This window comes from Dipodomys spectabilis, unplaced genomic scaffold (assembly GCF_019054845.1).
Source record: "Dipodomys spectabilis isolate Male_0828 unplaced genomic scaffold, ASM1905484v1 ptg000669l, whole genome shotgun sequence".
NCBI classification, from domain to species: Eukaryota; Metazoa; Chordata; class Mammalia; order Rodentia; family Heteromyidae; genus Dipodomys; species Dipodomys spectabilis.
The window spans coordinates 2,735,639-2,807,085 of NW_024871346.1; the positions used below are offsets into that span (position 1 = coordinate 2,735,639).

The following is a 71,447-nucleotide window of genomic DNA, read 5'->3' on the forward strand; positions in this document are numbered from 1 at the left end:
CTCATTACATAACCTCCAGGCCCAGGCTCACGCTCAGGGATCAGTTTAAAGCACTGACGACCACAGAGGTCCTCAATAATAGTTTGTATCTGCGGTGACTTCACTCTCCAGGTATGTGCCGCTTTGTAGCAGCAAAGCAGAGTGAGTGGAAAACACTGTCTGCCCTTTAGCGATTTTTCAAACAAGTTTATCTGGAATGTTCATCAAATGAAAGGAGCTGAAAAGTTGAAATCCTCTTTCCTTCTTATGTGTGCTTCATGATTCACTCCTCACTGGCAAGACTCAGGAGAATTCGTAGTAGTTTGGATTGGCCATTAGCTGACCCTGAGCACGGGCTCTTTTTCTTCTGTTTCAACCTTGAACTAAGAACTCCATGCCATTTTCACATTTTCTACATCCCCATTTCACTAAGCAAGTCGCCTCTTCCTTATTTCATACTGTAATGTAGTGCAGCATTTAAGAGTGTAGGTGATAACTTCCTAAATTTAATTCCCACCTCTGCTCTATGCAAGCTGTGAGACTGTGGACAAGACTCCAATCTTCTTTTTGTATTGAAATTTCAAAATAAAAGCAATGTAAATATAAAAGTCAAAGGCTGATAGAATCAAAATTTTAAGTTAATTAAAATATTGAAAAGTTTTAAAAGCATTTCTGATATTTCATTACACAAAAAATCTGAAATATCTGCAAACATAATGGATATATTCCTGATTGACGGTCACAATAAACCTAATAGATACATACAAAAATGACTTGCATAATATTGACAAAATTCCAATGAGAATATTTCAATCAAATTCAGAAGGACATTAATTTTACGTAATATGAGTGTCTCCCAATCAAAAATAGCAAAGTATTTTTATTTACTGCTTACAATGTGCAACAAAACTTCTTAGGTCACTTGAGATAAGAGTTCTACACTGTAGCTCAAGATGCAACTACTTTTAAAATTTTTCTGGAAACAAAGTTCAAAACAAAGTAAGAATCATAATGGAGCAACTAGAATCAATTCAATGCCTTCCTCTGTTGGGATATAATTTAGAACTGAAGGCTAACATAAAGCATTTACTGTAGTAACTGCAAGGTATTAATCAAGCCCTTGAGAAGTCCTGTAATAAGCAAGGCCTTTTGTCAGTGTTTAAGAATTAAAGTACAGATAATTTCCATTTCCAACATATTGTCTTGTGTACATGGTGGAAACACTGTCTACAACTTGGAGTTGGGGTGGGGGGAGGGAAAGTATGAGAAAATTGAGAGAAGGGGTAACAAGGTTGACAAGAAATGTACTCATTACCTTACTTATGTAACTGAAACCCCTCTTGACTATATATATATATATGTAAATTAAAGTACATTTTTCCTTTGAAATATATAGGTTTATTTGTAGAAAAAGTTTTACATGGATTAGAGCAGATTAGCAAGAGAATAAATAAAGAGCACTGATATAAAAGCACCTTTAAGAAACAAGACTCAGCAGTGGTACTCACTAGACACTATGCAGAAAGTGAACTATACAACTTGTGGGCAGGGGCAGGAGGGAAAACCTGGGAGAGAATGAAGAAAGGATTGACATTGTCCAGAAAGAAATGTACTTGTTACCCAACTTATATCAACTCTATAATAAAAATATTTAATAAACAGAAGCAAGTCTGACTCAAGATTGAAGAAAATCAGAATGGGACTGGAAGCTTATTAAACATCAGCATTATGGTGGGAGGGAGGGGAACACAGGACGGACAGGGGATGGCTCCTTTCTCTTTCATCCTATTCTTCATGTAAGACACAAGGACAGGATAAGTATAAGCAAAGGGATTACCTTCCCTTCTCTCCTCTTCTCATTCCCCTTCTCTCTTAATAAAAAAAGAAAGATAGATAGAAGACCTATCTATCTATCTATCTATCTATCTATCTATCTATCTATCTATCTATATCTTTCTCATTGTTCTCTTTCTTTGCTCCCAACATTTCTGAGCATATTCTTTAAAGGGATTGAAACAAAGTTCAAACATGAGAAATTCTATCCAACACGGTTATCTAGAAAAGAAAAGTGAGAACATTAGGTGGAAAGTGGAACTTGGAAACAGGGATTTTCAGAATCTGAGGTCCATTGTTGGGGTAGAGGTGCAATTCAGAAAGCAACGTGATAAAGGAGTATCTACTTTCAAAGGTTCCGAGCTGCCTAAAAGGCCAAGTAATATCATTCCTGGTAGGACAGTGCAGTTATACTGTTTGTTTTGGCCTCAACATACTAAGGGTTATGGTCATGACTTAGCCATTTAATTTAATAAAAGCCTGCATAACTGATGAATCACGCTATCACTAACCCAGGACTGCCATAATAGTGAGCACTTTATCCATCACAAGGACTAAATTATGCACGGCGGATATTTGACACAATTAGTACATAGTTAAATGCTCAGTAAGGGGTAGGCAAATTACCATTAGGAAGAAAACAAGGCTATCATAATATGACCGTGTCTGAGGCAGGAGCAAGCTGTGCTGGATGTAATGAGCTTCCCTGGGGCAGTAGTGAGGCCACACTGTCTCATGAGTTTCTTGATGCTACCAAGGACACGTTTCCAGGTAACCCTGGCCTGAGAAGGATCTAAACACAGAGTCACCCTCAAGGAGTCTTGTTTTTATTCCAATGTGGTCTACATCAGCCAGTCTTTTCCTTTCCTTAGAACAAGCACTAAAACTTAGAGTTTCCTCTGATCTTTTTGGTCAAGCTTTTGTAACTGCTATAAGAATAATAAGCAAGCAATAATTTCTCTAGGGCAAAGTCAAGTGTACCCAGTCTAGACGAGTCCAACCATTGCCTCTATGTCTGTAAATAGGGGACACTATTTCCGGACCTAGAGAACTGGAACCATCACTTCCATGATGACAAGGGTAGAGAGCAATGAAACGTTACTTTAACTATCAGGCATTTGAATTTTATTTTCAGCAACAATACAATAATGAAGAGAAGACTGGAATCAAAATTACGGAGTTGTGTCTCTGCCTCCAGCACTGGTTGTTATTCCTGGCTCAGGAATAAGTCTCTCCTAAGTAGCAAGATTTGTTAGATTATCAGGATTCTAGGATATGTATAGGGTATATAGGAAATGCATTTTTTGTGATACACATACGTACACAAATATACATATGTGTGTGCATAGCATAAACAGGCTGGTCTGGAATTTGCAATCCTCCTGCCCTCACACTGTAAGTATGCAACGATTATATGAATTACCAGTTTACATATATATTTACACACACATTATGTATATGTTCATATGACATTTTATACCTGCCCTCACACCTGTATGTTAATCTCAGTCTTTTTTTTTTAGGGAAAAAGAAACACATTATAGGGCTGAAATAGGTTATGGGTGAAGATAGAGTTCTACGTTGAAATTTGCTTATAGCCTTAAAACACCTATAATTTTAACCACCCAAGGCAACTGAGAAGTGGTAACTCGTTGAAAATGCAAGTTCCAAGGCCCTGACCTGTATGAGCTCACCCAGAAACTGTGGGGGAGGAGTTGTGTAGCAACCAGCCCTCCAGATAGTTCCGATTGTTCATCACACCGACGTGTGAGAACCGCTACATTTGAACATTTCCTGGGATGGCTATAACCCACGGTCACAGGTAGAAACGGAGAGCCAGTAAGAAGAAAGCAGGGGAAGAAAGCAGCCGCTGTACAGAGCTCTTGCAAAGAGGCTGAGACCCAGCAGCGGGGGACAGGGGAGTTGCGCAGCAGCAGGCATGTGGCACAGCTCTGTGGAGACCCAGCAGCGGGGTGAGCCGGTAGAACGTGGGTCACAGCCCACATATCACTCATACAGCCGCATGCGGGCACCTATTGTGTGTATGCACGCCAGTTCTTGGCTTGAACCCAGTGCCTTGCACTCTCATGAGGCTTTTTGCTCTACCACCTGAACCATACCTCCACTTCTGGTGTTTGTTTTGCTGGTTAACTGGAGATGCGAGTTCTATAAACTTTCCTGCCTAGGCTGACTTTAAACCATGATCCTAAATCCAAGCCCCAAGTAGCTAGGATTATAGGGGTGAGCTGCTGGCGCCCAGTTTAGGTCCTGAATTAAATCACTGCTACCACTAAGCCAAGAACTGCTGGCCTTGGAAGTTCTTTCTCTTCAGCGGGTCCTAATGGGGGAGACCCTTTTACCCCTCAAGTTACTTACAGCTGGAATCTGACAGAGGAATGACTTTTCCCTGCCAGTCTCTTCCAGGCCCTTTTCCACAGCACTTGCAACTGCGCTTCCTGAGTCCAGATATAATCTTTACCTCACTGGGGTGTGTGTGTCTGTGTGTGTGTGTGTGTGTGTGTGCAGGGAAAGTTAGGAACTTCCTGGGGTTTCCCTGGGCTAAAGGAGAGCTTGACGGGAAGAAGGTGCAGGGGTAAGGATAAGCCTATGAAAACGGCAGGGCAGGAAGTGAGCATTGACGCTCTTCAGCAGGTTTATAGAGGCTGTGTTGTCATCCAGGACGTTTCCCTGGGAAGGAAACCCCCGGCTCTGCAGCTTCCTGGCCAGTGTGAGCGCCACCAGCCTGCTGTAGCCTTTCCTGCGGTGGTCAGGCAGAGTGTACCCATGGCACATGGTGGCAAACTGGTCTGTGATGCCCCAGGACACGGGCTTTCCCTTGTCATCGCGCACACAGGCACTGGGGAAGCAGGAGATGAGCCGGGCAATGTATCGGAGACACTGTTCATTGCCACCCCGAGACCAAGTCCGGTTGAGGAGATCTGCGTCAGAAACACTCAGGTAGGTGAGTCGCGGGGGAGACACCATTCTACAAGAAAAGCAACGTGAGGAAAAGGATGAGCTCACATCTTTCCTGACACCCCCTGGGAACCCCTTCCTGAGAGGATGCCTGGAGTATTCGAGAAGTTAGCAGCCAGAGCTTCCTGCGGGACAAGGGACTCCTAGGGTTTCCTTCGGATAAGACAAGAGACTCATAAGCAAACTCAAGTCTTGCCCTATAAGTTTACGCTTACTCATTCCTGCCCACAGAACAGATATTAAGGAAAGTGTTTCTCTTTGAAACCAAACTAAGTTTGGCCTGCCATTGACTCCATTCCTTCAGTCTCTAGGACATGAACTGCAACCTAACCTGAGCTGGGGTGATTTATATACTAATTTAGGAATCTAACAGATGCTTGAACTCCAGCCAGTCAGGAGCAGCCAAGTGACTGGAATCTTTCCCAAAGAAGGTAGATGACTAGCTGTGGCCAATCAGGTGACATCTCTAGTTTGTGCCTGTATCTGGCCTATAAAAACTTCTTGCTAGGGGTTGGGAAGGTGGCTCAGTGGTAGAGCGCTTGCCTTGCATGCATGAGGCCCTGGGTTCGATTCCTCAGCACCAAATAAGCAGAAAAAGCCCAAAGTGATGCTCAAGTGGTATAGCGCTAGCCTTGAGCTGAAGAGCTGAGGGACAGCGCCCAGGCTCAGAGTTCAGGCCCCACAAACAACAAAAAAACAAAAACAAAACAAACTTCATGCCACTCTGAGAAATGGAGTTCTCTGAATATTTTCGGGTTTTGAATGCTGCCAGATTCATGCGTCTTCCTGGCAGTAGTGGGTCTGAACTCAGACCTTGGAACCATGTCTCCAGATTCTTGAGCTTTCTTTGCTTCAAACTCTACTAAAGCTCACTTATTTAATGTTTCATTAATACTATCTTTTAATTTAAATTTTTAAAAAAAAAATCTTCAGAATTAATTCTTTTGTCTCGTGTCTGTTGAAACCTCCTCTCAGGATTTAAACAAGCTCAGATTTTTCTTTTGGAGCCCTAATATTTTTCTCAGTAGAATAAGAATTTTAGCATTTAGAATACTTCTGCCTTTAGAGATCCATAACCAGAAACAAAACAAGTTGTTTGCTATGCCAGGTGTGTGAACATATTGTGGAATCATTAGCAGTTCCAGCCCTTTCCGCAGACTGCTTTTCTGTAGATTTAATAATCTGGATTTTTTTCTGGTCAGTTTTTATAGGCCATTAGTCTTTACTATATTCGTTCTAATTTAGTAATTTACTATTGAAATCTCTGACATCAAGGTAAAGCAACTGATATAATTTTTATGTATCTGACAGTTTTTTCAGTCTCTCTGTCTCTCTCTTGGTGCCAATACTGCAGTACTGGGGCTTGAACTCAGGGCCTCACAGACTAGTGTTGCTTCTAAGAACTGCATGCAAGTGTAAGGCTGGTCATGCTTTGAAATCGGCTTCCCTCCTTGAGTTATCAATATCATAAAACCATTCACAATCAACAGTTAGAGACTGATTTTTTAGATCTATTACTTTTTCTTTCTGGTCCTGGGCTCTGATTTTTCTGATCAAGACTAGAATCTACAGCTTGAGCCACAGCTCTAGCTCTGGTATTTTGGTGGTTAATTGGAGATATGAATCTCACAGACTTTGCTGCCTAGGTTGGCTTTGAACCATGATCCTTAGATCTCAGTCTCCTGAGTAGCTAGGATGACAGGTGTGAGCCACAAGCACCTGGCTCTGTTACTTTTATAAAGTATGGCATTGTGTTTTTGTTTTCCTTAGTAGTTGTAAAGTGTTAGGTCACATTCTCAGTGCTTTGTCCACTTTGGCATTGGGCCAGGAAGCTGTCCACTAACGAGGGAAAAGTCTGGCTTAGGATGTTCAATCCAATTTGAAAATGAACTTCAAAGCAAGTGCAAAAAAAAGCCTCAGGCAGAAATATTATACACAAAAACGCTTGGAGAAAATGTGTTAGGAATAGTTTATGTTAGATACAACATGGCCATGTTAGCCGTAACTCTAACCTGACATTTGTGTGCAGAGTATTTGGAATATAGTCCACAAATTTGGGAAATGTGTTTGGAATTAGAAACCAAACATCACCAGTAGAAGGAAAGATAGGCAAAATCCTCCATGACATTGGAACAGTCAATGAGTTTTTAACAAGACCAAAAACACAGGAGAAACCCAAAACCCAAAACACACAAATGAGATTACACAAAACTAAAACACTTTTGCACAGCAAGATAAACAAGTAAAAGAATAATGAAATAACCTATTGAATGGGAAAGAAATACTTGCAAGGGGTTGAATATCCCAAATAGAAGAAGCTAGAAAAAATAATCCATTAACAACCCCCCCAACCAACCCAGTTTAAAAATGGGCTATAGACCTACATAAACCTACAAATGACCTATAAGTATATGAAAAATGCTCACATCACCAAGCATGAAAAATTCAAATCCAGTTATCACCTGACTGTAAGAAGAACCACTATTAGCAAAAAGTCAAAAGATAGCCCATGCAGTTGGGGACAATGGGAACAACAAGCCCTTGCACAATCAGGAGGACGCAAATAAACACAGCTGCTATGGAAACTAAAGGGGAGGTCCCTCGAAAACCCACAAACAACACTCTGCTATGATCCGGAAGTCCTTCTTCTGGACATACAGGCAAAGGAAGTGAAATCTATAGGCAGAAGAGGCCTCTCCACCTCCATCTTCTCTGCAGCTCTGCTGACCACAGGGGAGAGAATGGAATCAATCTAAGTGTCTGTCAACTGATAGATGGCTACAGAAACTGTCAGAGATCCATAATGGATAACTGCTCGGCCTCAAGAATGGATTAAAGCATAGTGTTCACAACAACATAGATGGAGCTGGAAGTTACTGTATTAAATGAAAGAAGCTAAGAACAGAAAGATATGAGCCACAGAACCTCATTTGTTTGTAGCAGCTGACAACACTGATGTGATAAAAGAGAGTTGACATAGTGGTTACCAGAGCACAAAGAGAACAGGGACTTTCTTTACATCATTGTAAGAATGCTTATCTTTTAAGGACACATCTCAGGAGATTTCAACATTTAAGGATATTGATTACTCTGATCAAAATAAGCTGAGATGCGCAAAGATTATGTAGGTCTATGGATTAAACCATATTATCAGTGCAGTTCTAGGAGGTCCTCTGTACCATTCTCTCAACTTGCATGTATGTTTGAAGGTTTCCTAAATGAGACAGCAATGAAAGGCCAGGTGCTTTCTTATGAACTATGGCATCGATTATTCTTTAGGTTTATTCTGTGTGCAGCAATTTCTTCAACATTAACCACAGAACTAACATGGTTCATTCTCACCCAAAACATATGAAGAAGACATTCTACCCTAAATCACTTTTTACTACTATCAATTAGTTGCTCATGTTGAAAGGGGGGTTCCTTTTATTGTGTTGATCTATTAATGCAATCTCTCTCTCTCTCTTGTTCTCCCTCCTTCTCCTTCCCAAACCAGCTCCACCTTGCTTGGTTCTTTGCACAGAATATAAAGTACTTTGACTATATTTGTCCTTCCTCTCCCTCCACCCTCGGCACCCTCTCCTACTTGTAGCTACGGCCAAACAAGACATGTTCCAACTTTCTAGTGTCAATTTTTGTTAAAATGCATGCTAATTGTTTCGAGGAGTTTCATCACGATATCATACATACCTATACAACATTTTCATCATTCTGATCATTGAAAAGAAATAAAGGCTCAGAGGTTTCAGGTATGACAAAGCATTCAAAGAAATGTAGATACAAACCAACATATGTTTTTAAAGATTGCTTCCTGCAGGTGGAGTTTTGGGGAATATGTTTTTGACTTTATAATTTAAAGATCTGCATCAAAAGTAGTTCTACTTTATAGGACACAGCAAGGGATAAGGGAATGTTTTTAACTTGTAGTGCCTTACACTTAAAAGCTCAAAATATATGCATATAAGTATACACACATACAAGTACATGCATGCACATACACACATGCATGCATGCTTATATATGCATAGCTATATACATACACACATAAACACACATGTTTAGGTTCAGTGGCTCAATTTCCCAATGCCTAATATTATGTAATTGTACCAAGCTCTCTGGATATTGTTATAGGGTCATTCCATAACAGTAAATCCTGCCCAGAACGCAGAAACTGGTTTACATACAGGAAACTGGTGTCTGGCAGAGAGGAAACAGGAGAAAAATGAACAGCCTTGAAGGAGGTCAGCTTTACATCCAACTGCTTCGAACTGGCAACAGACTTGGAAATATCACAGAGCTCACTCTGCAGCCCTGTACATAGACCAACATAAAAAAGTAGGCATTTTATTTGAAAACGGAAATTTTCTGCACATTTGTTCCATGCTGATGATCGTCAATACCAGCAGGTGTTACCCTAACACTATTACATGTATTTATAAATCACCACAGGTTTTCTTCATCTCATTCTCAAGTGTTTTTTGTGGGATTTTCCAATTCCCAAGATGGGTCTATTGTCATAACTTGTCAAACTGAAGGACGTTTCTACTGGAGCTATCACATTTGGAATTTCAGACCAATCTCCAAGTGCTTAAAGTAAGGGAGCCCACCCGTAGCTTTAAAAGTCTATGATGGAGCCATTGAGATAGAAGCGCAGGGATTTAGACTGGTTCTGCATGGAAGACCAGGTTTAGTTTCTCTTCCAGCCTGTTACAAAAATCACCTGTGTGGTATTCGAGAAATAAACTCAAGGTGACATCTATCCAAAATTAACCTACCTACGTCCCACTTACTGAACGTAGTTATTGTTTGTCATCCTTACTCAACACTTGTATATAAAGCACTGTTATGCGTACTGTTGCACAGCGATGTGCAAAGTGGCGTGGCATGGTTGTTTCTGTTTTGCTTGTTGCTCCTGTGGCCCTAGGGTTTGAACTGTGAACATGCTAGGCAAGTGCTCTCACCCTCTAACCAGTGTCCCAGCTCTTTCATTTGAAGTTTTGGCTTTGATACAGGGTTTCAGTCACTGCCTAGGGTGGTCTTCAACTCACTACCCTCCTGCCTCTGCCTCCTAAGCTGCTGGGATGACAGGCACTACTCACCAGGCCTGACGCTGGTCTCTGTTTTCCAAGAGTTGATGACATGACCACTTTCTACCTCTCCAAAGCTCCGTTTATTCATTTCTTTCCAGTCTGACGAATTTAATCATCTGGAAACTGCCACTGCATCTCCATTCCATCTATAATGGCTTGTTGTCTTCCCTCTCATGAGATACAAATATAAATGGGGGGATGACCTCACCTTGTATTTGAAAAACTTGGTCCCAGTTAATAACACCATGTTCTTCCAATAGCTGTTGGTAAGCCTTGGCATCCGTATAGAACACAGCATAGGCATTGGTGTAGTGGTCAAGGTTATCTGTCTCAGCCTAGGACAGCAGAGAGAGTCAAAAAACTTAAACATATCCTGTGGACGAAACACATTCCAGAAAGATCAGAAGGCATCAGTTGGGCATGTCTAGCTAATTCTCCATCAACAAAATCAGCCATTTAAAAACAATGATGAGAGAAGAATGTTGTGACCTTTGCTTGATCGACTCTTAAAAAGACATTAGGAAGATTTTAAGATATTTCATATTTTTTTCTAGGATTTTTATTTATAAATAAAAAGGAATCAAAAGTGGTAGTATGTACCTAAAGTCTCAGCTCAGGGAGCTGCTGGGAAGCGGAAAGAGAAATCCAGGAAGCCAGGAGTTCAAGCCAGCATGGACAATATATCAAGATCTCATCTCAAAAAGAAAAACCAGGGGGAAGGGGATGGCTGGGGTATAGCTCAGTGGTCATTGTACAAGTCTCTGAATTGCGTAAAATATAAAATACTATAAGCAAAATAACATAATAAAATGGAAAGGTAAAAGTTCAGTGGCTCTGTCCTGTCCAGTTCTAAGAGTCCACTCGTGTAAAGGGCCGCCCTCTTTGATAGCTGGAGCATCTCTGTGGTGTCAGAGGCAGACTGGAGGTAAGCGTGGTCTCTTCTCCCACATTTACCCACATTAGTGAAGTCATCAGTGAGATGGAAACATTGCTCAGGGCCCACCCTTCAGTGTACACATCAGCCACATGTGCTCCATCCATCCAGAAAAGGAAACTCTTTGAACTAGGGGTCTTCTACGTGCCTGATGCCCTGAAGCCATTCAAGTCACACTTCAATGGTGAAATTATCTCCTCTATACCCTGTGGAGGAGATAATGGGTGTGACGACTTCAGCTATGTGATTCTCTTCACCTAATCTGTCTCTTCCTGTGTGATGCCTATTATTGCTTTTATTTGGCTGCCTTTCAAAATTGTACCTCTCTCTGTCGCCGGGTGATGACAGCTTTGAAGTCTGGCCATGAGTCCAATATGACTTCCTTTTGAAAGGGATTTCCACGATTGATGTTCATCACTGCTCCGTAAACCTGAGCCAGAGACACAAGTCAGTCACTCCACGGTGCATCTGTGGGACGGTGCATCTGTGGGACGGTGCATCTGTGGGACGGTGCAGCTGGGCAGCAGGAAGCGTTTCCGCTTTCTTGCTCTACTATGTATTCAGGGCCACAAGAGGGAAAATACATATATTCACATACACATATTCACATGCATGTATATACAATGTACACATGGGCTTCTTCTGGATAAAAACCCTCCCTTTAATCACACAGCAGTGAGAGGAACTAAATTGATAAGCTTAGTAGGTGTGATACACATAGGTCAGCAATAAATATTTGCTGGATGAATCTACAGCCAATGTATAGGTTTGGGGTTCATGTATATTTTAAAAGCTCCTCAGACAATTCAGCTGCTTTTGAACTTTAGTTCCCACAAACACTTTGTAAAATATAATGACTCCTCCAGTGCTTGATGATAGCTAAACATCATCCAGGAATAAGAAAAACCCAAACTAAAAATTAAAACTTGAGTTTTAGATTTGGGGTGTAAGGCGGTATACACTGTCCCTGAGGTCTATGTTTATGTCTCATTCATTGTCATACCCACAATCCTGAAAAGACCAATGGGAATCCTGGTGGCTGAACAATACTGGAGTAATATACAAATTCTCTAGTATAAGAGCTCTCAATGTTTTTCTCTCCTGAGGAAAATATCTGTCTTAAAATGTATGTGTTCTTTGCCAGGTACTGGTGGCTCACACCTATAATCCTAGCTACTCAGGAGGCTGAGATTTGAGGATCATGGTCCAAAGCTAGCCTAGGCAGGAAAGTCCATGAGACTCTTGTCCTCACTTAACCACTAGAAAAGCTGGAAGTGGTGGAGTGCTAGCCTTAAGCAAAAGAAGTTCAGGGACAATGACCAGGCCCTGAGTTCAAACCCCAGGACCAGTACAAAATAAATAAATAAACAAACAAACAAGTATTCAAATAAATAAATGTGCTTGAAGAGATGGGTAAGCTGTGGTAGCAATACAGTTAGCTGACTTGCAGGCAAATACTGATAGCATTTTTCATAATAAATGAGAACTGAAAACAACCTTGGTGTCCATTCACAGTGGAACAAATGAATGAATGAATTGTGATATATTGATTTTACACATACCAAAACAGCAATGAAACCAATAGATCAGGGGTATGGGGAACTCTATGAATCTCACTAAAAAGTTGTACAGAAGAAGTGGATTCCAGAACAGATGTTGATTGTGTCATTCAATCTGGATTACATTCAGAAGAGGCAACTATAACTTTGGAAATCAGGACAGTGGCATCTGTTAGCAGGCAGGGAAAGGTATCCATTGAAGGGAGAAGCGGCCTCTGAAGTAAGGTTCTTTTCCTCACCAGAATGGAGGTCACACAGGTATTTGCTTTGTAAAAATCCACTGAGCTGCAAAATTGTATTATGTGCATTTGATAGGATGTGTTAGACCTCAATGAAGAAATTAAGATTTTACTGACATTGAGACTAGTTTTACTTACCTTCTTTATCAGTAACTCAACTCACTGAAATAACTCACCTTTCCTCCACTAGAACATTATATACTTTCCTCTGTTCCACCCAATCTGGGAACTCATTCAAACACTCATAGCAAGTGTCTTTCCAAATTGAGTGTGGTTTGTGTTCATGTGTAACCAGAATTAAACTAGGAGCAAATCCAAGAACAAAAGGAACCTAGAAGGGCCATGCTGATTCTGTTAATCATTAAATTCTACAAAATTACGTGGATTGAATTTGTATCCCATGAGGATATCGTACATTCTTATTCAAAACATAGCCTAAATGTGATTTTAGGAGGTTCAGAAGTTTGAAAGGGAAAAGCCTTTTAATACCCAGATCCTGAAAACAAAATAGTTTGTCTGGGTAACATTTGGAACCAACTGACGGGTTTGGCATTGGTACAAACAAACTCTTCCAACAGGAACTAGTAGTCATTGTGGGAGTGTCTAGAAGGAAACGACATTGCTGTGCAAAACAGCAGTTCAAGTGTGGAGGAAATTTGGAAGGCAATTTAGACACTTAAACTCTAAGCTAGAGGGCTGGGGGGTGACTGTGTGCTACCTGCCTACCTAGACCATAAACCCTGAGGTCAAGCCCAACTATGGCCAAATAACAATAATAAATAAACCCGACTAAGCTAAGGTTGTAAAATATGCTTCTCTAAACTGCAAGGGAGGGGAACAAAACAGGATTTTTAAATTAAGTTTTATATTCTCTAACAACTTTTGTGACCATGTGCAGATCACTGAAGGCTTTTCAGTTATCTCTAGACATTAGCCAGACTTATAGACATATTATCAAAAGAAAGGAAAGCTGACATTGTGTGTGTGTGTGTGTGTGTGTGTGTGTGTGTGTGTGTGTGTGTGTGTGTGTGTGTGTGTCTTGAATTCAAGGCCTGGTCTTAGAGTTTTTTTGCTCAAGGCAATTACTCTACTTGAGCTACATCTCCACTTTAGGCTCTTGGATGATTAACTGGAGATAGAAGTAGCATGAATTTTCCAACCAGGAGTGGGTTTGAACCTCAGTCCTCAGATTTCAGCCTCCTGAGTAGTAAGGTTTACAAAGCCTGATATCTAATTCCATTCCTTCACCCAGTCTCAGCATTCAGAGGGAAACAATTTGGGCAGATGGTTCATTTCATATTTTTTTTTTCCTGTGGCCATATAATCCCATATCATTACTCTGATGCTCCCTACCACTTATAGTTTAAGCATGCGCCTTAAGGCAAGATGACAAAATTTAATCAGCAAAGTATCTATGATGGAGGACTCTGGAATTCTATTTGTTCAGATTTTAATTTCAATAAATATGGATTATTTAGATGTTGAAAGTGCAGTGCTCTGACCTCAATCTGATTCATTACTTTTTCATGAATGACTTGAATTCTACTCACATTAGAGCACCAAATGTCGGGCTCATGTATTTGCTCAAAAAGCAGCTCTCAAAAGCAACGACACTGCATATAGCAATTACAGTCTTCCATTTTCATTTTAATTTTTGTGCTAATACCAGAGTTTGAACCCAAGCCTCTCACTCTTACCCTACTGTTCCTGCTTACAGCTGGGTTCCTACCTCTGGTCAGGCTTCTTGTTGGTTAGTTGGAGACAGGGCTGCACAGACATTTCCACTGGGGCTAGCTTTGATCCTGCAGGTCTCATCTGACTGAGAAGCTACGATACAGGCATGAGCCACTGGCTCTTGGCTTAGTGTGACATTTATTGTAATCTTTGATTAATGACATCTTTTGCAGTAGTATCAAGTTATCTTAGCCCAGATTTCAGGTCAGAGTTGATGAACAACAGAGACACTGAAAATGCTTATTACAACCAATAAATTTTAGCTCCATTTTCATGTAGGCTATGTTTGAAACTTCAATATTATCCAATCTATACTCTTCTATCATTTAGAATATTGTATAACTTGAATTTACCTGAGAAATAATATAGCCCACCATTAACTACATTTTTCTTAGGAGTCCTCTAGAGTAATTGTAAAAAAAAAAAATTCTGGATCTTACCCCACAAGGTGTTGAATCATTCTTTGCCAGAAGTAGGCTGGGAAACTATACCTAATAAGTATGTCTTATCATGTAACAGAAAAAGAAAGGAAAAAAAAGAGAGAAAGAGGAGAAGGAAAAACAGCCACAAGTCTGACATCGTGAACTGAAATGAAACTCTAAGTTGTATATGACCTTGAGTGACTCCGGAAAATGACTCCTCAACATCTTTTCCAGTATCAGTAGCTTGGAGGAACAGTTCAGCACCAACATCTTCAGAGCAGTGCAATTCCCCACCTGCTTAGGAACTGGAAAACACACACTCAGTATTTGCCTTGTAGCATCTGAGCCTACCTACCAATAAGCTTACATTGCTACGTGTATTCAACGCTATGGGGACTTCCACTGCTCTCTCTGGAAGGAAGGAGGAGGAGGGAACACGATGGATAAAGCCGGGAGTACTTGGGATGGACAGGACAGTGTTAAAGACATAATTCTAGAAGGACGAACCCAGCTCCACTGGGCTAAATCCTTCCCTTATGCACACTCAATCTACTCTCAACTCTTCCTTTAAGGCACCTCTGGAAGTTCCAGTTTGACCTTCAGCTGTGTTTCCTTTGACTTATAACATCTCCAGCCCCTGTGGGACGCATGAAGTTCGGAGGTGGTCAAAGGTCCCACCGCATATAGAATACCTGCCATGGGCCAGGCTCCCAGCAAAGTAGGGACTTTCTAAACAGCTGTTGAAGAGATACTATAAATCCCAGGGTAACAATCCTAGGGTTAAGTAGATAAACTCTTTTCTCACAAATCGTGTAAAGAATGGATGAGGGGGGGGGGGAATCAGAGTAATTCAGGTTTATAAGGAAAACCTTGGAAAATAAATGCCCAGATGAAAGATGAAGAACCAGACACAGACAGAAAGCTGAAACTCTTTTAACCAGGTAAATGGATCAGCTTGAATCAGCTTTCCATGCTGGCGTTTCAGACATGGCCACCATGCCTAACTCCATTCATTTTTGTTTCTCTCGCTTTCCCTCCCCTTCCTCCCTTCCTCCATCTTTCCTTCTTTCCTCCCTCCTACCTCATCCCTTCCTTCCTGCCTGCCTCCCTCCCTCCTTCCCTTCTTTCCTAACTTCCTAAATTCTTTCTTTTATTCCTTCCCTTGGCTTTGCACCCCCAGCTCTGCTAGCTTTAATTATTATTATCTTTTTGGATAGGATCTTACGGTTTTTACCGGCTTGGCCTCAGACTGCAATCCTCTTTTGTTTTGTGTCTGACATCATCTTACAGATTAATGCAGTAAAGAAATGAAATGAAACTCTTTAAGCTGTATGTGTGCCACCAGCTCACTGATGAATGGTGGTCTCCACGGCTCTCCTCACACTTCAATCCTTCTCATCTCTACCTGACCGGTAGCTAGCTAGTAGGCCCACACCACTCTGGCTGTCCTTTAATTTCTTAGTGGCCAAAATTCCCTCAATCAGGCGTTCATCTCACTTTCTAGATTGAGCTCCTGCAACTCACAAATTACTACGGAGGGTCAAAATCAGAAAGGCAATCCCCCATGGGTTCACACCGAAAGACACTGTAATTAACAGAGAACATTTGAAAATACCCATTCAGTAAACAGTCATGGATTTCATAGAGATCTTTTGCTCAATGCAAAGATTTGTGTGTTTTTAAGATGTCACAACAAAGAATACAGAACTCCCCATAAATGGAGAAGACATGTTTCCGGCATAATAGCATTGGATATTTTATTATGAAGGTAAAATCGGCACTACTGTGATGTGCGATTACAAGATCCTCTCCACTCAACTACAAGTTCATGTTCAAGCATTGGAAAGGAATTTATTCGCTATCAACAACAGACTTAGGAACTGAGTTTTTTAGCAAGGAAAACAGTTCTTTCTACACATCTTAAAAACTGAAGCTTCTCTAATTATTGTTTTTATAGTATAAGACACCATAAACAAGATTACAATGCTTTTAAGAAAGGAAAGAGTGTCTTCTTAAACATTTACAATTCAGTGCTACCAGGGTTTTCTTTTTGTATATAGCATGATTTTTGTTCCTTGAGATCGTTCCTCTTCTCTGTTGCTCAAGCTGCATTAGTATCACAACTCAGTTTCATACTTCGCAGTGCTTATTTCCCCCCATCAAAACTATGATTTCTTTCAATAAATTATACTTTATTTCAGTTCTCCTCTATCTGTTCCATTCCTTCTTTCAATGACAAACTGGTGGTTAGAAAAGTATTCTTTCAATGAAAAAGTGCTCACTTACTGTTGTGAGACTTCAGTCTGAGCGGAGTTCTTCGAGCTGTGTATCTGTGAGGCAAGCTCTTCTGAACAAATGGTAAATTTATACGTCAAGGCTATTTTCCTAATTATTCCTTGGTGGAAAGAGAAGGGAGGGAAAAGCAGCGCCCACACCGCAGCAGTGGGAGGAGTTTATGCTTTTGCTAATCACGGTGAAAAGCATCTCAAAAGTAGCAGAGGTATTTAGTTCTCTTCCTTCTGTTCTATAAACTGCTACGACATAAGAGCTAAATGAATACTGACTTTGTGATGGGTATTTCTAAGATGGAAGACATATGGATTCAGCATGAAATAGGAATGGAACTCATCACCTGATTTATAAAAAAATAATATAGGCATTTTTAACTATGATAAAGATATGTCTAACTCCTTGGGCATTTTTAACTATGCTGAGGAAAATGATTTTGCTGCTTTAAACTTCAAATGCTGAGAAGGATCTTTAAAAAGGGTATTTGTGAAATTGGAAGTGTGCTCGAGGGTTCTAATTCTTTCAACTCATTTATATTTAAAGTCATTCACAGTTGATTTCCCTCTAATGGCTGGGATTTTAGCCACCATGCTAGTATTTACTTAAACATTGTAGCATATGAAGCAATAGCGGTGTTGTGGCATGGGAAAAATAAGTAATACACGTATCTCCACTGTGGGTGAAGACAGCTTCTGTTGATTGTGGTCACATGAGAGGATGCTGTGTGAGGTGTTTATGTTTCGTAAACTAGCAGATTGGGGTGTTCTATACCCAAAGGCACAGGGCTAAGAAATACAATGGTCAGAAGGTAATTGAAAGTGACTAGAGAAATTGTTTTTGATGTTTAGAGGTCAACTGCCTTGAGTTAATAAGCCTGATATAGTGAGTAAAGATGTTAATGAGAGAATGAATATCTATTTGTGGTCCTAAGAATCCTACATTTGTGTAATTCTTTCTAAATATTAGAATAGAATGGACTTTAAAAATTGGGAAGCAATTTGCATAAGAGAAACTATTCTGGGATTGCAATATTTTCAGGAGAAAATTTTTAAAAATGTATTATACAGAGATTTTACAGTTGCATAAGTGAGGTAAAGAGTACATTTTGAACAATGTCACTCTTTGCCTCCCCATCTTCTGTTTTTTTTTGGAAAACGTTTAAAAGTTAGAGATCAAGTTATCTATAGACTCGGAAACATACAAAGCTATCTCCAAATGGGAGTTACACCTTGTTTCCAAGTGAATCCAGCACAAACTTCTATTCAAAGTTCATTGTCCCCTGTAAGTATCAGAACTAATTAGAACAGTTTCTTTCTTCGTGTGTGTGTGTGTGTGTGTGTGTGTGTGTGTGTGTGTGTGTGTGTGTGTGTGTGTATCTGCGTGAGGAGGTGCATGTGTGAAAAGGAAAAGCAGCACCAAGGGAAATCATATCCATATGTTTTGTGATGAATTTAAGACTTCATTTACATCCAGGCCCTGGGCAGCTCATACCTGTAGTGCCAAGCTGCATGGTGGTTGGAGGGGACTCCCAGAAAGCAAGCAGGAGATTCTATCTGAAAAGATAAACAAAAAAGGTTGAAGCATAACTTCAGTGGTAGAATGGCCTAGAATTCAATGCCTAGTTCCACTAAAAGGGAGGGGGAGAAAGAGAGGAATAGAGGAAGAAAGGAAGAAAGGAAGGAAAAAAGACAGAGAGAGAGAGAGAGAGGGAGAGAGAGGGAAGGAAAGAAAGAAAGAAAGAAAGAGAAGGAAAGAAAGAAGAAAAGAAAAGAGAAAGGGAAGGAGGAAGGAAGGAAAAGAAGTTATGGTGTTATGTTCTAAATAAAATTAAATATCAATTGCACACAGCTCTAGTAACTCAAATAGGAGTCCTGGTAAACGATGTCCTTATCTATTTAATTCCTCCCACACACAGGTCAAGTCAACTACAACAAAGCTCTTGACTTGTGATAAGGTAACAAGGACAGAAACTTTAAACTCTAAAAAAATCCCAATGTCTAATATGGAGTATGAAAATATAGCATATGATGAAAATCAGGATTTCAGATGAAATGAAGGTAATAATATATCATTAAATAAATGGTCTTGAGAGAACTGGCTAACCAGGAACAAGCGGATCATAAGTAAATAAACAGGAACCAAAAGAAATTATGAGTGAATTAACTGAGATTAATGTAGTAAACATTTATAAGTATATAACCCTAAGTTTAATCATAAAGGAAATATGATTACACAAAACATTGAATTTTTTTCCCCATCCTGGGGCTTAAACTCAGGGCCTGGTCTCGGTCTCTGAGCCTCTCTGGGCTCAAGGCTAGTGCTCTACCCCTGAGCTACATCACCACTTCAAGCTTTTTGTGAGTAGTTTATTGGAGATAAGAGCCTCATAGACTTTCCTGCCTAGGCTTGGCTTCAAATCATCATCCTCAGATCTCAGCCTCCTGAGTAGCTAGGATTACAGGCATGAGCCACTGGTACCTGGTTAACTTTGAACTTTTTGAAATATGATTTTTTTTAAAAGAAGACATATACATTGAAAACTGGAAAATATTACAATAAAACAAACAAAATGTCCATAAAACAAAGTTCTTATTAATAAAGAACTCTAGGGCATCACTAACATATGTTAAATACAAATAGGAAAACACATAATTCTCAAAGACTTTATATAAAATGTCAACAGGATTTAAAACAATAGAATGGCTCTTTTAATTGATTAGCAAAGTTTTTTTGTTTTTTGTTTTTGCTAAAAGGGAAAATTGCAGAATATAACTGAAAACAGGGAAATCAGCAAACCTGCTGAAGTGAGATAATTTGATAGGGTTAATTTGAGACAAAACGCACAGGTATGATATCTCACTTATTTAAGTTCTTTTCACATGAACCCTTGTATTTCTCCAACTCTCCACTGAGCATATCTTTCACAAAAAGGCTTTGTTTATAAGACACCTGTAGGAGAATCTATAATTAAAAGATCTACGAATCTATAATTAAAAGATCTACTTCCTTGTATTTGGCTGGATAGAATTTCTTGCCATTCTCTGTTTACCAAAAATATGCAGTTGCACCTGGCAAGATTAGCATTTGTTTACATGGGCTTAGTTTCTAAGCATACTTTGCCACACAGAATTATTCCGCTTTGAGGTGTTTTTTTTTTTTTTTTTAAAGGGAAGCTACAAACTGGTTCTCAACAACAAAACACATTGCAGAAAACACTCAAACACATGAAGGCTGAACAACATACTTCTGAATGACACATGGGTCACAAGAAATAAAGGAGGAAATCAGAAATTCCTTACAAATCAGTGAAAATGAAAACACCTCATACAGGAACATCTGGGATACTGCAAAAGCAGTGCTGAGAAGCAAGTTCATAGCTCTAAGCATGCTTATAAAGAAAACACAAACAACGCAAGAAGCAACTAAAGCGCTAGAAAAACCAGAAACAAACCAATCCAAAAATTACTAGACAGACAGCAACAGTTGGGGCAGAAATCAATGAAATTCATAAAATAACTATATATAAAATCAACTCAACAAAAAGCTGGTTCTTTGAAAAAAATCAATAAAATTGACAGACCACTAGCTAAATTGATGATGAACAGAAGAGACTCAAATCAATGAGATTAGAGATTCCAAAGAAAACATTACAACAAACATCCCAGGAATCCAAAAGATTATGAAGGAATTCTTTCAAAACCTAAACTCAGGTAAGATGGAAACATCTAGTAGAAATGGATAGGTTCCTTGATACATACACACTGCCTAAGCTGAACCATGAAGATAACTGAATGAGTCAGGAGCCTTTCAACAGGGAACAGCTCAGGTCCCAATAGATTCATGGCTGAATTTTACAACAGTTAAAGTTAAACTAACACAGCATGCCTCAAACTTTTATGTGAAATAGGAAGACAAAGATCAATTCCAAACTCATCACACTCATCCCAAAACCAGATAGGGATCCAATGAAGAAAGAGAACTATACACCAAGCTCTCTGATGAACAAAGCAAAGCCCTTTGATAAGATACTAAGCAACAGAATTCAGCAAGCAATTAAAATTATGATCATGTGGGTTTTATCCCAGAGATGAAAGTCTGTTTTAACATACATAAATCAATAAATGTAATACATCACATTAACAGAGCTAAAGACAAGAAGCACATAGTCATTTCAATAGATGAAGAAAACACCGTTGACAAAATCCAACACCCATTCACATTAAAAGCTCTGGAGAAGCTAGGAATAGAGGGAACATGCCTCAAAATAATTAAGGCTATGTATATCAGACCAACAGTCAACATCATATTGAATAGTAAAAAATTAGAACCATTTTAGAAAAAAAGACAAGGATGTCCACTCTCCCCACTCCTCAATATAGTTCTGGAATTCCTATCCAGAGCAATAAGGCAAGAAAAAGATATATAATGGATTCACATAAAGAAAACAGAAGTCAAGCTATCTTTATTTACAGATGACATGATCTTATCTAAAGGACATCAAAGACTCCATCATCAAGCTCCTAGCTCTGATCAATAACTTTTACAAAGTATCAAGATAAAAAATTAACCCACAAAAATCAGTAGCATTACTGCATTCCAACAATGTACAAGCAAAGACAAAAATCAAGAAAATAACCCCATTTTCAAAAGCCTCAGGAAAACCTAACCAAGGAAGTAAAAGACCTTTAAACAAAAACTATTAAAAAGACACGGATAGCATGGGGCTGGGAAGGTGGCTCAGTGGTAGAGCGCTTGCCTTGCATGCTCGAGGCCCTGGGTTCGATTCCTCAGCACCACATAAGCAAAAAGAAAAAAGCCGGAAGTGGCACTGTGGCTCAAGTGGTAGAGTGCTAGCCTTGAGCTGAAGAGCTGAGGGACAGCGCCCAGGCCCAGAGTTCAGGCCCCATGACCGGACCCAAAAAAAAAAAAAAAAGACACGGATAGCAATCAAAGATGACATCAGGAAATGGAAAGAACTTCCATGTTCATGAATAGGCAGAATTAACATTGTGAAAATGGCTATACTGCCAAAAATAATCTAGCAATACCCATCAAAATCCCAATGATGTTCTTTACTGAGAGAGAGAGAAAATAATCCAGAATTTCACAAGGGACAATAAAAGACCTTGAATAGCAAAAGCAATTTTAGGCAAAAAAAAACCCAAAAACCCCAAAACCAATGCAGGTGGAATCCCAATCCCAGACCTCAAGCTCTATTACACAGCTATAATAACGAAAACAGCTCGGTATTGGCACAAAAATAGACCTGATGATCAATGGAACACAATAGAAGACCCAGAACTAAATCCATGCACTTAGTTATCTGATATTTGATAAGGGAGCTAAAGATATACAATGAAAAGGACATATACACAGCAAAGGACATAGTTACTCAACTAGAAAGACGACCAATAGACTGGGAGACCTTTACCAGCAATACATACAACAAGGCCTAATATCAAAATCACACAAGGAGCTCAAGAAATGAATCCATCCCAAACTAATAAACCAATCATAAAGGAGCTAAGTAAGGAAACACTTCTTTTTTTTCTATTTTATTTTTTTTTATTGTGAAAATACTGTACAGAGGGGTTACAATTACATGGGCAAGATAATGAGTACATTTCTTATCAAGCATTGTAGCCTCCTCCTTTGTTTCCCCTTCCCATCCTCCCCCACTCCTCCAACCCAACCCTCCTTCCCCCCCTCCCACTAAAGTTGTAAAGTTCGTTTTCAACATAAAGACTTGTATATCTCATTGTTGCAATGGATCCACCTGTATCCCTATTTAAACGATTTGTTTTTTCCCTTCTCCTCCACAAATTACACCAACCTCAAATACAGTGAAAGCAGGGGTTATACCGTGGGGGAGGGACATACAAAGCAACAAAGAAATAATCTTATAAATGTGTTAGAGGGGCTGGGAAGGTGGCTCAGTGGTAGAGCACTTGCCTTACATGCATGAGGCCCTGGGTTCAATTCCTCAGCACCACATAAGCAAAAAGAAAAAAAGCCGGAAGTGGTGCTTTGGCTCAAGTGGTAGAGCGCTCGCCTTGAGCTGAAGAGCTGAGGGACAGCGCCCAGGCCCAGAGTTCAGGCCCAACGACCAGACCACCCCCCTCCCCCCAAAAAAAATGTGTTAGAAACAATCACCTGAAAGAAAAAAAAACATTTGAATATATATCTTAGGGTTCATTTCCCTAACATCAACTTATCTGACCTTTTCTGCTTGACTCAGACACATACTAGTTATTGCAAATAAGGGAAACCATGGGGCCTAAGTTTCTTAGAAGAGGTAGGAAAGGCAAAGAGACAAATAAGGAAATGCTTATCATACCTGGCCATAAAGGTAATGCAAATCAAAACAGCTCTGAGATTCCATCTCACCCCGGTTAGATTGGCCAACATTGTGAATTTGAACAGATGTTGGCAGGGATGTAGGGAAAAAGGAACCCTATTGCACTGTTGTTGGTAATGTAAACTAGTACAACCACTCTGGACAGCAGTCTGGAGGTTCCTCAAAAACCTAAACATAGATCTTCCCTAGGACCCAGCCATACCCCTCCTGGGCATCTCCCCTGAATCATGCAAGCCCGCATGCCCTAGACACTTGCACATCCATGTTCTTTGTTGCACTATTCACAATAACCACAATATGGAAACAGCCCAGATAGCCTACAATAGATGAATGGATCCAGAACACGTGGTACCTATACACAATGGAATTTTTACACAGACACGAGGAAGAGTAAGTTTATGTCCTTCATAGGGAAGTGATACACCTCTAACAAATCATGTTAAGTGAGGTAAACCAAGCTCAGAGAGACAAATGATATTTCCTCTCATATGAGGAAGCTAGATCTAAAATACACTGAGACAGGATAAGTGGACAGGACTCTAGGCATCCATATACAGTGAGACAAAGGAGGATATTCTTTACGAGAGGAACCAAAGGCACAATGCCTACGTTCATCTGGTCATAAAAAAAAATTTATCAAAATGAACTCCAGAAAATGGAAACAGGTTTTTTTTCTTTGTCGCTATTTTTTCCCCTTATGTCCTGTTTATTTGTATGTTTTTGGGAGTGTAGGGGAGATACAGAAATGGAGGGACAAAGGGTGAACAAATGCAGCCGTGGTACTCACTGGACACTACCTTGAAAATGAAATGTACAATTTGTGGGTGGAGATGGGAGGGAAAAACTGGGAGAGGGAAGGGGTGAATTATAAAAAAGAAATGTACTCATTACCCAACTTATGAAACTGTAACCTCTCTATCTCACCTTTCTAATAATAAAAAATTTAAAGGAAGCAGACATCTCTCAGCTGAACTTTTAATATGTCCAAAATGCCTGAACCATTTTTGTGCTCTAATTCACTTTCCTTATTAAGAATGGCTGCAGTTGCTTTGGGTTTCTGCAAGAACTCAGCTAACTGAATGCCAGGCCAAGCACCGAGGTCTAATTGCTGCATCTCCATCCAGGCACACAGTCCAGATACCCTCCTTCTGCTGGGCAGTGCCTCTCTGTCCCCCTCTGCCACCCCAAGCATTTCTGATGTCAGAGGTTTGGGGAAAATTGGTGCAAATTTGGTAGGTGAGAGATGGCATGTAACTCACTGCTTCACTTCCTTATCCAGAAGAGTACAGTCTGGATTTTCATCCTTTTGCTACTTAGTGACCCCACCCCCAAACCTCCGGGCATGCGTCTGATGACACTTCTTCTCTGAGTATCTCCAGGGTCAAGGTTAATGCTGTGCTCTGGTAGAGTTGAAGCAGGCAGATAATATAGGGTCTATAGTTTCCCAGGTTGCTCTCCCAAAAGAGGACCCCAAGACCCCTTGAAAATCATCCCAAGACCACCCTATGGCTCTGATAAAATTACCATTCAATGTTATCGTCAGAATGAATGCCACATCCTGACGCCCAAGATTCTTTCCAGCAAAGCATAACTCCTCTCAGAGGGAGGGACACGCTCAGCGCTCCACCTGGCTGTCCTTGGAGGATCTTTTGTGAAAAGCCCAATTAAGGTTTTTGCTTATGCATTATGTATAAAACATGCATTATGCACATAAGTCTGCAGTTCAAAGACCTTCCACTCAAAACTGCCCAGCCTTCACAACGAATTTCTTATGTGAGAGACCCTGCGACTCTCCTCTCAACCCACACCAGCGCTACCTTGTGCAGATGCCATTCCTCAGGGATTTGGAGCTCTTTTGCTCAGGCCCACTCTTACGTCATGGAGTGTATTCCCACTTCACTCTGTGCATTTCACTTCAATAAAGCTGTGCTTCTGTTTGTTCAGATCTTAGTTCAAGATACCAAGAACCTAGGATCACTCTCATTTGAGACCACCCCCCTGGTAACAGTGACAACCACACATCCTAGATACTGATGGATGCTCAGGTCCCAACACTTCAGGCTTTCCTCTCCTATCCCAGGTCTTTTCTGTAGTCCCTGAATTTGCTAGCCAAATGTTAGTGGCCTCTCTTTGCATCTACCCAAGAATTGGGCAGTGCCAGACAATGGACTCAAACTCACAGGGCCTTCTGGATCCTGTTCTCTGTGGTTCCTCGGGGACTGCAAATAAAGTCCAAGTGGAAAAGTGTACAGGAGGCTCAGAGAGCCCACAGACTTGGTTCTCACCAAATGTCATTTTTAAAGCCTTTATTCTTTCTAGTTTCTGATACACAGAGTGACCAATAGGAGTAAATTTGGATTTCCATCTTCACACCAGGAATTCCCACCAGGGTTCCAGGAGTCAAAATCCAACTCCTACTGAGGGTATATGCCACATTGGCTCATATAATTTTGTTGCAGGCTACCAGCAAATCAGAGGAAGATTCTGGTGTTGTATTACTCTCCCCAGGAAATATAAAACATATCTCTAACTAGGACAGTGACAATGGCATAAGGCAGAAATACTTCTACAAGTCCAGTCTGATCCAAAACATAGGTTTAATAGGCACTACTTACAGAGTTTAACGTTACCCTTATTGAGGACTCTTCTGCTTTCAGCACACATTACCAAATTGTGGGAAAGATGGCTAATTTGTTTTGGCCAGTTCACACATACAACAGCTAGAACCAGTGGCTCTGTGAGGGATGGATTTGCTCTGGGAAGTTTAACCTCATCTCACTACGTCTGGGCTCATGGCCTAGGACATGGGATCTGTCACTGCTCTCCACTATCAGGGCCAACAGTCCAGGTCAAAGTTCCTATGTGGGTCACAATCAAGCTTTGCAGAGGTCTGCTTTTCCCCCAGGATGGTAACTTGCTGGCAAATTGTGTGTTCTCCTTTTTCTGTGAAGAAGAGAGGCCCGAGTCCTGTTTGTCCTGCTCACCCAAGGCTGGGGAGATGGACTTGATCATGGAGTCATAGTTGGGAGAAGGAAATATCTAGGGGTCAGGGAGAGTTGGTGCCTGTTGTGGAGCCCAAGTACTGGGTTTAGAGTCAAGGGCTCCCAGCCCAGCTTATTCCTAACCAGAAGGGAACCAATTTGGAAAAAAACTATGTGATTATTCTATTGCAGGAGATAGACCTTTTCCTGCAGGAAAATGCCACATTTGCACAGGCAATTTGTTTACTTTCTTCCAGTCATTTCATTTGCTGTTAAAAACTGTGGAACAGCTGGGTACCGGTGGCTCATGCCTATGATCCTAGCTACACAGGAAGCTGAGATCTGAGGATCATGGTTTGAAGCCAGGCCAGGCAGGAAAGTCTGTGAGATAATTATCTCTAATAAACTACTAGAAAAGCTGGAAGTGGTGCTGTGGCTCAAGTGGCAGAGCATTAGCCTTGAGCACAGAGAGGCTAAGGGACAGGGCCCAGGCCCTGAGTCTAAGCTATGGGACTAAAAAGTGGAACAATGATGTGTCCTTATGAGTTTGCTTGCCTTGTATATTACCTGATGTCTTACCATCAAAAATGTAGTAACCACTCCAACTAATTTGAAACAGACCAACTATTAATTTCAGGAGATCAACCCTTTTACCAACCCACTAACACTAATGTTCCAAAAGATCCAATTTCATTGCTATGGTCACCTATGTGTTGTCATGGTAGAAATTAATTTTCAAAGAGGGACTTACGACCTTTTGAGAATATTATCAAGAAGAATGATAAAAACGGGATTCCTTTGTACGCTACATAAGGGTAATAATAATAAAATGAGAATGCTAAGTCTTAGAGGACTTCATACTGGGAATCCCAAAGAGGTCCAGGAAGGTTTTGTACCCTGACCCTGGGTAACCCTTCTGGGCTGGAGGCATGCAGTCCAGAACACTGGAGTAGTCCCTCCCCTCTCTGACTTGTTCTCAAGCAAGAAGGAAAACAGATATGCAACTATGAGCTAGAAGATGAGTGACAGCAGACACTAGTGCTTTTATTCATCGGGTGCAGTATATATAAACACTTCTAACACACAAAGCCACAGCATAGCAGCTCCTCTGCGATAATCATTCAACCATCTCAGCAGCCATTCTAAAGTATAAAATCATGGTTATTCTTACTTCATAGTTTTGGGCAAATAGCTGCACAATTTACATGCAACTTATATAAACACAGTTTCAAGGACCCTTAGATACTAATAATAGACCACCCCGGCTAACTTTAAAGTGCATATTACAGGTAAAGAACTCCCGCACAAGCAACTACCTTGTAATATCAGAGATTCTAATTTTATAAATTCATACTAACATGAAAACAAAGGCACTTTAAGAAGGATTTAGTTTCTCATAAGCTTCTTCAATGAATGCTGACATGCTCTGCACTTGGGATGAATTGTGAAGAACAGTCAAGTCCTTTAGAAGAGCTTTCTGGTTTGGAATCATTGCCAAAATTTCTTCCTGAAGGTAAAAAAGCATTAATTACCTTTTCAACATTTTATTATGAAAAATGCCAAATACCTGTTCTTTAGAGAATCAGAATAATATCAAATATCTATCACTCAAATTCACATTTTCAACTCATTGTAACTCAGCTTTCAAACCCATCTTTTCTTCTTCACATTCTTGGTTGGTCCTTTGATCACTGGTGGAGTGTAAGAGTCTTCAGAGGAAGGATACATTTTATGAATGTAACTGCTATTTTCTTTTATTAGGGTATATCCAGGATTATCTTTCATAAAAAATAATTTATTTCTATCAGTAATGGACCATGTGATATATCGATGCAATGGAATGTTATAGGGCTACTGACCACAGTTATTATATAGTTTGAACTATGTAATCAGCATAGAGAAAACAATTTGTTTTAACACAGGATGATTTTTTTACATATGTAATATAAAATCAATGATATAGTCAAATGGTACATAAGTACTTACTTGAAGTGTGGGTGCTTTGAGACTTTCCTGACAAAGTTTTGGAAGAGAAAGTAGCCCTTTGGTACCTAACTGATGTACCTGGATTGAAACAGAAAGCTAGAGATTATTTCAAAAAGCTGACTTTTCTCATTTTATTAGTCAAAAGTAGTCTTGGTAAATTTATGTGTTGAAAAGTACATCTAAGTTCCAGTAATGTACTTTTTTAAACAATTACCTTTTGTATTATCTCCTCTTCTTTTTTTGTATCACGTGCCAACTTTTGAACTTTGCTTTTAATGCTTTCAATATTCTCTTTCATAACTTCTATTGCTCCCACTGTTTTATTTATTTCTTCCTGAAGGAAAACAACAACAACAACAACAACAGTATTTTGTATTCCATAAACTGCACCTTTACAAATTATATCAGCTCAGACATGAAGACTGTTCTGTAAGAAAATATTAATTTTGGGGGAAAAATTTCCCAGAAAGCTGCCTTACCAATGTAACAATGTATTACAAAGAGGTTTAATTTATTGGGATAAGGAGAGATGTTCTGTTTCTGTTCCCTCAAAAACTTAGTAAAGTTCCAGGCATAGCTCAGTGGTACTCTATCAGCTTTGCAAGCAAGAGGTCCTGAGGTCAAGCCCCCAGCATCAGCAGAAAAACAAAGAACTCCCCACCAACCTAGCAACATGTGGATTGAGGGAGACAGCTATCAAGTGCTTAGCTATAAATCCACATTCGCTCTAATGATATTATTTTTTTTGTCATAGGAAGGATGAAACAAAAATGCTTTAAGAGTCTAAAGTGTTCAGTCATTGAGCTATGATTTAATTAAAAATATTAAGACAGTTCAGTTCAAAATTTTCTAGGCTTGTTTCCTAGTAATCCTAGCTAGCTAACTGGCAGGCAGAAAGGACTGAGGCCAAAGTCAGGCATGAACTTCTTAAGATCCCATTTTATTTATAGCTGGGCATGGTTCTGTGCCTCCTGCCCCATCCACACAGAAACGCAGCAACTGTGTTTGGGGAAAGGTGCATCTGTTATGACCAGAGACACAAGGAAGCAAAAGTAGGAGGATCACAGCCTAGGCCAGCATCCTACCTCAAAAATTCAAAAATAACCAATACAAAATGAGGCTGGAGATGTGGCTCAAGGGGCAGAACACAAGCCCAAGGTCTTGAGTGCAAATTCAATTACTAATACCACACACATACACACACACACACACACACACACACACACACACACACACACACACACACACACACACAGAGGAAAAATCTAGCATTTACTACTGGAAGAATATCATGATGATTTAAAACATCTAGTCTCTTCCCTTGTCCTCTATGAATTCCTCATTCAAATTTCATACCTGCAATGACATCAGACTTGCTTCATTAGCTACTTCCTGTGCCTGCTCCATCTTTAGTAGATTTGAAACATCAGTTAAATAGTTCAGCTTTCTGTGAGGCGCTTTCAGGGTTTCACATTCCTGTATCAAACTCATGAGTAGAATAAAAACATGATCTTATTCTTGCACACTGCTGGTACTGCTTGTGTTAGGGCAGTTTACATTTTTACTCTTGCCCTCAAGACCTAGGGATCTAGCATTTTTCGCTGACTGTGGCGCCCACGGACGCAGCCCTTCCCTACAAGAGCCCCAACACATCACCACTTCCTTTTTCAGCTTATCAATCAGGTATGTGGAAGGGTGTATTCATTAGTCCAATGTTCTAAATCATGGTTAGATCTCTAGGACTCTCACCAACTCTCCTTAAAGTAAAAGCATACCTTCAATACATGCTGAGGCAGGAGAGATGTGATCACTTGGGAAATTTAAGTAGTAAGTACTAACAGGTCAGGCTAAGAAACTAACCAGGAAATTAACTGAAAAACCAGAGCAACCAGCCTGATACCATCGTCTTCTCCTTTGCTGGATGTAAGGTTCTAAGAACAGGGAGACCTAAGGGCTATTAGCTTTCTCTGAGACGTTAAAGAATTTCAAAGTTCCTCAGATACATAGTCAGAACATTGGACATCAAGTCTGTTAAAGAGAACTCCTGAAACTTACCTGCTGTGCTTGTGTTCTGGGTCAGGCTACAAGACCTCTCTAGGCTTCAGAATAGTAATCAGCACCCATTTGCCACTCTGTTGTCTCTACAAATTAGAGGTCCTAGATGACTGACCATTTCTTTAGCTCAAGGTTGTCATGTTGTTGTTGTTGTTGCCAGCACTGGAGCTTCAACTCAAGACCTCATGTGCTTCCTCAGCTTTTCCATCCATGGCCGGCACGCTACCTACCACTTGAGCCATCCTCCACTTATGCATTTTTGCTAGTTGACTGGGTAGGAAAGACTGACTCTTATCGCCAATAAACCACTCAGAAAACCAGAAGTGGTGCTGTGGCTAAAGGGGTAGAGAGCTCGCCTTGAGCTGAAGAGCTGAGGGACAGTGCCCAGGCCCAGAGTTCAAGCCCCATGACTGACCAAAAAAAAAAGAGTCTGCTCAGGGTTTTCAAGCAAAATTCTCCGATTTCAGCCTCCTGAGTAACTAGAATTAAAGGCTTGGCCAACATTTTTGAGTTGGACCCTTGCATTTCAAGCAGGACCTCCCTTTTTTTATTTGTCTTTACCCTATTTGTACCAAAGTAAATCCCTAATAAAATCTGAACAATAACAAAGGAAAGAAAATGAATTGAGGAAAAACAGATCAAGCTAACTAACTAACTCCAAAAAGCTGCCACAGGATGAAGAGACTGTGTACTTGGTGGGATGTAAGTCAATCTTTGTGCTGGTAACTCAAGATGATCTTTGTGGCAGAAGCTCCTACATACTGCAATGCCCTCATTTATACAAGAAAGGGCTACTGATCCTACGTTAAGCAAGAGCTAGTTTGATCATATTTGTATTAGCTTACTTGTTATCTTTTTGGTTCCCTTCTTGTTCTTTAGCATTAGGCTGTTATATCTTTAAGCAGTTTATAAGACATATTCTAGTACTCCAATCTGTACCCTGCTCTCACACTCCATATCCATCCCATGAGAATTATACTTATTAAAACTAACTAGTATTTTTGTTCAAAGTAATAACCACAAGCAAAATACTAAGTTGATAACTAGTTTTCAAATACTGACATAACAAACCGTAAGAAGTAGCAACAAGAGTATCATGATTTTTTTGGAGGAGGGAGGTTATACAGATTTTCTGAAATTTATGCTGTTTCAGTAACACATTTGGCATTAGTCCAGGGAAATTAAACATTTATTTCTGAACTATCTGCTTTCTTAAAACAAAAAAAGTACATTTCACAAATATCAATGTAAGAACAAGACAATAAATTACAGTTTCGTCATTTTAAACTGCATATCTGTATTACCTTTCATGTAAGAAGTTGAGATGATATTGGATCTGTTCAATTTGTTGTTTACTTTTTTTAGCCTGGCCTAAAGTTGCTCTAGAGGGGAAAAAAATTGAGCAAATATTAGTTGGAAACACCCAATTTGTAAATATAATTTAGATGTTTTTTCCTTCTGAATTCTTTCAAATAAACCTCTCTTACTTGCTAGGCAGAAAAGATTACTTTTCCTTTTAAATTAACCTTTTTTAAAAAAAAATTAAAAATATTTTTGTGTGTGTGTGTCCCCTTCCTGGAGCTTGAAGTCAGCCTAGGTGCTGCCTCTGAGCTTCTAGTACTTGAGCTACAGTTCCATTTCTGGCTTTATTTGCTGTTGTTTTGGTGTTCCACCAACACCCAAAGCAAATTAAGCATATTTTAAGCAACGTAACCAAGCTTGTTTTTAAAAACTCATACTGCACTGTAGCAATTTAAATGACTGGCTCTTCTGCAGTTTAGCTCTATAGTGGCAGAATTCTGTCTTATTTTCTTTGCACTTGTAGCTTGGTAGCTTTCACATAAAGTGTTACTATGCACTCAGATTCTTCCTAAAATAAATATCAAGTGAAAAGTTTTTATAGACAGCAGACCAGACCATACATAGTTCAGTTTTATTTTACTGATGGAATCTCAAGTTTCTAAAATTAAGAGACTTCTTTTGCTGAAGGTCAATGCATCGTTAAGACATTAATTTATTTCCTTCTGAAATAGGAAAACCGTCTATTACTATAAATATGAAGAAGTTAGTAAAATATCCATAGGAAGTATGTGAGTAGCCAGAGTAAAAAGGAAAGAATACTCACAACATCACTGATTCTATCTTAATTTGTAAATGTTCTTTGGTACTCTTTGGAAGAGGTTGCCAGGATTTTCTCTTTTTGGATGCTATTTTGATCTGTTTTAGCTGAGTACATTTCACTTGCCCTGTTGTAATTGATGAAGAGAGAGATCAGTCCAAAAGTTTGCATTCTTTTACTTTAAAGAAGTGATTTTTTTTTACTCTAAAAAGTTAATGGCACTATAAAAACAGAATTTTATATAGTTGTTAAACTGTTTAACTCACAGATCATATAGCTACAACAGGCCAGATGTCAAAGATAAACTTGAGGCTCACTTTTAAGTTAACTGAAATATTATTAAACAATACTGTAATACAAACCACAAACAAATTAACTTAAATGGAGATTAAGCTACAGTTATTAAAAGTTTGCTTTTCAGAATTGACTTGAATTCTGTTAGGAGTTTTAGTGGGGAGACTAGGTAACTATTTACCAAATATTGGGTGGTAACTGGAACGCAAGAGAGGGCTTAAACCAAAACTAGACATACAATGTCAGTTATGTTGTTTCCACTGTCCTACTTACAAGGGACTAAGAACATACACTTTTGACAAATTTTTGGAGGAAAGAGACATTAAACAAATAACAGGTGTGCAGAGCATTACACAAGAAAAGAAAGTACTGGGTTCCATGGAGTATAAACTGGAACCTGGTATCAGATGAGAAGCAGGGAATCTGTCCATGAAGTGATGTTCATAAAAAAAAAAAAAAAAAGGTTATTCCATACTAATTACTAATATTAAATTACTATTTAACCAATGGTAATTATTTAACTAGTAATTAGTGACAAACAGAAAGCATATGTGTAAATAAATTCCCTTTTAGTAATAAATTAGTAATAAGATAGACTGTGGAATACTTTCAATTTTCTCAAGTTCTTAGCAACTTTGCTGACATGAGCCTCTACAGTATTTGCTAAAAGTAAAATTTTAGCTTTCAAAAGTAACTGTTTTCTCAAAAATACGTATGTGACCGTTTATTACTCTTTGTCATTCACCAAATTAATAAGCAAGATACTGAACTATGTTCATGATTATAAGTAGTTTTAGAAAGACACACATTAAAGAATAGGAAACAATTACCTTCAGGCAATAGATGCTTTGGATTAGTTTTATTTCTTTTTGCTTTGCTTCTTCTACCCTGGAGAGAAAAACACACATAAATTAGGAGTGATAAAAGTACCATTCTATAGTACACTAGTCCTATGTATTTAAAACAGTGTACACTTATTACAGGCCAAACACCATATTAAAGTGACTCTTGAATAATGGTGATATTTTTGCTCAGTGTGGAAGAATGTTTTGAATCAATCACTGCTCACTTTGTGAAATAGTGTTATGTACTCTGATTAATTCTGTCTTCATAGGATGTTGTACCCTTATTCCTACCCTTTTCATTTAAACCCTAGCAATTCCCTGAATCTCTTTCTCCCCCTAAAATTCCGTGGTGAAAGCTTTGGAAATAGAGGTAAACAATTTTAATCTGAGAAATTTACAAATTATGTTACAAAAGTTCCCAAATTGCAGTATCAATTATTATATTTTGTAACAAAACTGACTCTCAGTCTCTACTTATTTCTCTTTAATGAAGATAAATTGTAATCAGGGTGTGCCATGACAGACCTGAGATTTTCATTACCTTTTTCTTTGAGGCTACTTCCTCATCAACTTTCGTTTCTGAATTTCTTTTTAACCGAGCAGAATTTCTTTTTAACTGAGTAGACTTCTTCTTAGAAGCATTTGTTTCACCAGACATCTTGGATATGAGTAGTACAAATTTTAACAATGTATAAAAAAAATCTGTAAAGAGGAAAGGACAAGTATTATAAAAGTTTGCACAACTCCTTTTTAAAAGGCTACCTATTATTGTTCTAAATTTTCTTTAAAAGCTTGGGGAAAGTACTGCATATTTTTAAGACACTGAAACAAAATTTTAAAACAGCTTACACACTTAATAATACTGAATTCAATTTTATTAAATAGCTTCTATATGTATGATTTAAAGATGCCTTTGGAAAAAAAAGGATCTCTACACAATTAAGGAGGGGAAGGTAGGCTGGGAGGTGCTTTGTTAAACAGCAATTCCTTGTATAATTCTAAAAAACCTAGAACACAAAAAAGATATTTTTGCATCTCTTACTTTATACTCCCCCCCACACTAAGATTACCTTCATGTTTAAATCTAAGACAGAAATAGGAAAGTATCACAAGTTAGTATATAGAATCCTATTGCAAGTAATGGGTTTGCCATTATTCAGTTTATTCAGCTCCTAAAAGGTCTGATTGCCTCACTAGCTCCCCACCCCAAACCAGGCATGTGAGAGACTTCCCTTGTGGACCTTCGTGGGAGGGCGGACCTGGCCGAGTCACGCCCGTCACCAGATCACACGCAGGCGAGGGGGCCAGCAGGAGCGGAGAGGGCTGCAGGGGTAAACCATCTGCCTACTTCTTCCCCTAACTGGGCTTCCTCCTCTCGGGCCACACCTCCAACAGGAACCCGGAGGAAGGGAATTAGCGGAGGAAGCCCAGGGGGTGACAGCAGGTGACAGCTGCGAGAAGGAGGCGCTGTGGGTGTGCGGGAAGGGGAGGGGCGAGGCGAGGGGGCGGGGCCAGAGTCCCACACCTGTGTCCCCACCTCTGCGTGGACATGGGTGTGCGCACGGCCCCGAGGCCGCCCTCCGCGTGGACACAGGTGCGCACGCCCTCCGCGTGGACACAGATGCGCACGCCCTCCGCGTGGACACAGGTGCGCAGCCCGCCCTCCCGCCGCCGTGCGCGTGGACACAGGTGCGCAGCCCGCGCCCCCCCCCCCCGCCGCCGTGCGCGTGGACACAGGTGCGCACGCCCTCCGCGTGGACACAGGTGCGCACGCCCTCCGCGTGGACACAGGTGCGCAGCCAGCCCTCCCGCCGCCGTGCGCGTGGACACAGGTGTGCGCACGCACCACCCCCCCGCCGTGCTCGTGGACAGGGGTGTGCGCACGCAACACCCCCCCCCGCCGTGCGCGTGGACACAGGTGTGCGCACGCACGCCCGCCGCCGTGCGCGTGGACACAGGTGTGCGCACGGCCCCGAGGCCGCTGTGCGCGTGGACACTGGTGTGAGCACGGCCCCGAGGCTGCTATCCGTGTGGGCACAGGTGTGCGCACGGCCCCGAGGCTGCTATCCGTGTGGACACGGGTGTGCGCACGGCCCCCCCCACCGTGCGCGTGGACAGGTGTGCGCACGCCCCCCCCGCCCTCCGCGTGGACACAGGTGTGCGCACGGCCCCCCGCCCTCCGCGTGGACACGGGTGTGCGCACGCCCCCCCGCCCTCCGCGTGGACACAGGTGTGCGCACGGCCCCCCGCCCTCCGCGTGGACACGGGTGTGCGCACGCCCCCCGCCCTCCGCGTGGACACGGGTGTGCGCACGGCCCCCCCGCACGCCCCCCCCCCGCCCTCCGCGTGGACACGGGTGTGCGCACTCCCCCCCGCCCTCCGCGTGGACAAGGGTGTGCGCACGGTCCCCCGCCCTCCGCGTGGACACGGGTGTGCGCACGGCCCCCCGCCCTCCGCGTGGACACGGGTGTGCGCACGCCCCCCGCCCTCCGCGTGGACACGGGTGTGCGCACGGCCCCCCGCCCTCCGCGTGGACACGGGTGTGCGCACGGCCCCGAGGCCGCCGTCCCTTCGTCCCCAGCCGCTGCCCGCGCGGCTCAGGCGCGAGGCGGGGACACCTGTGCCGCGGGGGCGTCCCCTTGGCGGGACAGACACCAGACATTTCCAGACTCAGTTCGCCACGGACGCCCTCGCCCCAGCTCGGCCCCAGCTCGGCCCCTCACCTCCCCGCGCCGAGCCTTCGCCGCCCAACCGTCTTCCGAGCCAGGCGCTAACGGCCCACACGAACACAAACCCGGAAGCAGCTGCGACGGAAGCGGAAACGCTCGTCGGAGGAGGCGAGCCCGCGAGACGGCGAGCCCGCGATGCGATTGGCTGCGCGGAGGGCGGGGCCGGCCTACGCCCCCTGATTGGTCTGTGGCGTGAGGGCTTTGCTCAGTTGCGGGAGTTCCGCGGTCGGTGGGCCGCGGGGTCTCCAGTCCGCTCCGCCCGCCGCCGAGGCCCGCGGGCCGGCCGGTGAGTGCGACTGCGCCCCGGGGCGCGTCGAGCGCGCAGACCCCGCCTGTCGCCGAGTCTGGCTCGTCCCTTCCTCCGCGCCCGGTCCTTTCCTTCCGTCCCGCGGCCTCCGCAGTCCCCTGCCCTCCCCGGCGCCACAGACTTCGTACTTTCCTCGGGATTCCTGCCGTTCGGGGGGCCCTGCAGCCGGGGTGTCCCTGACACCTCGGGGTCCCCAGGCTCGCCCAGGGTCCCGTGGGCAGGGACGTGACGGCCTCCCCCCCCCGTGCCCGCCCGCGGCCTCTCCCCCCGCCCCGTGCCCGACCGCGCCCTCCCCCCCCCCGTGCCCGCCCGCGGCCTCTCCCCCCGTGCCCGCCCGCGCCCTCCCCCCCCCGTGCCCGCCCGCGCCCTCCCCCCCCCCGTGCCCGCCCGCGCCCTCCCCCCCCCGTGCCCGCCCGCGGCCTCTCCCCCCCCCCGTGCCCGCCCGCGGCCTCTCCCCCCCCCCGTGCCCGCCCGCGGCCTCCCCCCCCCCGTGCCCGCCCGCGGCCTCCCCCCCCCGTACCCACCCGCGGCCTCCCCCCCCTACCCCCCCCCCCCCGTGCCGGGCCCGCGGTTCCTTCTAGGCTCCCCCCAAGCCCCGGGTTGTCAGGGATGCAGGGATGTTGAGCTAGCCCGTGGGAGGAAGCAAGCGTGGGGTGGGGAGCGAGAGGACTGGAGGGACGGGACGGGTCTAAACCGCCGTAGATGGGAAACTGCCAACGTGTCCTCAGCTTTGTTCTGGAAGACACTGAGTTCCCAAAGCTGGAAGCCCTGGATTCTGTGTGGGCGGGAAATCAAAATCACTTGGTGGTTTTCGCCCAACAATGATTTAAAAAATCAAAAACAAAACAAAAAACAAGGAGTAGCTGTACAGAGAGGTTACAATTTCATCCCCCGCCGCCGCCTTCAACCCCACCATCAAGTTGCAGAGTTCGGGGTTTACATGATGTACATGGAATAACTGCATTTGCTCTCTTTCGCCCTCCATTCGTGCCTTCCCCTCCCCCCTCCCCCAACAAGTTTCCACTTCCTGGTATTTATTGACCAACAGAGATTATTATTCGTTTGCATGCCCCTTGCTGGTCAAATACTAGAGGTGATGACTTTTCAGAGAGTTAATCTTGAACAGTACGTGAACAATCAAACTTGAAAGCTGTTTGGTTCAGAATATGTTTGTGTAAGTTCCTTTCAGGGGCTTCTTCCTGGGGCTTGAACTCAGGGCCTAGGCGCTGTCCTAGGGTCAAGGCTAGCAGTCTAACCCTTGAACTACAGCTCCACTTCTGGCTTTTCTTAGTAGTTAATTGGAGAAAAGAGTCTCCTGGACTTGTCCATGTTGGATTGTAACAGCCATCATAGATCTCAGCCTCCTGAGTAGCTAGGATTACAGGCCTGAGTCACCTGGGCCTATGCCTGGAATCCTAGCTATTCCAGAAGCTGAGTTCTGAGGATCACCACTTGAAGCCAGCCAGGGTAGAAAAGTCAGTGAGACTCTTTACTTCAGCTAACTAGCAAAATCCCTGTGTTGGTGCTGTGGCTCTTCTCTCTCTAAAGGTTTATGAACTGTGTTTCTTTTTCTAGGTCAGTTTCGGACCCTTTGGTGTATTTCCATGTTCCACCATGTTAAAGGCCAAGAATCACCTAATACTTTCACCTAAGTACCTGAAGTTCCTCAATCCATCACCAGGCCCCACGTTCACATGGCAGCGGCTTCTACACCAGAAACAACCCCTTCACCCAGAATGGGCTGCCCTGGCAAAAAAGCAGCTAAAAGGCAAAAATCCCAATGACCTAATATGGCAAACCCCAGAGGGGATTGCCATCAAGCCCTTGTATTCCAGGGCAGACACGAAGGACTTACCTGAGGAATTTCCCGGAGTGAAGCCATTCACACGTGGACCGTATCCCACTATGTACACCAACAGGCCGTGGACCATCCGGCAGTATGCAGGCTTCAGCACTGTGGAGGAGAGCAATAAGTTCTATAAGGACAACATCAAGGGTAGGGCTTGAGGGACAGGTGTAATTCCTCACGACAAAGACCTGCACCTCATGATCTTGACTTTCTAAGGGGAGGCTGGTTAATCTTGGTACAGATGACACTAACTTTATTACTTTATAGTTAATTATACTGTTAAAAAAAAAGATTTTCAGCTTCTACACTCAAAAAGATGAGTGAGAAAAACAGTGTAAAATTCTTGATAGAAAAATCACACTTTACATCATACAAGAGGAATTAGGTGAAGAAAAAATACACGGACTTTGCCTTTGTTTTGAAAAGATTCTAATTAGTATTATTGAGGTAGAAACTGGAGAAGTTGGTTTAAATGGTGCCCAAAGAAAGTAATACGTGGTAAAGTGGTTCTGATATGTACAGTGCAATCTAGCATTCAGTTCTCTGGAAATTATATTTGCTAAAGAGTAAATATCTTATTATATATAGTACAGTCATATCGTTTGATCACTAAATTTGAAGATTTGTAAGTTTGAACTGCCTGTGTAGGACTGAACTTCTACTTAGTGTAGATTATTGCTTATTTCAAAAAGTTTGGATAAGAACTGGGATTGCTCAGTGGTAGAGTGCTTGCCTCCCATGCTCTAGGTCCTGAGTTTGCCCTGAGCACCATGAAAACAATTGAGGGGTGGTATTCACAATTCTGTGTCCCAGAATATTTGAATAGTCAGAATGACCTATTAAGATGATGTTAAAGAACAAAAGTAAATAAACACACAAATGCACAATATTATTGTAAGTTTGTGAGCAGGCAGATCATTCCATGAAGTTTTGAAATATTGTCAAAAAACTTTTAGATTACAAAGCCATAATGATTTGGTGCTTGAACCTATACAATAAATCCACAGACAGACATGAGAAAGTGAGGTGTTGTGTTCTTTCTATTCGTTTTCATTGCTACAGTTCTCAATTTGTACACTTGCACCTTGGGAAGAACTGAATCTAAAGAAATTAATTACCTGTATTTAAATTTGTTTTCATATAACTGAGCATGAAATATTATAAAAATATACTATGATGCAATGAGCCGATGCTTTTAGTAGTGAAATCAGTTTAATTTGATGCTGTTTACTTGATGTCATTTTTCTTTATATATTTAGCTGGTCAGCAGGGGTTATCAGTTGCCTTTGATCTGGCAACACATCGTGGTTACGATTCAGACAATCCTCGGGTTCGTGGTGATGTTGGAATGGCTGGAGTTGCTATTGACACTGTAGAAGATACAAAAATCCTTTTTGATGGAATTCCTCTAGAAAGAATGTCAGTTTCCATGACTATGAATGGAGCAGTGATCCCAGTTCTTGCAACTTTTATAGTAACTGGAGAAGAACAAGGTGTACCTAAAGAGAAACTTACTGGCACAATCCAAAACGATATATTAAAAGAGTTTATGGTCAGAAATACTTATATTTTTCCTCCAGAACCATCCATGAAAATTATTGCTGACATCTTCCAGTATACAGCAAAGGTATACATTGTAATTTACCTTGAGTTTTGTAATTGAATTTGGGTAATCATTCTAGTATAAAGTCTGGGTAGTATATTGTTAATATTTAGGTTTTGTCTTTAGTATGGTAATTTTATGATCTTCATTATCTGGACAGTATACATTTGTTGTATTTTCTTTGTTGTTTAATTCTTGATAATTGCTAAATATCAAGGAAATTCACAATTTTTACTTCTTTATTTTCCTCCATAATTCAGATGTAGGCACTTTAGACATTGAGATGAAGACATCTGTTTTATTTCTTCTAAAAACTGAATTAGGAGATACCCCTTACGTCCATATTCTCACTAAGGTTGCTTTCACTCTGAATTGGGCATATCTTTCCTTATCAAAGCAGTATGAGAAGGAGAATCTTACTGTGTTCCTAAACAGAAGCAGGAGTCCCCCAACAGACACACACTCTCCTCTTCCTCCTTCATTTTCCTTTGAGCAGTTCATACCCGTTTGTCTCCATTATTCACAGTTTTCTTCTTGCTTAGCAATGCCCCCTTTTGCAGCATCTTAACATTAGACCATAATTTAGTAGCAAGGAGAAATTCTCTGTCAAGTGTTTTTAAAATATTATTTATTCCTTGTATTAGATTTATGCATCTCTAGATTAAGGCAAAGTTATAATGAATTCTTGTAAGTTGAGAGTACTGTTTTCAAAAGAAAGATGTCTTCAGTTAGTCCTCAAAGGTGGTTGATACAATTTTTCCCCCCACTGGAAAACTACATAGTTTTAATAGTTCATGGATCCACCAATCATGGAGTGAGTTAATTGGAAAGTCTAATTTGGGTTGAACTTGCTTTTAGAAATGGGTTTAATAGAACCCTTTAATATTTTTATTCACTGTTTTTTCTTTTATTTTTAGCACATGCCCAAATTTAATTCAATTTCAATTAGTGGCTACCATATGCAGGAAGCAGGGGCAGATGCCATCCTAGAGCTGGCCTATACGCTGGCAGATGGCTTAGAGTACTGTAGAACTGGACTGCAAGCTGGCCTCACAATCGATCAGTTTGCACCAAGGTGAGTACATATTCAGAAGAAGCACAGGAGCAGCTAGACACACTGGTAATGTGAACTTGTCCGTATAAATGTCATGTTAGATTTTGATGGTTTTATTGTGTCTCCAGCTACTTAGAGAACACAACGTGCACATTTTATACATTGAAATATGAATGTAAGGCTCAGAGACATTCATAGATTTTTTTTCTTTTGAAAACATAGATATCTTCTCTCTGATATAGTGTACATGGAATACAGTGCTATAGAAGCCATTTTGTTTCCAAACAGATTGTTAAGAAAGGGGTATGAAGATTATGAAGTACTTAAGGGTAAAAAATTTCAAGCCAGAGCTCAATCAACTCAGCAGTTCCTTGCTTGCCCTGGGCCAAGCAGGCTTGTACATGCTGTTAGTAAGTATATAGTGAGACCTACCTCTGCCTTCAGAGAGCCCAAGGACAAGGCTGCCTCTGGAAGCCAGGTTATGCACAGTTACAAATGACTGGCTTCAAAGTCCTAGGAGTCCTAGGACTCCTGTGTATTACTAAGACCTTTAATGTCATCTTCAAGGTCAAAATGTCTTCTGTCTATATTGAACCCTTTTCTTGCCTTTTCATTTTCTTTTATTTTTTTTCCTTTTGGCTATACTGGCATTTGACTATGGGGCATTGTGCTTGCCAGACAAGCACTCAACCATTTGAGCCACAAAACTAGGGCTCTCTGCTGAGCTTATTTTTCAGATAGAGTATGGAAGTTTTTTTCCTGGGCTTGGCCTCTATCCAGCTTGGATTATAGGTGTGAAGCTCCATACTGAAGCTTGCTTTTTTGAGATGAGGGCTCATTGACTCTGGCCCCAGGCTAGTTTCAAACCTGTCTTCTTATTTCTTTCTCTTGGTTGTGGGATTACTGGCAGAGTAGTATACCACACTTTCATAGGCAACCCTCACCTTCCATGGTGGGTGTTATTAAAATATTTTTATTTTTGAAAATGAAACATTCTTTACACAAGAAGAGAGTCTGTCTAGAGAAAATCAATTGCAAAATGAACATGCTTACTAGAACAGTCAATCACAGCTATTTCTCTTGCAAACATGGAAATATACTTTCTCATTGTAGGTTTACAGTAACTTAAATATATATGCCTTGCTTTTAATTCAAATTTAGTTGATTATTTTAAAATCTGGACATTGATTTTTTTTCCTTAATCTGTGATACACATAGTTAATTGTCTTGTCTGTATTTTTACAACTGAACAAATTCTGGACTTCATGTTGCTATTTTAGGTTGTCTTTCTTCTGGGGAATTGGGATGAACTTTTACATGGAAATAGCAAAGATGAGAGCTGGGAGAAGACTGTGGGCTCACTTAATAGAGCAAATGTTCAAGCCCAAGAACTCTAAATCTCTTCTTCTAAGAGCTCATTGCCAGACCTCAGGATGGTCACTTACTGAGCAGGTATATTTATGTAATTTAAAAGAGAATATTAATGAGAAAAATAAGTGTCTTCTTCTAAGCAACATGGCATGGTCAGGGAGCAGTTTAGCAACCAACCTATTATTTAAAAATCATAAATATACAGAAGCATAGTGCATACTTGTCTGTCACACTTGTTGCGTGTATGAAGTTGGTGCCATCTAGTGGTTCACAGTATAAAATCATTTACATCATAAATGATTTCCATGGTAAATAGATTTTTTTACTTTTTAAAACATAAAAAAAGTTGATGATAAGCAAGAACCAAAATTTCAATTAATTTTCTCTTATATAATTTTAAAAGTATAATTCTTGCATAAAACTAACTTAAATTATATCTACTCGTATAATGTATTATACGAATGTATTATACGTATAATGTATTATACGAGTAGGTTAATGATTTATAAGTATGAAGCTACATGCTCTTCTACATTTCAAAGTGAATAAAAATGAGTAGGCTGTACACATAATGCACTTTAGTCCTTCATGAATGAAGTAGGATTTTGAGGTTGGAAGGAACTTTAATCTTTTCACATCTTAATGCACTTAGTTTTACAGCTAAGGAAGCTGAAAAAAAAATCAGAAGACATTTTCCAATCAATTAGGAATATGGTGAGGTATAACCTCTAATTTCCATCTGTCCCATTAATTGTTCACTGAGTGCCCGTTTGGTACCCTTTGGTTCTTCGGTTTTGTTTTGTTTTCCTTTACAGAAGATCTCCTTCCATAGGCCAAGTGCACATGTAATTTTCTGTGTAGCCCAGATGTCCTCAAACCTGGATCACCTCTTCCCTCAGCCTCCTAGCACTGGGACTACAGACATTTGCCACTGTGTTTGGCTGGCTCCTAGTTATTCCTCTTAATCCTGCTTAGTCATCAGCTTGAGTTTATTTCATAATTTGAAGCTTAGTACCTGTGCTAAGTTATCTGTAATCCCTGCTTATTTAACTAAACATTTTAGGATCCTTATAATAACATTATCCGGACTGCAATAGAAGCAATGGCAGCTGTGTTTGGAGGAACTCAGTCTTTGCACACAAATTCTTTTGATGAAGCTCTGGGTTTGCCAACTGTGAAAAGTGCTAGAATCGCGAGGAACACACAGATAATCATCCAAGAGGAGTCTGGGATCCCCAAAGTGGCTGATCCTTGGGGAGGGTCATATATGATGGAGTCGCTCACGAATGATGTTTACGACGCTGCTTTGCAGGTCAGTGTCCCTCTTTACAACCTCACTTGTAAGATGGAGAGAGCCATAAAGGTCAGTAGGCCTAAAGAGGATGTATAAATCACTGATGTATAAGTCTAATCAGTTTAGACATAGCAAAGTTTGTAAAATGTTTTAGGAAAAAAGATTTAGATTTGAGTAGGCTTCAGTGCTCATATCTGTTACATACAAATTGTATTTCTGTGAAGTTATTTTGTTCAAAGAGTTGAAAAGCCAACTAGTATTACAAAGCTTATGCAAATAAGGGCTTTTTTTTATTTCTTGGAATAAGCTATATTTTTCTTTCTTTTTCATCTACATAATTTAAAGTCACTCATGTGTACTCTTGTCTGCCAACCCCATGTGACAGTTTAGAGTTTTGGTGGATTCATACCTCTACTTTGCCTCTTCCTACCAGTGCAGTTGTATTCACTATACCAATTTCATTAACATTATTAGAAATTTGATATCATTCTATTTGTAATTTTATTTATACTATTAATACTTATATAGCATTTAGAACTAATTGGCATTTGACTTTTTCATATTATTTTTCAGCTTTATTGATATGTTTTTCTTTTTAGCTCATAAAGGAAATTGAAGAAGTTGGTGGAATGGCTAAAGCTGTGGCAGAGGGAATCCCTAAGCTTAGAATTGAAGAGTGTGCTGCCCGAAGACAGGCACGGATAGACTCTGGTAAGAGCAAGTCAGAAGTTAGATATGAAATCAGTATTCCAAAAGAAGTGTTCGTTCCTGTCTGAAGATAACATCTATGACTAATGGACACTAAGTTAAAAGAGTAAAAAACAATACAACGAAAAGAATGGAAAAATGGAGTTTTGCTGAAATCTTCGTATATCTGTATCCATATGTGCACATTTTTGCATGCATGAATGAGCACAGGCAAGCATATGTACATATGTATGTGGACGTATCCTCTTCACACACACATATGCAGGTGGACATTCCCAGTGGCACTGGATGGTGCTCGTGCTCTAATGAGTATATTCAATCAGTGAATATTATTTTAGTAAGTTATATTTGAGACGTTTACTATTCTGGGCATGCAAGTGTGAACAGGAATGATGTAAGCCTGTACCCCTAAAACTTCAGAGTCTAGTGAAGGAGGGAAAATAAACAAGAAAACAAAATAATTACAGATCAAATTAAGTATGGTAGAAGAAGGAAGAGGAATATCAGTGGGAAAGGGGTCCTGGGTTGTTTTTAGATAAGAATAAGAGTCTAATAGCTTGATTGCTTAGGTAATTTGTTTTCTGTTTAAAAGTGATTGGCTATAAAAGAATACAAGATCTGAGAAAAGCTATTGTCAGTTCCTTCTCTACCATCTAAATCTTATATGGCACCTGTTCTGCTTGTTCTCAGAGAAAGCTTAGCAGAGACTTTAGGCAAGCTTGTAGCATGGGAAACAGTAAAAGTCCACCCCTATAGAGATTCCAATATGTAACTGTTGTTTCTTTCATCCCAGCTGATCTATAACTGAGGTGTTCATGAAAGTTAAGAATAGTATTTAATCATATTAAACTGTTAAGGAAAATCTATGATAATCATAGGATCTACATATGATTTCCCTTTGGGAAAATTAACAGGTTCTGAAGTAATTGTTGGAGTAAATAAGTACCAGCTGGAAAAGGAAGAAACTGTAGAAGTTTTGGCAATTGATAATTCTTCAGTGCGTAAGAAGCAGATTGAAAAACTTACAAAGGTATTAACTATTACTTTATAAGAATCTCCTGTGTTGTAGGCACTAAGTTTACATTGTCCTTCTAAATCTTTACAACAGCCACATGAGGTGAGTATTATTTCTCAGTATTTAAAATTAAGAAATTGAGAAACATGCTTATAATAAATAACCAAACATCCAAGAGCCAGCCACACCTTATGTGATTTAAACCATAGTATCTACCTTTGTGAAGCTCATATTAGTGTTCAAAACCACAATGTAGCTGGGCACCAGTGGCTCACACCTGTAGTCCTAGCTACTCAGGAGGCTGAGCAAGATCTGAGGATTGCAGTTCAAAGCCAGCCCTGGCAGGAAAGTCCATGAGACTCTTATCTCTAATTAACCACCAGCAAACCAGAAGCAGTACTGTGGCTCAAGTGGTAGACCACTAGACTTTTGCTGAAGAGCTGAGGGGACAGTATCCAGGCCCAGGGTTCAAGCCCCATGACCAACAAAAAACAAAACAAAAAACCCATGATGTAATCACAAGGCCTCTCACAGTTTACCTGATGAGAACTAATGCTCAGATGACCATTTACATCACTCAAAATGAAAACAAAAGGAACTGTAGAGTCAGTATTTGAATTTAAGGCTTCTTGATGTACTTTCTTTCCCACTTTATCAACAGATCCAAGATAAGACTTTTCTTCCTCAGTTGAAATGCTGCATAAAATTCTAATAGACTTTGTCCCATTAGATTGAATGCATTACTGTCATCATCTGTTTCTTAAATTAGAGTTAATGACAGATGTGTCATGTTATTTCCACTTTCATTCTCATTAAGGAATAGTGATTCTTCTATCACATTTTGTCATTTTTTTCAACAAGCCTTAGTTAGCCTATTATATTCTGTTATCTTTGACCACAAAAACCTGTTTTTATTATGTTTGGAAAATTCTTTTTCTCCTCCGTCATACATTGTAAGTACTTTTTAACTGTACACATTCAATCCAACTGATTACACTTGACATAAATGATGCCTTATTTGGGGCAAGAAAGAGAAATTCAACAGTGACCCTATAGGAATAATTGTTGGTACTTACTGCATACTTTTATGTACGTCATCCTTTGTTAGGTTCTCTAACATTGCACATTATTTCATTTTTTTCTAGATGCTTGCTTAGTTCTTCTGTAGTCTTCTGTAAGCAATCTAATGGTTTTCAGCATCTTGAGATTTTTAAAGAAAAGGCTAAAAATCAAATTGAAACACCAGTAGTAGTTATTGTCCTGCTGGTGTTTGATTTGTAAGGTTATACAGGGTTAAATTGCTCTTGGAAATGCTTAGTGAATGAAGTTCTACATACTAGTTTCTTCATTTATTCCCTCTTTTTTTGCAGTTTAGTAGATTATGGAAGAACTCAGAACAACATATGTCAGGGCTGACATGTGTGTTAGTCTCCTGATCGCTTGTTTACTCCTCTTTCACACAAACTGTCCCTTTCCTTGACTCTTCCCATAAGATCAAAGCCAGCAGGGACCAAGCTCTGGCTCAGCGGTGTCTTGAGGCGCTCACCCAGTGTGCTGCCAGTGGCGATGGGAATATTTTGGCTCTTGCTGTGGATGCGACTCGTGCAAGGTGAGGAGATGGACGTTTGGAGATTTTTAAATACCGCGTATTTGGAATTAGTGTATAAATACTGCATATTCAGACTGTAGTATTTCTAAATACTCCACTTTTCAGAGTCTACTGAGATGAAAGGCTGATCCTCTAAACCACGTGACCCTGAAGAGTGGAAAGGAAACTATAATAAATTCAGTTCCTGTTTCTCAAATATCTGAATATTTAAAACATTCATAGATGTGCGTTGCACATTTCACTGTGGCAGCACATTTGATGCTATTATAATAAATACATTTTACTGATGTTAGGTTGAAACTTGACGTACTCAAGCATATCATCAAGGTTATAGGTACTATTTTGATATAAATAGCCTTTGATAAGGGAGTGGCAACGCTTATCTGAGAATTGACAAGAATGCCTTATGTCATCTCTTCTGAATTATTCTAACCATGAACAACAAATATCACACCCCCAAGTCCTTTTCCCTTGTTGAGAAAGCCAGAGAGGCTTTCTAAAGTCAAAAGTAGCCGAGGGGCCATTAGGAAAGGACAAAGGGATAAGGGGTGGACATCAAGAGGACTTTTTTCAAATGTATTCCCAGTCTCTTTGCTCTTGCCGCCATCTTAGCCTGCTTTATTTGGTTTTCTTCTGGTCTTAGCAAGTTCAGTATTTGTATTAGCCTTCATTTGTATTAGCCTTCAGATACTTGTCTATTTGTAATTGTTAGGTTTTATTTTTGGTTGGCAGATACTGAAAATAGATGACAGTGTATAAAGGTATCCAGACTCACTTTTGCTTTTCTATATAGTTAAGCATTTGTTCTTTAAGTTTATGACGGCCCATTTTACTTAAGTAATGAAATATTTCTAATTATATTGACTACTAAGGTAAATAAGTATCTTTGCAAATAATGCTCTCACCAGAATTCCCATGTAATATTTTAGGTGTACAGTTGGAGAAATCACAGATGCTATGAAAAAGGTATTTGGTGAACATAAAGCTAGTGACCGTATGGTAAGTGGAGCATATCGCCAGGAATTTGGAGAAAGTAAGGAGATTTCATCTACTATTAAGAGGTGAGATTTCTTTCTGTTTAAAATTATTTTATTATCCTTCAGTAGTTATACAAAGGGGTTACCATTCAACAGTAAGAATTTTTAAAACTAGAAAAAGAAGCTAGTTTTTAACATCTGAAAGATATCATCAATTATTCTATATTTCCATCTTATCTTGTGACAGTACTACATATTGTAAGTTTGGTGAAGATTAGATCGATCCATAGAGAGAGAGATAGATAGATAGCCAGACTTTTTAAAAGCTACTATCAGGGCTTAAACTAGAGTTTCAAGCTTGCTCCGATTGCTTGCTTGACTGGCACTCTACCTCTTGAGGCATGTTTCTAATCCAACATTTTGCTAGTTATTTTGGAGATGAGATTTCTCATACTTTTCCACCAAGGCTGGTTTTGGATGACAATCCTCCAGATTTCATCTTCCAAGTAGCTAGGATTATAGACATGAACCATTCAAACCCAATTCTAGAAGTTGATTTTTTTCAACCTTTGTAATAAGCTTCCTTCTAAAACTTTAGAGTTAATACATATGTATGTAATATACATATGCATATAGATGTATATATTATGTAATACATACATGTATATATACATATATATTAAAGCAGACAAGGTGAAAAGAAACGTGTTCTTTTCTTTAAGCAAAAACTGAAGTAGTGCTTTCTCATGTTTTGTTTCAGTTTGTCCTTGAAAGCAGGAAAGTGTTTTGAGTATGTGTCATTGTAAGAATCCACACTGTAGTTGTTATGGGTGTGTGTTCACACTTTGGAGGGCACACAGGGTGAGGACAGTCACATCTTGATATAAAGGACTGGAAAGCACTTGTAACTTTATACTTAAGTAAGTTTGCATATTGTATGTCGCTCAAAAAGAAATGATCATTTTTCTTTCATCTTGCTTTACTGATGCTCTCAGTGTGCTCAGCTCAGAGTTGTGCCATCTCCCAAATTGGCTTCCAAATGGGAGAGAGTTCAGTTCACCCAGTTTAATGGTTGTCTTTTTAAAATGTTTCTTAGAGTGAATAAATTCATGGAACGAGAGGGTCGCAGACCTCGTCTTCTTGTGGCAAAAATGGGTCAAGATGGCCATGACAGAGGGGCCAAAGTCATTGCGACAGGGTTTGCTGATCTTGGTTTTGACGTGGACATCGGCCCTCTTTTTCAGGTACTAACAATTGCTGGGAGAAGTCTCGGGGGATACCACAACTCACATCTGGATAAAGTAGAAAAAACGATGCCAGGATGATGCTTACAAGTTATTAAAGCACATGTGCAATACATTCTGCTTTTCAGTGCATGTGTTAGAAGTAATTATGAGAGAAATAAAAGTACAATGAATGTAGACTCAGACTTCGTAATAGTAAATACCCAGCTCAGAAGTATAATTTTTACTAGGCTTTAGAAACTGGAGTTTTACTTTCAAATACTTTATTCTGAGAGTGACGCATGGTTTATGGGAGTGTTCACCTGGCATTAGTAAGAAGTGTTTGGAAAGGAAGTTAAATTGCAGAGTAAACCTAACCCATAAGAAGGGTCTTTGCTCACTTTGACACAGTATTTTAGTTACAGAATATTGGACACAGACAAGCATTAATTTTTTTTATTGCCCAAGGGAATGGAAGTTGTTCACAGAGTGATAGTATACTCTACAAAATACATCCTTGGCTGAAAATACATTTGAATAAATTCTATACTCTAAGCTTTATCTGCTACAAGTGTGCAGTTCTATGCCAGATGTGAGTAAGATGAGGTTTTGTCCCCAAGGAGGTACCGGCCTCCTAACAGACTATCTTACTAGTAATCACAACATAGTATGATTGTTACTGTAACTATAACATGGACAAGGAGCGACTTTGGTTCTTTCAGGTATCATAGGAACCTTTGAACTGTAACTTCCGAAGCCTAGAACAAATCAGGCAAGGAGGGATGGCTGGACAGTTAGAGAGCGGTAAGAAGGCATGATGTCCTCAGGTTACTGTAAGAGTAGAGTTAGAATGTGTGCTTCACAAAGGGTTGAGATTGATAGCCTTCCACTCCATCCCAGTGGTTTGTGTGTGGGTTTGGCAACACAGTCCAATTTATACTTCAGAAAATTCACTTTCTGGTAAAACTGTGTGACAAGAGCTGAGAGCAGCTGTAGCTAGATGCGCAGGGAGTCTAGTTAAGAAGCCCTGGAATCCAGATGAGAAACAGTGGAAGCCTCTCCTAAGGCAAGGTCAGACCTCAGAAGTAAAATGAAAGAATATGACGCTTTCTCTTACGAAGTTTGATTTCACATGTTAATGTTTCTCACAGAGTCAGGGTGCTTGCTAACGTGCGGTATGAAGTTTATTCATGTCCATGCATGTGTCCCCACTACCTGAACAAAGAGGCACAAAAAATTAACAGATGGATGCTTTTTCTTTGGGACTTTAGACAGTGGTCCTGATGTGTGATGTTCTTGCTAAAATTTTACATTTACCATGAGGAACTTGTACACTTTAGCCTTTTCTGTGAAGTAAGTTAAATACATAGGCAGTGGCAAAGCAGTATGAGAAAGCATTAGTGCTCAGAGGAGATAGACTCTCGCGAGTACTAATTGAGAACTTTGTGAAAGTCCCCACATCCTGTGAATGGGTGTGAAGCTCTTCCTTCTCGTTGTCACACACGTACTGCGTGCTGTGACCTCGGCCTTATTTCCAGTGCTCTCACGAAAGCCTTGGAGCCCACATCCTGCTGCCAATTGGGTGTATTTGTAGAAGGACCAGAGTCTAAAGTTTCTTGCTCCTCACCATACTGGCAGCATTGTTTCTCATTCACTTTTTTGTACTACATTGAGTTTAACTTTTAACTTTTCCACTGCCGCTGTATCATAGTGCTTTACAATGTTGTCACTCAGTGTCAGTTGATAATGAAGTCGACAGGTGTAATGGAAAGGATACTACTTCCGTGCATTCTTTGTCTTGAAGACTCCTTGGGGAATACGTTTTGGTATAATTCTGGTGCTAGGCACACAACCGCATGGACAGTGTTTGCATCAGTAGTTCAGTGCTTTTTGCAGTTTTAACAGCGATGAAATACGGAGTGATGCCCACACAAGACTGATTTTCCTCATGGCTAGCCAGTAGCAAACTGTGCTTTGTCTTTTTCCAGACTCCCCGTGAAGTGGCCCAGCAGGCTGTGGATGCCGACGTGCACGTGGTGGGGGTGAGCACACTGGCTGCGGGCCACAAGACCCTTGTGCCCGAGCTCATCAAGGAGCTTGCCACCCTCGGACGGCCCGATATTCTCGTCATGTGTGGGGGCGTCATACCGCCACAGGTACCTTCCTCCCAGCACTGCAGTGCGTATTCAAAGCAATAATGGCTTAGGTTGAGTTGTAAAACTAGATTTGGAGGAAAATCATTCCCTTGTGATTTTACTAAGTAAATTCTGCCGAGAGCAGAGTTACTTTTGACACATTCTTTTTTTTTTTTTTTTGGGTCCGGTCATGGGGCCTGAACTCTGGGCTTGGGCACTGTCCCTCAGCTCTTCAGCTCAAGGCTAGTGCTCTACCACTTGAGCCACAGCGCCACTTCTTGCTTTTTTCTTTTTGCTTATGTGGTGCTGAGGAATCGAACCCAGGGCCTCAAGCATGCAAGGCAAGCGCTCTACCACTGAGCCACCTTCCCAGCCCTGACACATTCTTTTTGTTGTTGCTGTCAGTCATGGCTCCTGAACTCTGGGCCTTGGCGCTGTCCCTCAGTTCTTCAGCTCAAGGCTAGCGCTCTACCACTTGAGCCATAGAGCCACTTCAAGCTTTTTCTGCGTATGTGGTGCTGAGGAATCGAACCCGGGGCCTCATGCATGCAAAGCAAGCATTCTTCCATTCAGCCACCTTCCCAGCCCGAGCAGAGTTATTTTTTACCAGAGCTATATTTTGATCCATGACATATTATTTAACATAATAGTCTACACAACCTGTAAGAAAACTTAAGTCCATGCAAACCAGTAACTTGTGATAGATGTCTTTGTTATGTTCAGTAAACAGTAGTGGAAAAAGAACAAGGGGAAAAGGGAAAGACCTCACAGAGAGCTGCTCATGTAGCGATCATGTCCAGCCTAGCTAGAGGCAGTGAGAACTGTTTCTTGGTTGTGTAGCGAGCGTTAGGAAGTTTGCTTTTGTTGTCAACCAGCTATCTTGTCCAAGTTCTCCGTACGTCATCTCCCCCCTACCTCAGAGATATAGCAGTTACAGTACATGGTCTTGTAAAACCCATTTATTATTTTAGCTAGTTTGACTTGAAGTAGCGCTTGCTTGTGGACAAAGATGCCTTAACGGCAGCCAGTAGAATCGGCTCATTCTGAAAAATTACAGGCTGAATGGCGGTGGGAGGAGGGACTTTAACAATGTGGTTCCTCTTAGAGAAGAAGAAGCAAGGCTAATAACCCTCAGTGGTGTCAGTTAGTGTGTGAATCGGGTAGGAGGACACTGCCCACATACTTGAGTTCTGGTTTTTACAGAAGTTACTACACAAGGGCCAATTTCCAATCCAGTCTCTGATGACACCAAGTTTTCATTGTTTTAACTGAAAAGTGGAAAAAGTGTTGAGCTGGAAGAATTGTAGCAGATGTCAGGATAAGTGGGACATACGGTTCCTCAAGAGGAGTAAAGAAGATAACCTCTATCAGCCAGCCTCTCCCCAGTCTGTAAGCAATTGTTACTACATGTCTTATTGGGTATTCTTCTGAGACTTCCTCTTGCAGTCTGCAGCACCTGCTCAAGGACAGTGAAACATTCTGAGTGTCTTCTACCATAATCTCAGCTCTCAGAAACTCAAAGGACAGAGGGGCAATCAGATGTATTAAATGTCAGGGCAAAATAATACTTTTGCATGAATACCACAAAGCTATAATAGAGATAGACGGGAATTATTGGAGGATGTTAGCATGCCTATAGACTTTATTGTCTGTTATGATCACCTGAGAATGCAGATTGGATGCTTTTTAGCAAAGGTGCTGCCCAAGCCTGGGTGAGTGAATGTAAGAGCACTTGGGTCTAAGCACTGGGTCCTGGGTCTGGTCGCCGGCCACCCCAGCAGCTGGGTGGGGAAGCAGACATTGGACATCTGTGCTCTGCTTTCTCCCCAGCTCCGCTTGACTCCTCCAAACTAGTCATTCCACTCTTTGTAACCCGCGCACTCTGCCTCTGCGCCTTCACGTAGCACACATATGTACGAGGCCGAGTTCGGGGTGTCACAATTTACTACCTGTGCACACACCCGGGAGGAAGTGAAGAGCATGGCGAATGCGAAGCGATAGCACAATGCTAAATTTAACCTAACCACTGGCAGGTGGTGAAAATAGCTGAGTCTACCACACAGCTCACAGTGGTCTCATTGGCCTGCGGGCTGAGGAACGGGCCACAGGTGATGGGTAGTGCTCCTGAAGGAGTATGTTCTAGCCACATCCTGTGAGTTCATCTGTCTTCCCGCAGGATTATGAATTTCTGTATGAGGTCGGGGTCTCCAATGTATTTGGCCCTGGAACTCGAATCCCAAAGGCCGCCCTCCAGGTGCTGGACGACATCGAGAGGTGCCTGGAGAAGAAGCAGCAGTCTGTGTGATCAGAGAAGAGCGTGAAGCCAGGTCTGCAACTTGATCCCAACACCTGATATGTACTTTCTTTGAAAGCTTTACATTAAAATGTCATATTGCAAGAATGGTGTCCTACGATGAATGTGTATGTACAGCCACACTCTGATTTAACTACATCAAAGTGTTTTTAAAAACCCTCGAGAGAATACAAAACATGTTTTGGAAAATTATAGTGATGTATTACTTAGAAATACTTCCTGCAAATCGACTTGACATTTGTTTTACAAATTCAGTTTACCTAAAGTGACCAGTCCACATTGATTTGTGCAACAGAAAATAAAATTAATAGTAATATTAATACAATAATAACCTTTAAAAATAATGGAGAACTGGACACTGGTGGCTCATGCCCATAATCCTAACTACTCAGGAGGCTAAGATCTGATATTACATTACAGTTTGAAGCCAGCCCAGCAGAAAAGCCTGTGAGACTCTTAGCTCCATTTACTTAAAAAAAAATGCTGGAAGTGGAGCTCTGGCTGAAAGTGGTAGAACACTAATCTTGAGCACAAAAAAAACTGAAGGCTAGCACCCCAGCCCTGAGATCAAGCACCAGGAATGGTGCGCACATGTGCACACATGCACACACACACACACACACACAGTGGAGGAAGACTGTGTTGAACAATGAAGTATACTTGTCCTCAGCTGAACTCTACCAGAACTACCTTCATGAAGGCATTAAGTTGGTTATAAAGCTTGGAGTGAATATTTGTTTAAGGCATGGTTTACTTTTAGCGTGAACAAAGGAGTTAATGAGTTCATGCTAGGCTAGTTTTAGAACCCAGCGGAGTGTCACTCGTGGTGTGTAGGGAGGTGTAGATAGAAGCAGGGGAGGCGTGTGAACATTCCCTTCACGCTCAGATCAGAGGGCACTTGTTCTTCGGGTGACGTCTTTTTTTTTTTTTTGCTTTTATATCAATTTTATTCTCAAAGCAACTGTGTGGTTAACAAACAAACCCTCACATTGCCAACTGTTGTTGCCTTCTTACATGTACCAAAATCTCATAGCAGTGAGGTCTGGGTTGCCAAGGAGGATTTCCTGTTTGCATCTGTCTCTAAGGCTTTGTTACAAATTAAAGAAAGACACACACACGCACGCACACGCACACACACACAAGTGCTTATGGATGACGTATTTTATAACATACCTTTAATGAGTAGGTCTACATGAGACAGCGTCCTACTGCACCTGGTAAACTCATGTCAGATTTACATCAGAGCTTACCCCACCATACTGGAACAAGTCATATTAGCAATGCAAGACCTTGTGTGTCTGTGTATGTACATATGTCTATGTCTTCTGTATCTCTCCAATCTATATTATTTGCTAAGACATTCTTGTCTGTGTTGTGGTTATCATTCTGAAAGATGTCTCTGGCATTTAAAGATCTTTTCAAATCACTTTTATCCTTTTTAAAAATTATCTTTAAGTAGTTATGCAAAGGAATTGCCTTTTAACACAGCAGGTTATGAGTGCAATATATCAGCTCTATTACTTTTTTGTAAATATTTTGCTGCAATTGTAGAGGTGATATAAAGAGGGATTATAGTTACACGAGTCAGGTAACGAGTCTCCCTTACCTAGTGCTCTCCCAGTGTTTTCCTCTCGTCTCCACTCACAAGATACACAGTTCATTTTCAACATCGTGTCTAGTGAGTACCAGTGTTTGTTCCAAGAATAATGGTTATGCATACACACACACATGCACACTCACACATACACAGGGACATGATAAAATACATAGGTCTCTAGACATTCACACATTTGAGGCCAAAGTAGGAGATGCATAGGAATGGGTTACAAAGCCTCACTAGCTTTTATGAAGTGAACTCTCAAAAAAGGCAATGAGATTTCCCTCTTTTAATAGCTCTGTTCCTGTTTGCTCCTCAGGTCCTCCCTTTACTTTTCTTCTGATGTGCCTGTAGGTGTCACCCAAAGCTCAGGATTGCTCTGCCATCCCATTTGAAGGGATGCCGTTATAGAAGCCCTGGTGTGAGAAGCCCTCTCTGGGTGTCTGGTAATCTACGTAGATGCTCCTCCTGTGGCTGGGTGACTGGGTTTTGAAGTCAATTTGAAAGCAGCTAGGATTACAGGCATGAGCCATAGCGCCCGGCACACACATGAATTTTGATCTGGGAGGGAGTGCACACGGGATAAGGAAAGGTGAAGGCAAAGTGTGTGAGTGATACAAGGAAGAAGGAGTTATCGAAGCTTTGTCTTACAATGGGTTCTGTGTGCGCGCGCGCGCGTGCGTGCATGTGTGTGTGTGCGTGTGCGCGTGCGCGTGTGTGCGTGCGTGTGTGTGTGCGTGTGTGCATGTGTGCATGCGTGTGCGTGTGCCTGTGCGTGTGTGCATGCGTGTGCGTGCGTGTGTGTGCATACGTGTGCGTGTGTGTGCGCGCGTGCACGTGTGTGCGTGCGCGTGTGTGTGCACGTGAGTGTGTGCGTGCATGTGTGTGCGCCTGTGTGCGTGCGTGTGTGCGTGCGTGCGTGTGTGCGTGCGTGTGCGTGCGCGTGTGTGCGTGCGTGCGTGTGTGCGCGCGTGTGTGCGTGCGTGTGCGTGCGTGCGTGTGCGTGCGTGTGCGTGTGTGTGCGCGCACACGTGTGCATGTGTGCGCGTGTGCGTGTGCACGTGTGTGCGTGCGTGTGTGCGTGCGCGTGTGTGTGCACGTGAGTGTGTGCGTGCATGTGTGTGCGCGTGTGTGCGTGCGTGTGTGTGCGTGTGTGTGTGCGTGTGTGCTGGTACCGAGGCTTGAACTCAGGGTCTCTCATTCTCACTTGACTTTTTCTGCTTATGTCTGGCACTCTACCATTTGAGCCACACCTTCACTTCCAGGTTTTTGCTTATTAACTGGAAATAAAGCGTTTTGAATATCTGTCTTCCCATGCTGGCTCTGAACCCGTATCTTCATTTCTCAGCCTCCTGACAGTGAGCTCCTTTGGTCACAGCTTAGGCCTTTACCTTCAGAGGAGATACCGCTTTCACGAGGCCAGCTTTGGTTCATGAACCAGGGGAGTCCAATCTGTGTCCAACAGGATGCTTTCTGAGGAAAGCCTCAGAGCCCTGGTTCTTAGGGAATGGAGACTGGAAAGGGAAGAATGTGATAAGAAATGTCGTATGTGAAATCTGATTCCTGCTGAGTAGCGTGTTCGCACATGAGCGTGTGTGCACGTGTCAGCAGGTGGGGCTGATGCTTGCTGCCTCCTCCGACTTGTGTGTGTGAGGTTCCTTCGGAGGGAGGATGGCTGGTGTTTGAACTCAGGAACTCAGGAACTCAGCTCTCTCGGCTTCTTACTCAGCTGGTCTCTACCTCACACCTCTAACCCTGTTCTTTTCTGATTATTTTGGAGATAGTGTCTCATGGACTTTTCTGCCCTAGCTGACATCAAACCATAATCCTCTGCATCTCAGACTCCTTAGTAGTTAGAATTACAGACGTGCCACAAGGGCTCTGTTTGTAAGATTCTTATCCCAATTTGGGAATAGATTTTACTTTTCCTCCTTCATTTGTTTTTTAATTTTTTTTGGTCACAAAATGTCCCTTTGCAGCCCAGGCTGATGTCAAACTAGCTGTTTTCCTGCCTTAACCTCCTGAGTGCTGGGATTACAGGTGTGTGCTCCCCTGCTGGTATTTCTAGGCTCTCATGAATGTACACAGGGAACTGCTCAAGTCTAACATACTGAGCTGTGGAAGACTTTGTGGACTTGCACATTACGTAGATGCAGCTTCTAGTTCTGTTTTATTATCAGCTTTTGCGTTTGGAACAAGCCACAAATTTGTCCAGGTAAGCCTCAGTGTTCTTAATACTGCAGTATTCTACTAGAATGTTCTTTATGTTAACTGAAGCAATGTTAGCTTTACATCCCTTAGGAATGAAAGAAAGCAAATTTGTAGGTTATCCAGTAACATAATGAACAGGATTTTATTCTTTTTGTGCTCTCTTAATACTAGCAGTAAAGCAAATCAGGTTTTCAATTTTCTGCTGACGTCTAAAGATATGAGAGGACAGGAGTAATGTATGGAGTGGTATTTATTTAGTCGGTGTTCAAGGTGTGGACGTGTAATACGCAGATATCTACAGCGGCCCGTCGGGAGGAGTTCTGAAAATGGGTTTGATCTGAGTCACCTTGTCAGTTGAGAAACAGTATCATACAGTATCATAAACATAGAAGCCAGACCCCCCCAAGGGAAGGCAAGAGGCAGGCCACTTGCTCGCTTTCACAAAACCCAACTTTCTGTGCAATCCCTGGTGCATTAAGAAAAAATAAAATGTAGATGAGGCGTTGAAGGGAGTCTCCCGATGTCCTTTCCTTAGCTACTGAGGAGGGGGCCGACTCGGTGCCCTGGCTATGCACATCAGAGCAACCATTCCCACCTCCCTATGCAGTGAAGTAGTATGATTGCACGGCATGCTAAATGACAGTTGGAGGCCTGAAGGATCACATGATCCTTCGCATGATCCCAAATCTGGATTGCTGTATTCATAGACGGTCAGACAATGCCAGGGAATCACCTCTACTCATCTCACTTAAAAGGGTTTCCGCCTTGGGCCTCTTCTATAAAAGTGTTATGGAATGGAATGTATATAGGAAAATGTTAGGTGGACTAAAATACATTATTTTTAAGAGTTTCTTCAGCTGAACTAGGTCCCAACTTTCGGGAATGGAAGTTGCATTGTGCAGAAAGATCACCTTAATTTCTCTAGACATTACTGAAGATAGGTTTGACTCCTGGCCTCAGTGAACGTTAGCCTAAAGAAAAAGCTGTGTCTACTTCCCGTGAACGTTTGTTTCTAATGGTGCCACTTTTATGACCATCTTAAAGCAAATTAACAACTCGGAGTTCTCCTAGACGCAGCTAGAGAAAAAAATCAGAGTCTAATAAATGTACTTTACACTCAATTCTAGTTAGGCCCTAGGTCCCAATATGTGTTGATTTACAATCAAGAACATGAGCACCAGGTCCTGATAACTTTGGCCTGAACAGGGGAGAATTAAGGATCACCAAGAATGTCCTTCAATGTCAAGATCAAGTTTAGGTCCTTCAATACTCCCTACTTAAATCCCATTATTTTGAATTTCATTTTACTAGCATGTCTTATGGAACTGGTTCTGATGTTTGTAGCTATTTGGCAGAGTCTAAAGAAATTGCACCCCAGACAAACAGAAACAGATTGTTCAGAGCATATGATTACATCATTAGCAGGATGTCACAAGCCCAAGGCCTGATTCAAACAAGGCTTAAACTGAAAACACACATGCTATGGGCAAATAAGAGGATTCAATTAGAGTTATAACCACTATGCCAGTGCTTCCAATTATGTCTCTCCAAAATGGCAACACAACGTTAGTCTCTTCCTTAGTGATAACTATCTGTTCTTTAATTTCTCATTTCTGTTCTTTCTCTTTTCTGACCTCACTATCAAATTTACGTGCTATCATGGCTTATACAGTCATTTAAATTTGGAAAGACTGGCTGCAAATATGCTCAGAAATGCTCAAAACCATGTGTATGCTTTCTATAGTTATTGTCCTTAGAGTATTTCATTTTGTTCATAATCTGTGTCACCAAAATAACCTATCTAAAATTTATCGGTCTTTGGTCTCAACATAAATCATGCCAAATGTGCCTTATCACTTGCCATTTTCGTTGTCAAATCTTTGTGATCTCATTTCCACTCTAGTCAATTAAGTCTTAGCATGAAGGGAAATCTTGCTTGGATGTCTGATAAATAGCTTAATCAAATGATTGTCCTGGGATGGTCATTAGTGTCTTCAAAACTTTATGACCCATGAAATTGCTTAGTAGCATAATGATTGTCCATAGAAACGGGACATAATGAAGGCTGTGTTTTCAACCACAGCTGGAGGCCTCTGGAGCCTCCTTGCATATATTGAGATGGAGCCCCTCACAGTGACAGTTACCCAAAGTTGCAGAAGGAATCTCAGACATCAAAGGGCCTAGGCCACAATTACATCCCATGGTTTACATTGCTACCAGAATCTGGCAACTGTATCATCTAGTGTGAAGAGGCCTAATGATCAACCTGTTCAATTAGGTAGGTAGCACACAGGTGTGAGAAGGGCATGAACTCGCTATACCGGTAAGAATGAGAGAACCCAAGCCAATGGCAGAAACCAATGGAGCAGCAAGTGCTGTTGTCTGGTAGTGGGGATGAGGGAGCTCTTACCACTGTCCATCCGCTGCAGACTCATATTCCGGTAATTCAAGAGTGACATGAACAAGGTTCACGATTTCTGGCAGCAGGTCTAGGCTGTGTTAGCCGCTCACTCACCTCTGGGCAATTCAGCCCAACCCTCCCCAGGAAGAGAATAGACTGACATGCTGCCTCTGTACTGAATGTGCAGTGTTGAAAGAGATGCAATACCAGAGATGGTCAGGAGAGGGCAGCATTCATAAGGTAAGGCGGGGCTCGAGGCCAAGTGGTAAAGTGATGGTCACTAACTACTCAAAAGGAATGATGTTTATAAACCATGTAGCTGGTAAAGGGAGAGCTACAACGTGATGCCAACATATAGCTAATCTGAAAACAGTGTGCAAAGGCTTCAGCTTCAAGGAAGACACACAGTGGCTACAGGGAATAAGATGCTCATGAGTTATCAACGAAAAGGGAATTAAAACTAAAACAAGATCTTAGGCAGCCCAGTTTAGATGTCTGTTACCAGAACACCACCAGTGTTTATATGGATGTGGTGAAATCAAAGTCCTGTCCACTGTCGCTGGAGTGGGACCCGCGCAGAGCTGTGGGCAACCCCGGAGGCACCTCAGAAATTAAAAATAACATACTAGAGTCCGGGACACATATCCCAAATTAGAAGCCAGACAAAAACTGCTGAGCTGTGCAGTCAGTGAATCTGAGTTTTCATCTGGATTTTCCCATCCTCAGCAGCCATGCTTTTCACTCAGTCGTTGCTGCATATGACAGTACAATTAGAAATGCATGCTTTATGAATTTACTATTAAAAGTAAGGTTATTGTAGATTTGAGTTAGAAGTTTGGTACAGAAAATGTGGTTAGAATTACAGTGATGTATCCTTTCCAGCATGCTGAAAATAAGCAAATTTAGGAGAAGGGGAAGTCTGGAAAGTAATATTTGTAAAATTCACGAATCGAAGTCAAAAACAAAGCAAATCTATGACTGAATGGAAGTTTTACACAAGAAAATAAGTAGCTCTTTGAATTTAAGGGAGAGTTGAAAAAGTAAACTTGGAAACTGCATCAAAATTTGAAACTATATCTGAGCCAAAATTGATCCTTGTCAGAATTTTTTTTACACGGATGGTCCAAGGTTCATTTTTGCCGGGGTAGAATCCCAGGTGTCAGTTTCTGTTGCTTGCCCCTTTTGACTTTCTGTATTTCTTGATGCAGTTTACTATAGCTGTTCTGAAGAAACACTAAATCTTTATTTCTTTCCACAATGTTTTTCTAGTTTTCATAGTGTACATATTGATCTTTTTCTACAAATATATTCCTATATATTTTGTTATTTTTTGCACTATTTCCACTGAATTGTTCCCCAAATTTCATTTTGAATTCTTACTATTGTACTTAAATGCAATTGTTTTTTTGTTGCATTCCAAAAATTTGCTGAACCATGCGGGCTGATTAGATTTTTAGTGAATCCCTAAGGGCTTTTTGGTGTGCATTGTGAAACTATGTAAATTCAGATACAGTTCTACTCATTCTTTTCCTATGTGGTCATCCCTTATGTCAATGCTTGTTCATTGCCCTGGCTGGAATGAATGCAGCCATGGGGAGAGGTGGCGAAAACAGAAATTTCATCTTGTTCTTGCTCTTCGGGGAAAGGAACTCAGTCTCATCATATTTAACTATGATGGCAGCTTAGTGTCTTCATGGATGCAATCAGCCTGGTAGAGAAGCTTCCTCCAATTCTCAGATGGTTGAGTTTTTATCATGAGGGGTGTTGGATTCCATGGAATGTGTTTTATCTGTGATGATCAGGTAGGTTTTGCCTTTTATTCTACTCATACTTGGATCTTTTTATGCATTGTGCATTCTGTAGGTCTCTTATGAAGGTACTCCTCTCTCTCTCTCTCTCTCTCTCTCTCTCTCTCTCTCTCCCTCTCCCTCTCTCTCTCTCTTCCTTTCTCTCTCTCTCTCTCTGAGTAGTGCCTCACTCTGCTGTCCTTGAACTGCAAGATCATCTTGCCATAGTCTTTGGGTAACTGGAATTACAGGTTCATCCTGAGCATATGCTCTGACCTCATTTGTACCATTCTCCAAGTTCAAAGATCTCAGTTGCGACACCTATTGATTGGTGCTTTGCCTGACTTCCCCCGGATTTAGTAGGACATTCATCCTTCCTTTATACAGTAGGAGATGCAGTGTCACTGTATATCCCCAAATGACAACGCCTGTAGGAAGATCTACATTTGGGAGGAGATTATTTTGTGTTATACATTCATATTACAAACATGAAGCACATTTTCCCAATAGTGCAGTGGTATTTTTATTAAGGAAATTGAATCACACTCAGTTTTTGCATTTTCTCTCTGGTATATCTCAGGATTGGCAATGTAGATTGGGTGAGAGGTCTCCTAACTAATTTACAGATGCCAGCAGTCATGTGGTTTTGAGTGTGATACATCTCCAGTAGTCTAGAGAAAGCGCCTTCCATTTTTCTCCTTAGAGCTGTTCCTTGCTTTTGGATAAATGTGGTAATAACCATTGTTAAGTTGGAAGCCATCTTTTTCCCCCGCTTAGTTCCCATGCTTTGGTTGTGTCTTTTTCTTGTCTTCCTCATTCTTCTACTCAGTGTACACTAAAATGTCCTTGTAAGCAGGTGTGGGGCCTCTCGCATTGCCCTGTCTGGAGTGTGTATCCTCCGAGCGAAGCTGCCAGCTCTCTGGGGAGCTGGAGTAGTTCCAGGGATCTAATCTCGATGAGAAAACACAGCCACAGAATGCGTGCCACATAAAGCAGAGATCTACTTGTTTGAGAAACTTCAGATTTTGAGGATGCTTGTTACACTTTTCTCCTCAGGAATTTGAATATCACTCTTAAGTTTTTTGATAATGAGGAAAACATTTAGATCTAAACCCAAAATGAATGAGAGATAAACAGGTGGCCAAAACCTTAAACAAATATGTTCAAAAGAGTTCTTTTTTTTAAAAAAAAAAAAAGACTTACAAATGAAATGGATGCTTTTCTGTTCGTCTCAGGAACAAAATATTAAGACCTGAGAGTAATCTGCAGCTTCAGAACATGAGTGCTAACTAAAGAAAATCAGGCTGCTCTTCCTCCCTCGCAGAACCCTTTCAAGGGGAGAGTGCCACTTCTTTCTTCACAAGACTGTGACACATGGACCTTTCCCACAGGGGACGGAGGGTGTCGGCATCCACAACAGCCCGTGAGGATGGAGCTGCCCTTTTCCTGGACCTGTGTGTTTCCCTAAAGATGAGAAGTGGCCCCTTGGGACCCTCGGGATGCTAAGAGGCTGATCTTCCAGATGTTCTTTGAAACTTCTGGCAGAAATAACGTGTGACTAATATTTTGTTCTACAAGGACTAGACAAAACAAACAACCCTAAGTCATCTTTTGACATCTTTAAATTGTGTCACTTCACCGAGATGCTGAAACTTTATGGCTGATCCTTCTGAACTCAAATTCGTTCTTCTACACTGATGCTACACTCATATTACCCCTTAATCCCACTCTATAGGCTGGTTTCAGCTTCCAGCTCATTCTACCTTTTGAGAACTCATCTTTTCACATCTTCCCTGGATAATCGTTTGCTGGTCTTGGGGCTCCAACTCTGGGCTTGTTTTGCTCAATTGAGTGCTCTACCACTTGAGCCACAGCACCATTTCTGGCTTTTTGGAGTAATTTGTTAGATATTAAGAGTCTCACGGAGTTTCCTGCCCTGGGTGACTTTGAACTATGATCCTCTGATCTTAGCCTCCTGAGTAGCTAGGATTACAAGTGTGAGCCACCAGCACCTGGCTTGACAATTGCTTCTAAATACTCTCTTTTTCATAAGCTGTTCCCTCAGTGTTGGCCTGCTTCTGTCCTCTGTGCTCTGCTAAGAGCTCATGATGAATAGGTTGTCTTCAAGATGAGAATGAGCTTTAGGATGAAGGTCCAGCTCCATTGCTCACATCGCGACACCTATATCACAATATTTCTCTCCCAACACAAGCTTCACTGGAGTTCCTCTGTCACACCTCTCATTTATTCTGTAATCCATGGCATCCAGCTCTTCCTGCCCAAATGAAACTGCTGTTAGTAAAGGCTTTACTGGCTTCCTAATTGCAGCTCTAATTGGACATCTTTCCATAATTGCTTTCCTGGATTGCTCTCCTTCATTTTCAGTTGCTAATCTCCCTTGATGTCGTCAAACAGCATGCTATTTCTTAAATATAGCATTGCAGTACATTTCTTCTTACTACTTTTCTACCTACTTCCTTTTGCCTTTCTGTGAGTTCTTTTGCCAACAAAAACAAATCCTGTTAATCCCAATTTTCCCACATGCCCTGTGGTACTCAGTCTACGTGAGTGTTCTCCCAGAGAAGACTGAACTGATCCACTCGAAATCTGGGTTTGGTGACACCACTTGATCACCTTAAATCCTCAGTGACTCCCTAGGAATAAACTTTATTCCTGGCTTTATTTTTTAATTATATTTTTATTATCTTTAAGTAGTGGTACCGAATAGTTTCCACTCAACCTGTCAGTGTGTGAGTGCAAGCATCTTGATCAGTGTGGGTTTTCTTGATAGTAATTTTATCAACCTTATTCTAAATATGAGCCCAGAGCAGAAATCACTTCATCTACATTTTTCGGTAGTTAAGCCTGTCCCACTACCCCCTAGCATTTACCTGAGGGTATTTCTTCTTTAATTAAATATATCAAAACAATCAAGCACAACATCCCCAGAGATTTGTCTAATGGCATAACTTTTAATTATTAAAAAAAAACCACTCCACAAAACACTCCACCAGGGGACTACTCTTCTATCCATGATTTTTCTAATGCCTTGCAACAAAGGGCTGCTCTCTTGCATTTTATTCCTTCTTTCACAGCTGCTAAGCCTCCTCTGATTGCTATTTTATTCATGCACTCCTGGGAGGCATTCCTGCCAAAATGAAAGAGCATGTCCAAAGCAATGAAACAAGTTTCTGTCCCTAAAAATTCACCTGGGGCCTTCATTAAGAGTTGGAAGGCTGGTTCTAATCAACTATTGCAGGAGACATAAATGGGGCAGGCCTAGATACCACCTCATCATCTCCTCCAGGATAGGAATGTCTTCTACAGCTTTCTTCGCTACCAGAAACTCAGCTCGTACCTGGATACAATGGTGGGAGAGCATCCCATGATATCATAGATTCTCTGAGTACTGTAAGCCATCACTTAATGTGTAGTTTGTTTTATATTTTACTTTTTGTTTACATTTTATTTTTTTCATATCGCTCATGGCTTTCCCTCTCCTCCTCCTCCTCCTTCTCCTCTTCCTCCTCCTCCTCCTTCTCCTCCTCCTCCCTCCCCTCCTCCCCCCTCCTCTTCCTTCTCTTTCTCTCTGTCCCTCCTTCCCTTCTCCCCTTCCTCCATGCGCTCTGAGTAGCTAGGATTACAGATATTAGTCAGTAGTACCCAGCTTGAATTCAACGTTTTATGACCCCAAGTTTTCCAAATGTATTTTCCCTAGACTCCCCTTTATTTATATATTACATTGTAAACCACATAGATATTAATGTTGTATGCACAGTAATTTCAGGACACATGAACCTGAAACTATGAGACATAAATTCATTATGTCAAAAAGAGTTGACTTAAAGAAAAACCTTCCACATTTCCAAGTTTCTCTTCTTGATCCTACCGTTCAGCAACATTCTTTCTTCGGGGTGAGATGTTTCACAGTGTGGCTCATTACAACCATGAATTTTAAATTCTTGTAAGAAGAAACATGAGAATTTTCATTTGAGAAGTGTATAGACTGGGGTCCATTGTTAATGATTCTGCCATCTTTCCTCCTCCTCCCATCCAGGAGAGAAGATGGAAGCAGAAATGTGGCATTTCCATCTGGCCAGCTCAGCTCTGATCATCTGCACTGGTGATGCTGGTGCCTGTGGGCTCTTACTGTTGTATTCAGCTATAAAGAACAGCTTCTTGCATGATTGGCTCGGGAAGAGCTGTCTCCATGTGCAAAACCCAAACCATAATATTACTGCTGAGATATCACTTAAGAAAGCAAGAAAAGGAGCTCATTTTCCTCAGGACTCTTAAGGAAGATTGGGCATCTTTGCATAAAGATTTTCGATATCCTTCCTAATTTAGCAGGTTTTAAAAACTAAAACTGCCAGACTTTTAAAATTTAGACTCCGCTTGAAATGTAGTACAATTATCTGCTTCAAATCAAGAGCAAATGATTACTAGATGTTTTTTTTTTTTTTTTCAGATCTCTTCACTTTCCTCTCCCAAATGAAAAAGCAATTATGTCAAGTTTCTGACGATTTTGTGGCTGGCAATTGAGTAGTTTTATTTTATATGTATTTCAAATGTTGGCCTATAGGATGCTCAATCTTTCTATCAGAAAAACTTAACTATCCATACTTTCAAGTTTTTAACAATCAAGGTTAGACACATTTATTGCAGCTTGTACTTAATACATGTGTAAGATGCTGACTAATCTGCTATCCTCTATTGGCTACCTGTATCTAATATGAGTGATAGCATTTGTTTTCTTTATATGGTAAAGATTGCTAGGAAGTTGGACAAGGCATTCCAATATAGTTTTAAAATTCTGACACACATGCATTCAGATAGATAGATAGATAGATGCTCATATACATGTGAGTATATCTACCATCTGTGATCTGTTTATCTACTGCTTTCTCTGTAGTCCTAGCTGGCCTCAGATTTGCTATGCAGCCCTTAAAACTATGATTATTCTATTCATTACCTTGAGGGCAGGGAATGTGTTGTAGGCACCTTTGCTCCACAAATTTGTAGTTGGTGAAAATAGGTTCCAGTGAATTAGATCTGTGCTCAGACTCCTCTGGTTGATGGTAATCTCTTTAACATGATTGATTGCTAACTACAGGTTCCAGCAACATGTCAGATGCTCTGGTATCCTCGCCCAAAGTGTCAGTGATGAAGGACGGACCGATTCTTTAAAAACGCACCAGCATTGTAATTGCGTCATCTCCTTACGCGCATAATGGCATTCAGAGCCAAGTGAGATGTCTAAGAAAGAAAAAGAAAGGCCTTCTTTTCCTCAGGGCTCAAGAAAAAAATTGGACATTCTTTTCCCAGGGCTTTGTTTCAACTGGAAGCGAGACAGAAAACCAGAGAGTAAAAACTGAGGATCAGGAGCATGGCCCCAGTGGTAAAATGGTAGAGCATTTACCTGACAGGTGTGGGCCCTGGGGGGATAAAAGAAAGGTCTTAGACTTTTTGACCAAGTACAGTGCCTCAGAAGATTTAATCCCAGCAACTCGGGAGGTAGGAATGAGGAGAACAGTTCTAGCTATCCCAGGAGTTGGGTATGAAGGTACACAATTGTAATCTCTGCAGCTTGGAAGCCAGAAGTAAAAGGATCATAATACTAAATCAACCTGGGCAAAAAGCACTAGACCCTATCTTAAATAAAAACAATCAGAGCAAAGAACTAACTAAAAAGGAGAAAAGGCTGGATGCCTGGTTCAAGTTACACCATGTTAGTTAAGCAAGTACAAAGCCTTGAGAAATATTGGAGAATAGGCCAATACCACCATCAACAAATTCATACTATGGTCTAAGCTGGGGAGGTGTGTTCAAGCAGAAGCAGGATACTAGACAAGAACTGTATACACAAATTGTTACAGTGGCTCCATTGCCATAAGGCTAACACAGACAGTATCATATTTCTCTAGCCTTTTCCCTTACTTCCACTCCAATATGAATATGTTTCTATATATTTCTTTATCTTTGCCACTAAATATCAATATTCTTCATGACACTAAATTGTAGTATGCTATAGTTTGAGAAAAGTCTTTGTTTTAATTACATCATTCTGAAGATTATAAGAATTGGCTAATGGAGAAACTCTATCTCCTATGTTAACCTTAAAAGAGTTGCTTTAATGGTTAAACATGAAGTGTTCTTCCCATGATTATTTTGTAAGAAGTGGAGATGGAAAGTTATGACATGTCATCTGGAAAAATATATTTGCAAATCATAAAGAGCTTTGCAAGTTTGAGTTACCATCTTTAGCAAAGATGTCAAAGAGCGAACTAGTGGCAAAACATTTGCCCACAAAGCAATAGAAAGTGAGTATTTGTCACAATATGTTTCCAACAAACTAAAAAGAACAGCATAACTGAGAGAACTGGAGGATATCTGGCTGGATTTTTCAGATTGTTGGGTGTAAATTGGAGATTCTGTCTTGAAAGAGTTATGTAATCTTCCCCTGATATGCACAGATGGGCTTCCCGTGGGTGTTATGAGATGTTGTAAAATGGCACCACGTTTACTGAGATAAGGCAGAAAATATTGGTAAGAATTTAATTTTTATGTAGTGAAAGGATACTTTTTAACTCATCAAATAGAGATCTAAGAGCATGAAAACAGCAATAAAAGGTCTGCTTAAAATAGATACATATTGAAATATACAATAGTAAAAAGGATAAAAGTGGTAAAATCAAACCTGAGAGCATGTGCTTGAGTGAAACACTTGTGAACTGAGGAGAATGGTTAGTGGAAGAAGCCAGTAAGACAAGAATTTGAATGCTGCTTATAAGAACTAGATTGCAGGGTTTTTAAAGCTACGAAGAAAAGAAGCTTTATAAAAACGTAGTGAAGTATAGGGAAAAAATTGAATCTAAGACTGCCTGAATGATTTTCTAGGACTGAAAGAATGGAAAGCCTAACACATTAGTATTAGTGACTAAATTCAATGGAAGAATAAATGCCTAGTCTCCATTTACAACAGGAATTCTAAATAGCTGTAAGTGTCAGCAGTTGGTTAATGCCTATGTGATTGCAGACTTGACACTATGATAATACCTCTTTGCCCTTGTTTGAAGACCCCAATTTTCCTCTTACACATATTATCACTTAAAAACCAAATATCCTAAGCTTTCAGATAAGAGCAGCTAAAAATGATAAATTTATTCGTGATTTAGTCAACCAGCAAATTCATTTTGAGTATCTGCCACATGCCTGTGGTGTTTCAGTGAACTGAGATGTGAGTGTAAGCAAACCAGATGTTCACCCTGACCTCAGGGAACCCACCATCTAGGCAAGGTGCTAGTTATAATGTTAATAATTTACCAAAGGAATGTACACATACTTTTTGTGCCAGTCCTAGGACTTGAACTCAAAGCTTGGGGATGGTCCCTAACCTTCTTTTGCTCAAGTCTAATGCTCTACTGCTTGAGCCACAGTGTCACTTCTGGCCTTTTCTGATTATTTTGTTGGAGTTAAGAGTCTCATGGTCTTTCTTGCCTGGTCTGGCTTTGAACACCAAGATCCTCAGATCTCAGCCTCCTGAGTAGCTAGGATTACAGGTATGAGCTACCAGCACCTGGCTGAACATGTAATTTTAATTACAATAGGGTAATCTGTTGTTTATTTCTGAGAACATATTCATGCATTGGTTAAGAAATAACATACTGAAGGATGAAATTGGAGACCAGAAGGATTAGCAGTTAATAGCTAATTGGAGACGCAGGGATTGAGCAGTAACTCAGGTAGTGTCTGAGGCCAAAGGCATAGTTTGCCTGAGATTAGTACTTGAAGATACTGTTTTTTTTAATGATTAAAAAAATGTATGCTTTCAAGCCAGGCACTGGTGGCTCACGCCTGTAATCCTAGCTACTCAGGAGGCTGAGATCTGAGGATCGCGGTTCAAAGCCAGCCCGGGCAGGAAAGACCGTGAGACTCCTATCTCCAATAAACCACCAGAAAACCAAAAGTGGCGCTGTAGCTCAAGTGGTAGAGCGCTTGGCTTGAGCTGAAGAGCTGAGGGACAGCGCCCAGGCCCAGAGTTCAAGCTCCACGACCGACAAAAAAAAAAAAAACAAAAAAAAATGTATGCTTTCAAAGATTTCATTATATGCATATTCCACATTTTCTTTCTTTCTCATTCGTTCGTTCATTTGTTCGTTCGTTCGTTCGTTCCTTCCTTCCTTCCTCTTTCCTTCTTTCTTTCCTTCCTTCCTTCCTTCCTTCCTTCCTTCCTTCCTTCCTTCCTTCCTTCCTTCCTTCTTTCCTTCCTTCCTTGTCAGTTGTGGGGCCTGAACTCTGGGCCTGGGCACTGTCTCTCAGCTCTTCAGCTCAAAGCAAGTGCTCTACCACTTGAACCACAGAGCCACTTTCCACTTTTTCTGCTTATGTGGTGCTGAGGAATCGAACCCAGGGCCTCGTGCATGCAAGGCAAGCTCTCTACCACTGAGCCACCATCCCAGCCCCATGTTTTCTTGAAGGACATCTGGGCTGTTTCCCCAATTTAACTATGGTGAATAGTGCAGCAGTGAACATGGTTGTACAAGTGGCTTTACTATATCCTGACTTATAATTACACACACACACACACACATTTTAAAAAATAAATGTTGAAGAATGGTATCACTGTATCACAGGGTAGATTACTCTTTAGTTTTTTGAGGAATCATCAAACTGCTTTCCATAGCAGTTGTACAAATTTACATTCCCAACAAGAGTGCATTAGGATTATTCCTCCTTCCCCCCATCTATAACAGCATTTGTCATTGCTGTCACTGCTGCTTTGTATGGAAATGTAGATTTCAGATTTTGTTTTAAATTATGACAGCATATAGAGTGTTTACATCACATGTGACTCTAACCTTAAGTTGTTACTGAAATGCTTTGCCAGGATGTAGTTTACATGTGCTGTTTGGCCTTGAAACTATACTGAATTCAGGAAGAATACCGATCTAATCTGAAGTAAAATATAATTTCCAAAGCCATTCACTTTTTAGTAAGGGCACTTGAGCATAGTTCTTCTCATCTAGAAAAACATTCATTCTTGCACCGAACTAGTAAAGAAATTGCAGTAAGTTTAAGCCATCTATTGGCTGAATCCATTTTCAGGCTTGGTTACTCATCTTCTACCTGTGACAAATGTTCCAAGAGCTGATCATGGTTCAGCTCACATAAAAGATAAAGTTTACTATATTAGTACTGGTTCAGTAACACAGGACAAGTTCAAATGTTTTCCACAAAGTACTTGCTGAGGGATAAACAATAAATATAGACTTTAAACATTTGAGACATCATAGGCTTTTAAAATTTATCCAACTGAACACTTTTATGCTCCAAATTCCTTTTACTACCATAAATTATAAAATAGCTTTGCAGATTCCAGTTCAGTGGATGCCAAAGTATGTTTTCTCAACTTTTTTTTTTTTTTTTTACAATATTCTTACTTATTCTATTTAGGTTCACTGGAATTAGCATTTCAGTTACTCTAAACTGAACACTGACCCTTTAAACAACCGAGTAGTATTAGTAACATCTTGCAATCTTTTTTGTCCCATCCTTTTGGGACTACAGCTC

The 71,447-nt window shown here is 41.1% G+C and overlaps 3 protein-coding genes and 1 non-coding gene across 4 annotated transcripts; 1 reads left to right on the top strand and 3 right to left on the bottom strand.

Moving 5' to 3' along the window:
* Positions 1 to 3,986: 3,986 nt before the first annotated feature.
* Positions 3,987 to 15,773, bottom strand: Glyatl3 (glycine-N-acyltransferase like 3). Its single transcript, XM_042671791.1, has 5 exons — positions 14,959 to 15,773; positions 11,135 to 11,242; positions 10,087 to 10,213; positions 8,973 to 9,099; positions 3,987 to 4,798 (listed from the first exon to the last, which is right to left on the bottom strand). Exons 1-5 carry the CDS (start codon positions 15,034 to 15,036, stop codon positions 4,372 to 4,374), a joined length of 867 nt encoding a protein of 288 aa, XP_042527725.1. The 5' UTR covers positions 15,037 to 15,773; the 3' UTR covers positions 3,987 to 4,371.
* Positions 15,774 to 27,413: 11,640 nt separating this feature from the next.
* Positions 27,414 to 36,513, bottom strand: Cenpq (centromere protein Q). The gene is made up of 9 exons (XM_042671797.1): positions 36,417 to 36,513; positions 34,235 to 34,395; positions 33,679 to 33,736; positions 32,561 to 32,681; positions 31,740 to 31,817; positions 29,737 to 29,866; positions 28,595 to 28,714; positions 28,381 to 28,458; positions 27,414 to 27,901 (listed from the first exon to the last, which is right to left on the bottom strand). The coding sequence occupies exons 2-9, from the start codon at positions 34,349 to 34,351 to the stop codon at positions 27,770 to 27,772; spliced, it is 834 nt and encodes a 277-aa protein (XP_042527731.1). The 5' UTR covers positions 34,352 to 34,395; positions 36,417 to 36,513; the 3' UTR covers positions 27,414 to 27,769.
* Positions 36,514 to 36,613: 100 nt separating this feature from the next.
* Mmut (methylmalonyl-CoA mutase) lies at positions 36,614 to 53,968 on the top strand. The gene is made up of 13 exons (XM_042671796.1): positions 36,614 to 36,708; positions 38,305 to 38,725; positions 39,838 to 40,205; positions 41,099 to 41,256; positions 42,516 to 42,687; positions 43,670 to 43,918; positions 44,500 to 44,611; positions 45,523 to 45,638; positions 47,117 to 47,232; positions 48,162 to 48,293; positions 49,306 to 49,453; positions 51,421 to 51,588; positions 53,744 to 53,968. Exons 2-13 carry the CDS (start codon positions 38,344 to 38,346, stop codon positions 53,870 to 53,872), a joined length of 2,250 nt encoding a protein of 749 aa, XP_042527730.1. The 5' UTR covers positions 36,614 to 36,708; positions 38,305 to 38,343; the 3' UTR covers positions 53,873 to 53,968.
* A 913-nt stretch (positions 53,969 to 54,881) lies between these two features.
* Positions 54,882 to 55,002, bottom strand: LOC122101654. Its single transcript, XR_006146403.1, has one exon. It is a non-coding gene; the product is annotated as a small nucleolar RNA SNORA40 (small nucleolar RNA).
* Between the last annotated feature and the right edge of the window lie 16,445 nt (positions 55,003 to 71,447).

Excerpts from the sequence above, each read along its gene's own strand:
- Glyatl3 (XM_042671791.1), bottom strand. The coding sequence starts at position 15,036 with ATGTTGGTGCTGAACTGTTCCTCCAAGCTACTGATACTGGAAAAGATG. Across the intron at positions 10,214-11,134 it reads TCACCCGGCGACAGAGAGAG|GCTGAGACAGATAACCTTGA; the intron begins GTACAATTTTGA and ends CTGCTGTCCTAG. Across the intron at positions 9,100-10,086 it reads CCAAGTTTTTCAAATACAAG|GGCTGCAGAGTGAGCTCTGT; the intron begins GTGAGGTCATCC and ends GTCTATGTACAG.
- Cenpq (XM_042671797.1), bottom strand. The coding sequence starts at position 34,351 with ATGTCTGGTGAAACAAATGCTTCTAAGAAGAAGTCTACTCAGTTAAAA. Across the intron at positions 31,818-32,560 it reads AAGATAGAATCAGTGATGTT|AGCAACTTTAGGCCAGGCTA; the intron begins GTGAGTATTCTT and ends TTTCCCCTCTAG. Across the intron at positions 27,902-28,380 it reads TCAAAGCACCCACACTTCAA|GAAGAAATTTTGGCAATGAT; the intron begins GTAAGTACTTAT and ends TTTTACCTTCAG.
- Mmut (XM_042671796.1), top strand. The coding sequence starts at position 38,344 with ATGTTAAAGGCCAAGAATCACCTAATACTTTCACCTAAGTACCTGAAG. Across the intron at positions 42,688-43,669 it reads GATGGTCACTTACTGAGCAG|GATCCTTATAATAACATTAT; the intron begins GTATATTTATGT and ends TAAACATTTTAG. Across the intron at positions 45,639-47,116 it reads AGATTGAAAAACTTACAAAG|ATCAAAGCCAGCAGGGACCA; the intron begins GTATTAACTATT and ends TCTTCCCATAAG.